Raw genomic sequence first — 72,089 nt, 5'->3', positions numbered from 1 at the left:
TCTTTGGCATGTTCTAGCTGCATTTTGCTTTGTGCAATTCCAAAACTGGTAGTAAGCTTTGAAATTCCTTCTTACAAGGCTAAACTTGGAAGAGCTTTAGAGAAGTAAAATTAACAGCAATGAAATGCAAGGATTTTAAGAATAAAGAAAAGAATCCAAAGTTGGATGACTATTGGAGATAGGAAAAGGGACTTATCTAAGCAGAATCACCGGCACCAATGATCATGGTATGCATTTGGATTAATCAGCCCAATCTATTTAACCAATCTCCTTTCCAATTGTTTTACTTTGTTCTCCAAGATTTCCACAACCCAATTTTACTTTCCGCCAACTTACGGACCTTGTTCGACTTGCAGTGCCCTGAAGGGTTTTCATCGACAAATCTCTCTCATTTGTTTTCTCAGCTTTCGTTGCCTCATGGTGCCCACGAAGGTTTTCACCAATAAAACTCTCTCATTTTTATTTTCTCTCAGCTTTCGTCGCCTCATGGTGCCCATGAGGGCTTTCACCAATAAGACTCTCTCATTTTTTTGATTTTTCTTACTTAAACTGGAGTGTTGCCCCTGATATGAATTCTCATTACATTGCTTGACTTGGCATCTTTCGAAGACTGATCGGAAGGTCTTTCTTTGGACCGTAATGTGGGCTTTTGGATGGGGTTAGAAAAAAAGGGTATCAAAGGCTCAAAACAATTTTGACACGGGTTTAAAATTACAACTCTTGGAATCACATTTCTTATTACAAGTACAACTTCTACCCCAGTTTCTTGCTTGGGGATCTTTTGATATTTTATTTTACTATGACTGAGCCGGGAAGCTGCCTATGTATCCTTAATAGGAATCATGTCAAACGTAGTTCACACATGAATTTCCTTGTTATCATACTTTTAACTTCTTTTCTTTTCTCTTTTTCTTTTCTTTCTTTTTCTCTCTTTTTCGTTATTGATTCCAAAATAGGGTATGAAAGAAAGAAATAAGGCTCAAAAGGGGGAACAAAAGGGTAAAGTATTTAGATAGCAGAACAAATTGCCTTCATCATTTCAGTCTTTGAAATAATGCCAAATACAAACAATCAACAATTATACCAAAGAAATCATACATAATATCTTTTTACTGCATCAACATTGATAGCCATGTCTATGCATTTTCCTTCGATATCTGTTAAACATAAAGCACCATTGGACAATACTCTGGTCACAATGAATGGACCTTGCCAATTTGGGGCGAACTTGCCTTCTGCTGGCCCACTTCAAACTTCTGGGGACGTACCTTTTTGTTGTATGCTCTTGCCATTCTCTTTTGATATAACTGGCCATGACACACTGCTACCAATCTTTTTTTATCAATCAAATTCAACTGCTCCAAATGGGTTTTGACCCACTCATTATCATCAATTTCAGCCTCAGCGACAATCTGAAGGGACGAGATCTCAACTTCCGCAGGTATCACTACTTCAGTTCCATATACCAACAAATAAGGAGTTGCACCTACTGAAGTACGAACAGTAGTGCGATAACCCAGCAGCGTAAACGGTAATTTTTCATGCCATTGCCTGAAACTTTCTACCATTTTCCGAAGTATCTTGTTTATATTTTTGTTGGCTGCCTCAACTGCTCCATTCGCCTTAGGACGGTATGGGGTAGAATTGCGATGTGCAATCTTAAACTGTTGGCAAACCTCTTCCATCAATTTACTGTTAAGATTAGCACAATTATCCGTAATGATCACCTTTGGGATTCCGAATCGACAAATGATATTGGAGTGAACAAAATCGACCACTGCTTTCTTGGTCACCGATTTGAAAGTTTTGGCCTCAACCCACTTAGTGAAATAATCAATGGCTACCAGAATGAATCTATGCCCATTGGACGCTGCTGACTCAATTTGTCCAATAATATCCATGCGCCAAGTAATGAAGGGCCATGGTGCCGACATCGTATGCAGCTCCGATGGCGGAGAATGAATCAAATCTCCATGTATCTGGCATTGATGACATTTGCGCACAAAACTGATACAATATTGCTCCATGGTGAGCCAATAATAACCTGCTCGGAGAATTTTCTTTGCCAGCACATATCCGCTCATATGTGGTCCGTAGACTCCTGAATGTACTTCGGACATGACAGTCGTAGCTTGTCTAGCATCTATGCATCTTAACAATCCAAGGTATGGTGTTCTTTTATACAAAACTCCTCCACTTAAGAAGAATTCACTCGCCAACCGTCGAATTGTTCTCTTCTGATCCCCCGTGGCTTTCACTAGATATATCCCCATTCTGATGTACTCCTTGATATCATGAAACCATGGTTCGCCATCAAGTTCTTCTTCAATCATGTTGCAGTAAGCATGTTGATCTCGTACTTGAATGTGCAAAGGATCGACATGGGCTTTGTCCGGATGGTGCAACATTGATGCTAGGGTAGCTAAAGCATCGGCGACCTCATTATGGACCCTAGGAATATTCCTAAACTCCATTGATCGAAACCGTTGATAAAGATCATGCAAACATTGTCGGTATGGTATGAGCTTCAAATCTCGTGTTTCCCATTCTCCTTGAATTTGATGTACTAGAAGATCCGAGTCTCCCAAGACCAAAACTTCCTGGACATCCATGTCTCCAGCTAGCCTCAAACCCAAAATGCACGCCTCATACTCATCCATATTGTTGGTACAATAAAAACGAAGTTGAGCCGTGACAGGATAGTGATGCCCTGTTTCAGAAATAAGCACAGCTCCTATTCCGACTCCCTTTATGTTAGCCGCCCCATCAAAGAAAAGTTTCCAGCGTGGTTTTTCAATTTGCTCCAGTTCATCAATATGCATCACCTCTTCATCGGGGAATAAGTTTTCAATGGCTCGTACTCATCATCAATCGGATTCTCGGCCAAATAATCGGCCAATGCTTGGGCTTTCATCGCAGTCTGAGTCATATAGATTATGTCAAACTCTGTGAGCAAAATCTGCCACTTCGCCAGTCTTCCTTTCGACATTGGATTTTGAAAGATATACTTCAATGGATCCAAGCGTGAAATGAGGTAAGTAGTGTAGGATGACAAATAATGTTTCAATTTCTGTGCCACCCAAGTTAGGGCGCAACATGTCCTTTCCAGGTGAGTGTACTTAACCTCTTAAGTCGTGAACTTCTTGCTAAGATAGTAGATGGCATGTTCTTTCCTGCAGGTGACGTCATGCTGCCCCAGTACACAGCCAAATGAATTTTTCAGGACAGTCAAGTAAAGAATCAAAGGTCTCCCTGGTTCTGGCGGTATCAACACAGGCGGGTTAGACAAGTATCCATTTATCTCATTGGATGCTTCTTGACACTCATCAGTCCACTTGATCGCAGTGTCCTTCTTCAGCAACTTGAAAAAAGGCTCACAAGTTGTCGTGAGCTGATCAATAAATCTGCTGATATAGTTCAACCTTCCTAACAGACTCATCACTTCAGTCTTGTTCCTCGGAGGGGGCAATTCTTGTATGGCTTTGTTCTTTGATGGGTCCAACTCGATGCCTCACTGGCTAACTATGAATCCCAACAGTTTTCCGGATGGAACACTAAATGCACACTTGGCGGGGTTTAGCTTGAGGTTGTACCTGCGAAGCCTCTGGAAGAATTTCCTCAAATCCCCGACATGGTCGGCCTGATGCTTTGATTTTATGATCACATCATCTACATATACCTCAATCTCCTTGTGTATCATATCATGAAACATAGTAGTCATTGCCCTCATATAAGTTGCCCCAACATTTTTCAAACCAAATGGCATTACTCGGTAGCAATAAGTTCCTTATGGCGTGATGAATGCCGTCTTTTCTACATCTTCTTCATCCATCAGAATCTGATGATACCCGACATAGCAATCCACAAAAGATCCAATCTCACACTTGGCACAATTATCGATCAAAATATAGATGTTGGGTAGTGGGAAGTTATCCTTTGGACTTGCTTTGTTGAGATTGCGGTAATCGATGCATACTCTGATCTTGTCGTCCTTCTTCAGTACAGGCACGACATTAGCCAACCAAAAAGGATATCGAGTGACCCGAATAACCTTTGCATCCAACTGCTTGGTAACTTCTTCTTTAATTTTCACACTCAAATCAGTTTTGAATTTCCTCAACTTTTGCTTGACGGGAGGGAATGTTGGATCAGTGGGTAATTTGTGGACCACTAAATCAGTGCTTAAACCCGGCATGTCGTCATATGACCACGCAAAAACATCTTTGTACTCGATGAGTGTTTTGATTAACTCCTCCCGGATTTTCGGCTCGAGGTGGACACTTATTTTAGTTTCTCGGACATTGTCTGTGTCCCCTAAATTGACGGCTTCTGTGTCATTCAGGTTGGGTTTGGGTTTTTCTTCGAAGTGAATTAACTCCTTACTAATTTCTTCGAAGGCTTCATCCTCATCATCGTATTCTGATTCGTAATCACAATCTACTTCTTGAACTAACATTTCAGAATCAGATTGATTTTTAAGACTGGGCTGAGGATTCCTTATGCATACCATGTCATTAGAACCAGCGTAAAAAGAACTGTATAGAAAAGAAAACAAAACAAAAAGGAAAACCATCAGGAATGATGAAGAAAGGGAAATTGTATTTTATTGAATGATAAAAGATAACAAGGTTTGCACACTCAAACAGACTGAAAAATGAAATCCGGATTACAACCCTGGAATAATCTGTACAAACTTAAAGAAAAATCAAAGCAAACTACCAAGACTCCTTCCGAGTAGGGAGAAGAGTAGCCTTCCAATTATTAAGCTTTGTTGTTGGCCCGACAAATTGCACTTCCGCGTTGCTAAAACCTTCTCCAATTTCTACCATGTTCACACTGTCGAACAACTTCTCAAATCTTTCAATTAACTCCTTGTCCGGATCAATCACAGAACTGGGAATTGTTGTCACTAGGCGATTCCTCGTACCGGACTTGACAAATGATCTGGAAAGACGTGGGACCGGCTTTGGAAGGACCCATGCCCTCTGTTTCAATTTCCTAGCTCTTTTTATGTCTGCGGTTGTGGGCTTGAATCCTAGACCAAATGTTCCCAAGTTTTCGGGAAGAGACACGGGCTGTATGATGCCTTGCAGAGCTGATCCCAAACCCTTTCCTAGTACAAAACCATTCTTCAACATTTCATACGCTACCATGACTGATGCGTCGGTTATCTTCGGATTTGGGATACACTTCCCTTATGGAACTTTCTCGACTGACATTGCGTCAGAAACTTGGTAGACCCATGGTCCCTTGTCATCTCCCACTTCAATGAATGGCACAATGGTTCTTCGCCGTGCACAACTATTTCCTGTCTGTCCCATTCAAACTTGACCATCTGATGGAGGGTTGATGGTACTGCTTTAGCGGCGTGGATCCATGGTCTCCCTAATAGAAAATTGTAGGAAACAGCTATATCTAGCACTTGGAATTCCATCGTAAATTATACTGGACCTATAGTCAGTTCCAACATTATGTCCCCGACGGAGTCTTTTCCTCCGCCGTCAAATCCTCACACACATGTACTGTTCTTATGGATTCTCTCATCTTCTACTTTCAGCTTGCTTAGAGTGGAGAGAGGACAGATGTTCGCACTTGAACCATTGTCAACCAATACCCGGGTAACCACGGAATCCTCGCATTTTACTGTTAGGTAAAGGGCTTTGTTGTGCTCAGTACCCTCTATGGGCAATTCATCATCGGAAAAAGTGACTCTGTTTACTTTAAAAATCTTGTTGGCTATCTTTTCCAGATGGTTTACCGAGATCTTGTCGGGGACATGGGCCTCATTCAAGAATTTCATCAGCGACTGACGGTGCTCATCTGAATGGATTAGCATTGAGAGCAATGAGATCTGAGCGGGCGTTTTCCTCAAATGTTCTACAACAGAATAGCCATGCACTTTCATTTTACTCAAAAATTCCTCTGCCTCTTCTTTAGTTACAGCTTTCTTTACCGGCGTTGGATTATCTTTAGCTCTTCTTAACTCCTCGGGAGTAAAACACCTTCCTGAGCGAGTCAAACCTTGTGTTTCACAAACTTCTTCTTTGATTTCTTTCCCTTTGTAAATCACTGTCACTCGTTCATAATTCCAAGGAACAACCTTGTTGTTGATCACTGGAAGCTGAGTTACTGGTTTTATAATAATAGGCTCTGTGCGAGCACCCTTCACAACCACAACAGGTTAACTTGCAACCCCTGACACTACCACTTTAGCTTTCTCTGGTTTCACTGCAATAATGCTTGACGACCCTCTCTCGGCTACCACAACGGGCTTATCATCTACCTCTTTCAACTGGACCACTGATTTCCCACTGGTTACCTTTTCCTTCGAGCTGGTTTCGCTGGAACGGATCATCATTACCGTCTGTGAGGGCTTCCTGGGCTCCCCCTCTTTATGCATCAACTCAATCATATGTGTCTCATGGTGAGCTGGCAGTGGATTCTGATTGATATTCGGTGCTTCTAGGACCTGAACCTCGATCCGATGAGTATCAATAAGCTCTTGCACAGCTATTTTTAGTTTCCAACACTTCTTTGTATCATGCTCAGGGGCCCCTGAACAGTACTCACAACTCACCGAGTGGTCAAGATTTCTTGGAGGGGGATTTGACATTTTAGGCTCAATTGGATTCAGCATGCCCAACTGCCTCAACCTGTGGAAAAGACTGGTATATGATTCCCCCAGTGGAGTGAAAGTCTTTTGTTTCTGTAACCTCTCATTCTTGAAGGCTTGGTTTGGTCGGAAACACGTCCCGGGGGGATTTCTGTAGGCTCTTGGGGGTGGATACGTGTTTTGTGGAGCTGGGTATGGATTTTGTGGAGCCGGCGCACGCCATTGTGCGTGTACCGGAGTTTGGGTATAGGTTTGTGCATGATGGACGGAAAAATAGGGATCTGGCGGTGGGTAATAATGTTGTGGAAGGCTATATGGAGTGTGGGGGTAATTTTGGTGGTAGGGTCGTGGTAGCCCTCTCATATCCCTGAAGGATTGTTCTATGCTTTTCATTTTTCTGAACATCTCCTCATGTTCGGAATTTTTGGCTGGTCTCTCAGCTTCTCTCGAGAGATCAGAATGTGGATCATAGGGGTAGGTTTCGGGAGCTTTGAAGGTGGGCTCTGGGGGATAATACTGGTTGTCCTGAGTTTGGAACACAGGTTCACTCGGGGATCTATGGAGTGCAGCTGGTGGAGATGCCACAAAGATAGGGGTGACTGGCTGAGGAGGGTATGGAATTGATTTTGGTGGTGGAGCTTGTGGCATACGAGACGTAGTGCCATGGTAGTGTTGATAAATGGGAAAACCTGGATCGGTGGTGGGATGATCTTGAGACTGAGCTAATGGTGGGGTAAAAGCCGGTTGGCTGGGTAAGACGACGGTGATTGCCCTTTGGACCAGGCTTGGTACATTTCGGTCATCTGTTGCTTAATTTTGAGCATCTCCTATTTCATTTTATTGACGTCCAACTCCTCTACCTCAACACTAGTGTCGACATCCGGGATAGACATGATTTCTGGTATTTGTCCCTTTGATCTGGTTTGGTAATGATAATGTGTCAGTATCCTCTAAATAAACTAACTGCTTGAATTCTCTGGAAAACAACAAACTTGTCAGTTTTTAGAGTTTAACACATATGCAACTACACGTTGGGATGCAATACACCTAGGTAATTAACCATTTTTTATCATGCATTTGCTTCGGTTGCGTGCATCATTCCGGCCTCTCATAATTGTGCCCCTTTTTTTAAGCTTCTTTATTCCATTCTCCTTTATTTATTTTTAATTTCCCCTTTTTATTTTTAGTGGTGGTCAAATCCTATAGAGATTGCCTACGTATCATGTTCCCGCATGAATCAGACCGTGCGTAGTTCTGTCAGATAAGCGTGAAAGTAAATAAAATATTTTTGGGATTTTCAGCTTTTATAAAATAGATACTTTGATTACAAAGACTCAATACTAACAAATTTCAAAAGACTAACATACTTTGATGCAAAAGAAAAAATACAGACTCCGAAATTAAGTTATCATACTTTAAAAAAATACAGACTAACAGAAAGAAAATATAAACCCAACATGACTTACGGACTCCGACAGAAAAGGAAATACCGACTCAAATGGAAAATCATGAGTATATCAATGCTCCTGGTGCCCGCGGGACATCATTCGGTCTCGTCATGGGCCTATGTGCAAGATCCCTTTGAAGTCTGTCCAAGTTGTTCATTATTTGTTTAACAGAGGTCATCACCACTGCAAAGAACGTAGTGTGAGTCATATCCTCACAAATGTGGCACTTCATAACGATGTAGTCTACGATGTTTCTAATTCTCTCTCTTATGACGCCCTTTTCTTGTAACAAACGCCCAATCTGTCGGGCCCTAGCCTCCAAAGCTTGCTTGGCTGCATAATTTTGTTCCTGAAGTTGTTGCAAGTCTATTTCTAATTGCGCCAATGTCATATAACAGCGTTCCCTTTCAACCTTGAAGTCTTTTGACTGCTTGATCATTTTGTTTTCCGTGGCGATGACCCTTTTCTTCAACCCCGCGACCTCATCGTCGTACCTTTCTCTTAAATGCTTAACCAGGCATACCCATTCATCTGCATTTTTAGCCAATTGTTTTTGAGCCCTGGCCAGTTCACTTTCTGCTTTGTTCAAAAAGAAACTATAGTTACTCACTTTCTGCCTTAGGTTAGCTACGAGTATTTGACGGTTTCTGCACGTAATGCAGACAAACGTTCCTACTAGGGATCCGGCATGAGGTCTTGTTATACTAGGTTAAAAACCTGGGTTTTTTTGTTCTAGACCTGGCTTACCCGAGTGGACAACTCGAGCCGAGGGGGGCTGCGTACTGGTAACCAAAAGATCATCCGGCTTTGAAACTTGTTCGAACCTCGTTCTATTTGGAATAGGACTCTAACAGAAAGAAGTCACGACCAGCGTGCACTCCTCAGGAGAGAGAAGAGAGGGGTTTCGTAGCAATTTATATACAGTTCAGATAATATCAAAGCGGTGAAAAGCAATATTTAGCACATTAGGCCCAAACATGTAAATAAGACCAGATAATAAATAAAGCCAAATATAACAATTATCCTAAGCTCGAATTCTGAACCTTGAACCAGAGATTCTGGGTTCGGTCCCCAGCAGAGTCGCCAAAGCTGTCACACCTCCTTTTTTCCTACACCCCGGAAAGGGTATAAAGGAGTTTTTTCCAACTTAAAGTAACAATCGAAACGGGATTCATTTATTATTAAAAATTCAGAGTCGCCACTTGGGATAATTTATGGTGTCCCAAGTCACCGGTTGAAATACCGAATCGAGGAAAAGATTGACTCTGTTTTACAGTCCGCGAACACATAAATCCGGGTAAAGAATTCTGTTAACCCGGGATAAGGTGTTAGGCATTCCCGGGTTCCGTGGTTCTAACACGGTCGCTCAACTGTTATAATTGGCCTATTATCTGATTTTAATACATGTTTTAGCCTATGGTTCAATTTTAACTTATTAACCGCTCTTATTCATTTTTAGGAATATTGCAACGTCATTTAAAATATGTCTTAAACCACGTCACATAAATGCAGCCGTGATTTTTGACATATTTTGGACATCGTTGAGATTTGGATTTGGGTCACATAAATGTGCACCCGAGTTTAGGGAAATCAGTTATTAAAATAACGCGCCTAAAAATGACTACGCGTTTGCAATTTGCGGGGGCCATGAAACTTTAATTAAACGGCACGCCTCGAATTCTAAGGATCAATACAGAATTAAAATAAGAACCGCGCAATTGTGCTTTTTGTTTGGCACGGCACACCTCAAATTCATTAAAGCTTAAGGGTTTCTAAACTAATTTATGAGGGGTATAATTTGTTTATGTTATTCAATAAGGCGCATCCCAACTAGTTAACAATCTAACTAATTAACACTAAAAAATTCAAAGGACCTTTTATGCCAAATTTAGACTCACATCACAAGAACAAATAATTAAAAGACCCAATCCCCTTTCAAATTAGGCCCAAAGGGGAGCCCACTTACTTGTTGTGTATACTATTGAATCAGAGATTTTTGGTGACTTAAATCGCATTACATATGAGGCTCAACACTACAAATAGAGGCAGCTATAGCGCTAGGACCCATGGTCGAGCCCCTACGAGAACCCAAAGCTGCACACACTCATAAGAATTAAACACTGATCCTATAAAGCTTACATAATAACAAGAACTGTTATTGCCTATTTCTCAATGATTTTTAAGGTTTTTGGGGCCCAAGCTGAGCCCAAATCTAACAATGGAGAAGGAAATGTTATATGGAACCTAGATCGAATCCCCCCCCCCCTCTCGATTTCATATTAATTCAACTATAGAGGTTGCAACCCAAACTTATTGTTCTAATTCAAGATGATATTCAATTAATACCAACAGCCCCGTATTTAAATTTTGATCACCCAAAAAGAGTAATTAGAAGCTGATTTGTTAATCTACTCTAGATCCAAAATTATTCTAAACTATCATGACCATATCACTTAAAATAACTATTGGGTCCAAACAAGTCCAAACGAAACTCGTATTGAATTTCCAGTAACAACAAATAACCTCACAGCTTCAACCAATTCGTGTTCACCTAGGGTATTCTGGCTTCATGGTGGCCTTAAAAATATAAGAATTATACTTGCTGGAATATCCAATGTAAAGAAACAATCAAACTTTAAGAATTTATGAGACAAGATCAAGTTTCATTCAAGATCTGATTGAACTCTAAGATGTTTATGTTTGCAGAATAGCGGGTTTGTATGAGAAAGACCAAAATATCATGCTATATCTTACCTCTATTGTAAGCAGATTTCTAGAGCAATTAAAGAGTGATACAAAGCTAAACTAGAACTACTACAATATGAGTTGGACCAAATCAGCCAATGTACAACTTACAAATACTTTCAACAACAAACCAAACAACCTCATTCCTGAAATCAGTAGCCACCATACTCAGTTATGCATGCCAAAGATCAAAAGTGTATACCTGGAATTGGAAAGATACAAACTATGGAGAATCAGCAGTAGCAGTAGCAGATATCAACAACAATAACAGCAACAAACACAGCCCAGACTTGGTAAATGAACCCAAGAGATTCACCCCAAAAGACCAATAGATCAGTAGTTTCAACAGTTTTATCAGAAATTAATCAAAAGATTTCGATGGAACAGTACTTTTCTTATTGATCCTTTGGGCAGTTTTGATCTCAGGAGGTCTAAACTCTTACTCTCACCAAATGTCTATATCTCAGTCTTTCTCCCCCTTCTTTACTCTATCCGTGTGTGTCTGTATATACTTCATAAACTACCCCTTTCCAACTTCTCTTTTTCTTTACAGTTGTATTGTTTTCCTTTTTCGAAATGTCCCCCCATGTTATCTTACTTTCCAACTCTAAAAAGGCATTAAGCTAACCACTGTCAGTCTCTTTTTCATTTTTAATTCATTCCACTACTTAGTGCTTATAATTTATTAGTTCATTAGTGCATTTCCTAGACCCTACCACTTGTTAGCAATCTCTTAAGTGGATAAGCACTTGAATCTATACAATCCCTAGACTACCCTTAAGATACAATGTTATTTAATATATCCTAAAATTCTGAATACTTATAAACAGAAGACACACAAATCAATATAAATGCACTCCAAAATTAAGAAAGCACCTAACAAATGAATCACATTAACTCATTTGCAGAATTAATCTGTTATAAGAACTCTAAATGGAACTTTCAAACATGCTAGAAGACTGACGATTTCCAAAACACATTCGAATAAGCCTCGACCAATTCAATTTGAGAGCGTTGAATTAAACTTAGACCTTTCTTATATGATTATAAATCCGAAAATGCTATTGGAACAAAATTAATGCAGATGAAGAAAACGGACTTGTGGACAGAAGGATAACTGAGAAAGATGCTGAATAAAGAAAACAAGAAGAAAAGAAGAAGAATAAAAGGTGAAAGAAATTCAAAAATGAACAAAAAAATGAAAGGGAACTCACCAAACAGGCTTGAACTCAGGTTTGGCTTTGATACTGTGACTCACCCCAAACTGATGCTAATCATTTGTTATTTATTAAGAATAAATGACCAACATCGGTTTTGTAGTGAGTCGACCTTCTAATCACAAAACTAGAGGCTTGGATCGATGTGTGTCATCAAGCTCAACGGAAACTGATTTTGAACTTTTAGGTTCAAACTTAGATTTAAAATTCGACGAGTTCCGGTCAGATTCGAAGGAAACTAATGATGGATTTGATAAGAGGGGCTCGGGGTGGTTCTATGGTGTAAATATGAGGGTGAACGGAGTTGGCGCCGCCACCCTAAGGCGGTGATGGTATGGTGGCGGCGTCTCTAGGGTTTGGTTAGAGACGAAAGGGTTGAGGGGTTCTGAAGGGGGCGGGTTTGGTTGGACACATATATACTAGGGGTGGAATTGGATCCAGACCGTTCGATCAAACGAGATCAACGGCTTGGATCATATGACTAAATGGCACGATACCGTTTTAGACTCCTTTGAGACCGGATCGGTCTCTGAAAAATGGGTCAGGGTCGGATACGGGCAACGGGGTGTGTTCTAGACCGTTGGATGAACAATTCTTTAACGGCTCGGATTGAGGCGAGTCCAAATGACGTCGTTTGGTTCAGTATATGGCCGGACTGGTTGGGACGGGTTTTTGGGCTGATTTAGGGAGGGTTTGGGTGTATTTGATTTGGGCTTTGGTGGTTAAATTGAGTTTGGCCCAATTTGATTTCCATTTCTCTTATTAATTCTTTTTCTTCCTAAATTGTCTTCAAAATTAAAACCAAAAATCCTAACTCAAATTATAAAACCAAAATTGACTTAAAATACTAATCCACTTTAAATAAAATTTATCACAAGTAATTAAATACTAAAAAATAAAATAATCACACAATTTGACATTAAACACTTTAAAAATGGAAAATACGTTATTTTTTATTCTTTCATTTTTGTAAAAATAAGTAATTTACTACTCAACTAAAAAATTATAAAATTAAATCCTAAATGCAAATGCAATCTATTTTTTGTATTTTTCATTTATTTAAACATACAAACATGCACGAACTCATGAAATAATGACAGAAAATACTATAAAAATCCATAAAATTGCAAACAACGGAAAAAATTATTTTATTTTGAATTTTTTTTGGGAGTGATTCTCGTAGGGTAAAACTCACGTGCTCACACCAACCACAGCTTCCATCGATCCCTTCAAAGAACCATCTTCTCTTCGTAACTCTTGCATACAGTGATGTGATTGTAAGCATAAACTTTAATTCACACCAGGATCTTGAACATGATAATCTTACACAAAATCATTACAGAAAACATACCTGAAGTGAAATCCATTATCTTGAAGCGGAAGCGTTAATCGGTAATTGCTTTCTCGCCCCTTGCCCTAAGTTTACGTTATCGACGACTTTAGTGATGGAAGAGAGAATAAAAAAATATGGTAACCCTGATGGGTGGGTAGAGGACCAATTTATAGAGGTTCTCACTTAATCTAGTACGTCCATCAAGTAACCAATCAGACGGATGAGATTTGATAATTAATTAAATATTAATTATGGGCCTTAACCTATTGGGCCATATACACATAGGAAAATAACTTACATTCTCCCACTTGGCCCAATAATCACATAATATTAATATTTAATATATGAACTTTAGTTGCGCAGAAACAAATCTCTTCTATAATGTCCATCATAAATACCATAATACGATAAACTACTAAATGTGAGTTATGGAGGTTATATATAATTTGTCTACATACTCCCTTCCATATATACAACATTATCAATTCATTGTACCAGGTCCATAAGCTATAAAATATTATGGTCCACAATAATGTCTCATTGAGACTTATCCTGTAATATCTCAAAACAATAATGTGTACACCATTATGAGAAACAAGAAATCATTAATGTATATCAGAAACATATAAATGAGCTCAGAGTGTCAAAACATCATAAATACATCAATCATTAATACCGCCAAGACCCATTCTATGTATATGTTCTTTAAATATCTTTGGTTGTAAACCTTTCGTTAACGAATCTGCAATCATGAGATCTATTCTAATATGCTCAAATGACACTCTTTGTTTCTGAACTTCTTCCTTGACGGTAAAGTACTTTAATTCCATATGCTTGGCACCTTTAGAGTACTTATCGTTCTTGGAGAAGAATACTGCTGCAGAATTATCACAGTAAATTTTCAGCGGCTTGATAATGGTGTCGACAACCCCAAGTCCTGAAATAAAGTTTCGCAGCCATAATGCATGAATTGTGGCTTCAAAACATGCCACAAATTTTGCTTCCATTGTGGATGTAGCAATTGTGAGCACGTGATTTTGGCTTTACGAAAACTACTCCAAAATAAATCAAAAAATAAAATAAATTTCTTTTACTGTGTAAATTTTGAATTTTGCGTAGTGTTAAATACTTGTTTTATGTCCGTAAATGTTTACTTTGTCATAATAAAATGAAAAAATAAAATAAAATACATATTGCATGCATATAGGATTTAATTATGCATTTAAAAGATAATTTAAATAAAATTACAAAAGAATATGCAATAGTTCTAGTTTTAATATTTCAATGTGTGATTAATGTGTTGTCCATGCATTAATAGGTAATTTATCTTTGCATGGATAATTTTATTTTTTATAATTTTTTAGGAATTTAATAATTAGGAATTTAATTAGGAAATTAAAAAGAGTGGAATTAAATGGGCAAAAATGGATCTGGGCCAAAATTTCTAAAACGAAATCAGGCCCAACCAAATTAATCCCCTTCACAGCCCAATCCCAACAACCCCATGTCCGGTCCAATTCAAACAAATCGAAACGACGACGTTTCATCACCCTTCATCAAGGGTCGTTGGATTCAATCCATCCAACGGCTGAGATCTCATCACCCTAACCCGTGATCCTTACCCGACCCAGTGACCCGACTCAGTCCGACCCCAACGTTAAACCAAACGACGTCGTTTGGATTAGTGGATTGATCCTGGCCATTCATCTTACTTGATCGGACGGACGATATCAATCCACCCCACCCCTATATAAATCCCAAGCCCTTACCCCGGCCCCTAACTGAACACCCCCCCCCCCCTCCTACACTGTTTATCATCGTCCCCCAAACCCACACTCCTGACCCTAGCCGCTATAGGATTCCACCGCCTGAAACCCGGCGGCATCAACGCCGCCGGTCACCAAAATAACACCCTAGAACCCCCTGAGCCTCCTCTATCCAAATATGTTATCCGTTGGGCTCGAATCTTCCTGAAGGTTCTCGAATCTTCAATTGAAGATTCGAGCCGAGTTTAGATCTAAACCAAACAACCCTTAGTTAACACCATAGTACCCCCTAGCATGCCTTGTTATGGATCTGAAGTTAGTTTGGCTCGAATCAGTTCTGAACTTCTCGAATCTTCTTTTGAAGATTCGGACCAAACAAGAACAACTCAGATCCGTTTCAAACTAACACCAAATAACCCCTAGGCTACCCGCACCCTTGTATCATGTTTGGTTCCCTTCGAATCTGCCCGGAAATGATCGGATTTAAGATCCAAGAACCTGAAACCCTAAAAATACCAAACTTTTGGATTCCATTCATATTAAATGAAGATTGAGGTTTAATCGACCTTAGTCGAAGTATTTTTAGTGGAAAATACTTCGACTAAGGTCTGTTTGATTTCAAGCAAAAAATCTGAAATCCAAGTTGAGTTCGAGTCGGAATAAAATTGAAGATTCAAAGGTATTTTTTCTATTTATTTTGTGTATTATACATGTATTTTTGTGTTTGTTTTAGTCTGTGTAATTTTCCCATCTTTTATTATCATACTGTCTCCTACCCATCTACTTGATTTTAAATGTGAATTGTTTCTGTTGATTGTGCTTAGTTACAATGTGTGTAATCGACTCGATTAAGTTCGTCGATTAGTTATATTATGAATTCTCAATCATGATAATACTGATTGAAACAATCTGTTTCTATTTATGCACTGTTTGTTGACAGATATTGTAGATAATCATTTTTAACTAATACTCGTCAGTTAAATCATCCTGGTTTATATGAATCTGTCAAAATAAGTGTTGTATATATGTTATTGTCTGAACATTAAAGTTTCAGGGCATTGTTAGTATTGACAATGATCCTGTGTGTGTTTGATTTTGGTTCAATGTTAAGTCCAGTCTGAATTGTTATGATAATTTCAGTAATATGTTGTTATGATGTTAGTTCTGAATTCAGTATAATATTGCTGTAATGTCAAGTTTGAATTCAAGTTTACAAAAGTTGGTCAAATACAATTGTGTTAGGATGTTAATAGGATTGGTTATAGCTGTAAATCAGAAGGATAATTAAGTTTATACAGATTTCAGGGGCATTTCTGGGAATGAAACAGTAAAAACAGGGTGTTAGTGCTAGTGTATTATAATGTAATGTTAGTGGCTATAGTTTAAGATAATAATGGGGAACAAGGGATAATGGGGCTGCTGAAAATCAGGTTAGGATCATATAAAGTATTAAAAAGTAGTTTTTAATGGAAACTTTCTAATTTTTAAAGGGATAAAGGGTCCATCCACCATTACAAAGGTGCAACCAGCCCTGTATAAATACAGGAGCTGGACAGACAGAAAGGAAGGAGTTTTAAGAGGGGAAAAAGGAGTTTTTTTTCAGAGAAAGGAGAGCTTAGAGAGAGTTTTAAAAACAGACTTTAAGAGGAGAAGAAAAAAATCAGTTTTCAGAGAGAGGGAAATCAGTTTTCAGAAGGAGAGATCAGTTTTCAGAAGAAGAGAGTTTGAGAGATTTTAGGAGAGGAAGATTAAACAGAAAAGGAACAAAAAGAACAGTCACACACACACACAAATATACAGCAGCAGAAACAGAAAAATCAGAGAAAAAATGGGAATTTGAAACTGAAAAGAAATTGAAGTCTGAAATATTGTTCTTTTGTTGAATCTGTTCAACCTTACTTGGTTCCACTGATTCAGTTAACATCTGAAGTGTCTTTTATAAAGTAACTGTACTGTGCATCTGTTTTCTTCGGATCTTATTATTGTTTAAATCTGTGGGAATACTGGTATTTGGGGCTGAGTTTGTTACTGCTGCTACTGCTGAAATTTATTCCTTCCACCTTCATTTTCAGGTACATGTCTTTTAAATTTTAAGTTGGAAAGAGATTCAACATGACTCATCAATGAAGCTTGAATTGAAATTCTATTTTTCAATTGTCCGAATTCATTAGTTTAAATTTCATTTTTTTTATGTTAGTTAACTAGTAGTGAATTCAATTTGATAGCTATGAGTTAAATTGTCTTATTTTGAAATTCATATAAAGTTTTGTAATAATGTTAGCCATTCCGAAATCTCATGGGTATAGGTATATGTGAATTGTCAAAACAGGGAGTAAGGCATAAAAATGGGCCATTGATTACATCCCATAATACCGTTAGCTAAATGTAGAGATTAAGAAGTTACATTAGTAGAATATCTTGTAACAAATATGATTTTGTTTAGATTGGTATAAGTTATTATATGGTATAATGACAGGTATAATCATATGAGTAAAGTAAGTTGGTATAGCTCGTCATGATGTTAAAATGTTATGAATGTTTACGTCAAACAGTTAGGTTGCATGTAAGGTAACTTTGTTGAATTAACTTGTATAATAATTCCTTTCCTATAAATTCGATGCCTATCTACCTTCATAAAACAAATTGACCAAATAATTAGGCCTATTAGATTAAAAGCAAGTATATGAGAATGAAAAGAGATGTACAAGCATAAATTGCCACACTTTACATCAATGATAATTAGAAATAGAATTTGCATTAAGTAAATAATGAAAATTCTCGAAAAATATTTCCTTCCTTTATGAATCATTTATTTTCAGTTTCATATGCAATTTATTCTTTGGCATATATATATATGTCATATTTGTTTAAAAATAGTATTAATCATATTTTTATTCTGTTCTTTGAATTTGAATAGTTGGAATGAATATAACTTATATTCGGAAATTATAATCAATGGGCAACATTCAATAAATTGTGAATTCTTTTTTCAAGAATTAGGGATATCTTAAATGAAGATTTCTCATAATATAATAAACAATTTATGAAAAAATCCCTAATATCATTGCAAATATTTCGCGCAATTAGGGATACGTTCGCGTACCCTGATTATATTTTTAAAAGCAAAATTCGGATTATGCGTACGCGCAATTTCGAGCGAATATTTAATAAAAGGATTTTTTCAAAGGCGTTAAATTAATTTCATAAAAATCCGCGATGTGCGGTTCAATATTTAAGAAAAACAAATATTCTTGATTCAGCACAATCTCGAAAAAATGATTGCTTAATAAATATATTATCAAAAGTTATTGTGTACACGTACGCGTGATACAATTCCGCATTTTTAAGTTTATAACACGAATATACGTACGCGTAATTCGAATCAAAGAAGGGTTTTCAATCACAATAAGTATAAGCGGTAGTAAAATCATGTAACATCAATATATTTAATAAAAATCAAGATAATTAAGCCAATAATAAAAACAGTTAAGCGACCGTGCTAGAACCACGGAATTCGGAAATGCCTAACACCTTCTTCCGGATTAACAAAATTCCTTACTCAGGATTTCTGGTTCGCAGAATAATAAACAGAGTCATATTCTCCTCGATTCAGGGATTAAAATTGATGACTTGGGACGCCTTAAAATTCCCAGGTGGCGACTCTGAAATAACTAAATAAATCCTGTTTCGACTGTCCTTTAATTGGAGAAAACTCCCCACGCGCCCCGCGGGCGCGGTGAAAAGGAGGTGCGACAGCTCTGGCGACTCTGCTGGGGACGTTTATCATAACCCAGAACCATTGGTTCAGGGTTTAAAGAATTCGAGCTTCAAATATCTGTTTTTATTGGCTTTATTTACTATATGATTTTCTGCTGTTTATATGCTAATATGCTAAATGTTTTTTTACCGCTTTAATATTATTTGAATTGTGAATATATACAACTGCTACGAAACCCCCTTCTTTCCGAGTCTTCTGAATTTATGGTGTACACGTGCACGTGACCCACCTTTCTGTTAAAGTCTTACCAAATAAGACGGAGTTGGGACAAATAACTAGGCCGGGCAGACTTTCGTGCTCCCGGTACGTTGCTCCCGCTTCGGCTCAAACTGTCTGTTTGGGTAAGCCAGGTTTAGAACAATCAACCTAAGGTTTTACACTTAGAATAACTCAGCCATGTACCGGATCCCTAGTAGGAACGAATATTTGCATCATATGCATTTGGCCTTGGAGACTCAACACAGGGGTTGGGTCTGTCTAGGACAGGTGAACCCAAAAATTAAAAGACCATCATGATGCATCCTACTTGTTACTTGTGCATTCATTTGCCTCGAACATGCTTGTTGACCAGCTTAAATAAAATCATGGTAAGCAGAAAGGAATAAAATGGGTTGTTTTAAAAATTTCGAAAAAAAAATATAGTTTTAAATGGTAAAATAAAGGTATTTAATAAATAAAAGAAAAATTTCGAAAATGATTTTTAGTATAAATTTTCCAAAATGAATTTTGACTTTATCAAAATTAAATTTCAGATACAAAATGAGCACCACACAAAGCCCCTCATCCACAAGTACGGAAGAATTTCTATGTCAGCTTCAAATGTGGTGGTATGATTTAGGCGAAGACGGTCAAAAATGGGTCGTCAAGCATTTGGGAAATCTCACGGACATTATGAAAGTTAAACCCTGTGATGATCTGATTGCGGCGTTAGTAACTTTCTGGGATCCTGTTCACAATGTTTTTCGTTTCTCTGACTTCGAGCTTACTCCTACATTAGAGGAGATAGCTGGCTATGTTGGTTTTGACGGAAGTTTAAGAAATCAAAGCTTGATATTCACAAAGGCTCCTTCGGTACATCGATTCTTCGGTCTTCTGAACATCAGCAGTCAAATCAGGAAAAGCAATGTCATCAATGGATGTTGTTCTTTCAACTTTTTGTATTCAAGGTTCGGAAAGTCAGATGGGTTCGAAATTCATGAGAAAGGCCTTACTAATAAGCAAAACAAAGACACTTGGCAGATACACCGTCGATTTGCTTTCATGGTGGCTTTTCTAGGAGTCATGGTCTTCCCAAATAAAGATCGAACAATTGATATTCGCACCGCAAAAGTTGTGCAAATCCTCACCACTAAAGAAAATCACACCTTTGTCCCCATCATTCTATCAGATATTTATCGGGCTTTGACTTTATGCAAATCAGGAGCAAAAGTCTTCGAAGGATGCAAAATTTTGTTGCAAATGTGGGTGATTGAACATCTCCAACAACAGCCCAAGATCATACAGTATGGGTCAAACAAAGCTAATTGCATTGAGAGCTATGAGGAAAGAACAAAAAATTATCAGGCTCCAGAAGGGATAGAAGCATGGGTATCTCCTCTAAAGGCTTTAACGACAAATCAAATTGAATGGACTCTGGGATGGCTCCCGATGAGAGAAGCAATACATATGTCAACCTCAAATAGTTATCTACTACTATTGGGATTGAGAAGCATTCAGTCGTATGCACCACTAAGAGTCCTAAGGCAGCTAGGGAGATATTAAATAGTTCCTGATGATGAAGATTTAAGTATGCAAGTAATCGAATTACACCCAGAAGCCACTATTCCCGAAGCTCTACTTCAGCAGATGTGGAATGGGTGTCGATACTTGAAAAGCGATACTCAAGTCCTAGACGCTACAAAGGGTGAGATAAATCCTGGATATGCAAGGTGGTTCGAAAAACGGTCTCGCGTGGATGATGTACCAGAACCTGAGCTAAAAAGGCCAACAAAAAGACCCCATGTTCAAAACTTCAATGATAAAATCCAAGAGCGGTTGATCTGGGGAGAAAAAGAAAAAGGGTACAAAGCAACTATCCATGCCCTAAAAGAAAATCTAAGAAGCCTCAGTTTGGAGAAAGATTTGCAAGCACAAGAAGCCGAAGGCGAGAAAAAGAGTCTAGCTTGTGAGAATGAAAATCTTCATGCTCGATTCCAAAAAATGAAAAGAGTTTCTGAAACGCCAAAGAGGAGCTGGAAGGATCAAAAAACCATTGCCAATCTCTTTGAAAGAATGCAAGATTATGATTTCATTCTTGCGAAAAACGAAAGGGCATTGAGCAAAGCAAAAGAAAGGATCCAACGATTAAACGAAGAAGCCAGATCTAACAAGGAACGCCAAGATAGGCAATCCGAAAAAGACAAGGCACAATTCAAGAAGGAAAAAGACTATTGGATGCGATCAGAAGACCAGCTTCGTGCACAACTAGAAGAGGCAAGAAGATGCAACAGAGAACATCAACAAGCAGACCTCGACAGGGAAAGATCGCAAGCAAGATTAGAGCAGGCCAAACTCCGAGCTCTGTTAGAATCAGCTCTAGATCGTGAAAACCATGTCAGAGATATAGCCACCACTCGTCAGCAGCAATTGCAAGACCAAGACCAACGTCTCCAAGGTTTCAGGGCACAAATCCATGACCTGGCAGTCTTCACATCTCAAAGTTATGTAAACTACCAAGGAATGGATTATGAAAGGTTTACAGAGCATGCGCCCAATTTTGCTCGTCATCTAGCAATGGAGTTGGAAAGGATGTATCGAACGTTGGGAGGCCATCCGGGTCAAGCCCCACATTGAGCAGAGAACCCAATATTTGATAACAAAAGTGGAAAGTGGGGCACGTTGTGAGATGTTAAGAATTGTATCTTTATTTTGATTAAAGTGTGTGTGTTTTCAAGCCATTTTTTTAAAGTTTTCAAATGTAATTCCATCTTTGTGTAATGAATAAAAGTGATTGCCTTTGGTCCGAACTACGCAAGGTCTGATTCATGTAAGAGCATGATACGTAGGCAATCTCTCAGATTCGACCACCACGATAAAAGATATATATAATAAATAAAAATGAATAACAATAAAAATTTCAAGAAGGCTGGGACGACACAAGCAGCCGAGCAAATGCATAATAGAAAGGGATTATTTGTCTAGGAGCATTGCATCTCAACGTGTGATTATATATGTGTTAAACTCTCAAAACTAACAAATTTGTTCATTTTCAGAATTCAAGCAGTTAGTTTCTCTAAAGAGTATACTGGCATATTATCACTATCACACAAGATCAAAAGGACCAATACCCGAAAGTATGTCTATCCCAGATGTTGACACAGGTATGGAGATAGAAGAGATGGATGTCGGGAAAATGAAAGAAGAGATGTTTAAGCTCAAGCACCAAATGGTTGAGATGTACCAAGCTTGGTCTACAGGACAGTTACCCCCATCTTACCCAAATAACCCTGCTCCATCAATGACCCAAACTCAGGATAATATCACCACTGAATTATCCCCAAGTTTCCCCATTTATCAGCACTACCGAGGCACCACCTCTCAGACACCACAGTCTCCACCTCCAAAACCAGTTCCGTACTTTCCTCCACCTATGACTCCTATTTTCGTAGCACCTCCCCCTGCTACATTTCACAAATCTCCTAGTGAGCCTACATTCCAGGCCCAAGACAACCAATATTACCCCCGGAGCCCACCTTCAAAGCCTCCGAAATCAATTCAACTGCTCCTCGGTTTGATCTCCCAACCGAAATTGACAAGCCAGCCAAAAATGTTGAACAAGAAGAGATGTTCAGGAAGGTCAAAAGTCTAGAACAATCGTTCCGAGACATACGGGGATTAGGTGAGCAAGTCAGTGTAGCATACAAAGATTTATGCTTATTCCCCAATGTAGAATTGCCAGTTGGCTTCAAGATGCCCAAATTTGACTTATACAGCGGGCACGACGACCCAGTAGCCCACTTAAGGGGTTTCTGTAGCAAGATGCGAGGAGCTGGGGGAAAGGATGAATTATTAATGGCTTACTTCAGTCAAAGTTTAAGCGGATCAGCTTTGGAGTGGTATACACGCCAGGACCATGGAAGATGGTACACCTGGGATGACCTGGCACAGGCATTCGAATACCATTTCCAATACAATCTGGAAATCATCCCAGATCGATTATTTTTGACCAAATTTGAGAAGAAACACAATGAAAGTTTCAGAGAGTATGGTTTTCGGTGGAGAGAACAGGCAGCAAGAGTGGATCCTCCTATGAAGGAGAGTGAAATGGTAGACTACTTCCTCCAAGCCTTGGAACCAACTTACTATGCCCATTTGGTCTCAGCGGTTGGAAAATCATTCAACAAGGTAGTGAAGATGGGAGGTATGGTGGAAGAAGGCCTCAAGACAAATAAAATCATGAGCTATTCAGCAATTAAGGCAACTACTCAAGCTATTCAAGGCGGGGTAGGAGGAATCGGAAGAAAGAAGAGGGAGGAAGCAGCCGTAGTTGATTCAGGAATTTGGCCGGGACCCAGAGGTTCACCGCTTTACTATAATCAACAACGACCTCGCCCATCAGCTTACCACCATGATTCATCCCAACATTACTATCACCCTTCAGAGCCTCATTTTGCCATTAACCATGCTCAAGCATACAATCAGCCACCTATTCACACCAATTGGCGTGCTCCTGTCACACCAAATACTTACCCACGAGCTTATCCCGGACCAGGCTTCAGGACTAGGCCAGCATTCAGGGGAGAAAGGGAACAGAAAAAGAAAACTTACACTCCATTGGGAGAGTCTTACACTAGTCTGTTCCACAGGCTGAGACAGCTAGACATGCTGAGACCAATACAATCCAAACTACCCAATCCTCCACCAAAGAATTTGGATTACACCATCAGCTGTGAATATTGCTCCGGTGCACCAGGCCATGATACGGAGAAATGTTGGCATTTGAAAAATGCAATACAAGAGCTGATTGATACTAATAAAATCGAGGTTCAAACCCCCGAAGCTCCAAATATCAATAGAAATCCAATGCCAGCCCATCAAGAGGCTAACATGATAGAAATCATACAAGCTGATGGAGAGACAAAGAAGCCGTCACAAACTGTCATGATGATCAAGACTCATGAAACCAAGCCAGATAAGCAGTTAATGGAGGAGAAGCCGGTGTCTAAGCAGAACAAAAATGGTGATGAACCGTCTATGATAGTCGATGAGGGATCATCGAGCAAAGTTGCCGCAAAACAAGAAAGGCCGAAAGTGATAGTACCAGGGGTTGCTAACAAACCCATTGTATTCGTGGAAGGAGCACGTACAGATCGGGTTATTATTGCACCTGTAATCCAGCTGCCAATCATCAACAACAAGGCCATCCCATGGAACTATGAACGGGTGACTGTGATGTACAAGGGCAAAGAAATCAAGGAAGAAGTATGTGAGGTGCAAGGCTTGACTCGTTCGGGAAGATGTTTTACTCCCGAAGAGCTGAGAAAAACTAAAAACAATCCAATGCCAACAAAGAGAGCTGTGACGGAAGAAGAGGCGGAGGAGTTTTTAAGAAAAATGAAACTCCATGATTATTCTGTTGTGGATCAATTAAAGAAGACCCCCGCTCAAATTTCATTGTTGTCATTACTGATCCATTCAGAGGAACACCATCTGGCGTTGATGAAAATCCTGAATGAAGCTCATGTTCCTGAAAAGATCTCTGTAAATCATTTGGGCAAAATAGCCAACAGAATCTTTGAGACAAACAGAATTACGTTTGCTGATGATGAATTACCTGTGGAAGGTACCGAGCACAACAGAGCTCTTTACCTCACCGTAAAATGTGAAAACTCCATAGTAACCCGGGTATTGGTTGACAATGGGTCAAGTGCAAACATATGCCCTCTCTCCACTTTAAACAAATTAAAGATTAAAGAGGAGAGGATCCAGAAGAATAGTATCTTTGTACGAGGGTTTGACGGTGGAAGCAGAGATTCATTTGGCGACATAGTATTGGAACTAACAATAGGGCTAGTTGAATTCACAATGGAATTCCAAGTGTTGGACATAACTGTTTCTTACAACTTGTTGTTGGGTCGACCATGGATCCACGCTGCTAAAGCAGTTCCGTCAACATTACATCAGGCTGTCAAGTTTGAATGGGATCATCAAGAAGTAATCGTGTATGGAGAAGAAAGTTTACATACTCACAGCAGTACCATTGTACCGGTCGAGGGAACAGAAAATGACCAGGGACCATGGGTATACCAAGTAATCGACATAGTGTCGATAGAGAAAATTCCAGAGGGGAAATATCTTCCAAATCCAAAGATATCCTCTACATCAGTCATGGTAGCTTATGAAATGTTAAAGAATGGCTTTATACCCGACAAAGGTTTGGGTTTATCTTTGCAAGGAATTATACAACCAGTATCTCTCCCCGAGAACTGGGGAACATTCGGTTTGGGGTTCATACCCATTGCCAATGACGTGATAAGGGCCAGGAAGCTGAAACACCAAATATGGGTTCTTCCAAACCAGTCCCACATCTGTCAAAGTCTTTTGTCAAGACCGGCGCTAAAAATTGCCCGATAACAACAATTCCTAAATCCCGGGTCAATCCTGAAGAGAAATTAATTGAAAGGTTCGAGAAATTGTTTAGTAATGTGAACATGTTGGAAAGCGGAGAAGGGTGTAGCAACGCAGAAGTTCAATTCGTTGGGCCAGAAATAAAGCTCAATAATTGGAAAGCCACTCCTCTCCCAATTCGAAAGGAGTCTTGGTAGTTTATTTTGATTTTCTTTCAGTTTGTTTGGGTTATTTCAAGGTTGTAATCCCAAAGTTTATCTTACAGTTGGTTTGAAGTGTGCAAAACCTTGTTATCTTTCATTATCCAATAAAAAGCAGTTTCCTTTTTATTATCATTCCTAATAGCTTTCTTTTCTTTTTTTTCTTTTCTGTACAATTCCTTTTACGCTGGCTCTAATGATATGGCATGCATGAGGAATCTTCAGCCCAGTCTTAAAAATCAATCTGGTTCTGAAATATTAATTCAAGAAATATATTGTGATTATGAATCAGAATATGATGAAGATGAGGTTTTTGAAGAGATTAGTAAAGAGTTAATTCACTTTGAGGAAAAAATCAAACCTAACTTGAGTGATACCGAGGACATCAATATAGGGGACACGAGTAATGTCCGGGAAACTAAAATAAGTGTCCATCTCGAACCAAAGATCCGAGAGGAGTTAATTAAAGCACTCATAGAATTCAAAGATGTTTTTGCATGGTCGTATGACGACATGCCGGGCTTGAGCACTGATTTAGTAGTCCACAAATTGCCCACCGATCCAACAATACCTCCTGTCAAGCAGAGGCTGAGAAAATTCAAACCTGACATGAGTGTGAGAATTAAGGAAGAAATCACCAAACAACTGGAAGCAAAGGTCATTCGATTTACTCGATATCCTGTTTGGTTGGCTAATATCGTTCCTGTACCAAAGAAAGACAGCAAAATTAGAGTATGCGTCGACTATCGCAATCTCAACAAAACAAGTCCAAAGGATAATTTCCCATTACCCAATATCCATATTTTGATCGACAATTGTGCCAGCATGATATAGGGTCTTTTGTAGATTGTTATGCCGGATATCATCAAATTCTAATGGATGAAGAAGATGCAGAAAAGACGGCATTCATCACACCATGGGGAACTTATTGCTACCGGGTAATGCCATTCGGTCTAAAGAACGCCGGAGCAACCTATATGAGAGCAATGACCACAATGTTTCAAGATATGATACACAAGGAAATTGAGGTGTACGTGGATCATGTGATCATAAAATCAAAACATCAGGTCAACCACGTTGGGGATTTGAGGAAGTTCTTCTTAAGACTTCGCAGGTACAACCTCAAGCTTAACCCTGCCAAGTGCGCATTTGGAGTTCCATCTGGAAAGTTGCTGGGATTCATAGTCAGTCGACGAGGAATCGAACTAGACCCATCAAAAATTAAAGCCATCCAAGAACTGCCACCTCCAAGAAACAAAATTGAAGTAATGAGTTTGTTGGGGAGGTTAAATTATATCAGCAGGTTTATTGCTCAGCTCACAACAACCTGTGAGCCAATTTTCAAATTGTTAAAAAAGGATGCTGCAGTCAAATGGACCAATGAGTGTCAAGAAGCGTTTGATAAAATAAAAGGGTACTTGTCAAACCCACCCGTGTTGGTCCCGCCAGAGCCAGGAAGACCTTTGATTCTTTACTTGACGGTTTTGGAAAATTCATTTGGTTGTGTATTGGGGCAACATGACCTCACTGGCAGAAAAGAACAGGCCATCTACTACCTTAGCAAGAAGTTCACAGCTTATGAGGTTAAGTATACTCATCTGGAAAAGACATGTTGCGCCCTAACATGGGTAGCTCAAAAATTGAAACACTATTTGTCATCCTACACTACTTACCTCATTTCTCGGTTGGATCCATTGAAATACATTTTTCAAAAGCCTATGCCAACGGGAAGACTTGCAAAGTGGCAGATATTGCTCACAGAATTCGACATCATCTATGTGACTCGAACTGCAATGAAGGCTCAAGCACTGGCCGATCATTTAGCCGAAAACCCGGTCGATGAAGAATATTAGCCATTGAAGACTTATTTTCCTGATGAAGAAACAATGCATATCAACGAGGTGGAGCAAATTGAAAAGTTTGGCTGGAAACTTTTCTTTGATGGAGTCGCTAACATGAAAGGAGTTGGGATAGGAGCTGTAATCATTTTTGAAACAGGGCATCACTATCCTGTTACGGCTCAATTACGATTTTATTGCACCAATAATATGGCTGAATATGAAGCTTGTATTTTGGGGTTAAGGCTAGCTGCAGACATGGGTATCCGAGAAATCTTAGTCATGGGAGATTCGGATCTTTTGGTACATCAAATTCAAGGAGAATGGGAAACCCGAGACTTGAAGCTCATACCATACCGACAATGTCTACATGATCTTTGTCAGCGGTTTCAATCAGTGGAATTTCAACATATTCCAAGAATCCATAATGAGGTGGCCGATGCATTGGCTACCCTGGCATCAATGTTGCACCATCCAGACAAAGCTTATGTAGATCCGATACATATTCAAGTCCACGATCAGCACGCTTATTGCAATTTGGTTGAAGAAGAATTTGATGGTGAACCATGGTTCCACGACATCAAGGAATATATCAGAATGGGGATATATCCCGCACAAGCCACAGGAGATCAAAAGAGGACCATTAGGCGATTAGCAAATGGATTCTTCTTAAGCGGAGGAGTTTTGTATAAAAGAACACCAGATCTTGGATTATTAAGATGCATAGATGCCAGACAAGCTACAGCTGTCATGACTGAAGTACATTCAGGAGTTTGTGGACCCCACATGAGTGGATATGTATTGGCAAAGAAAATCCTCCGAGCCGGTTACTATTGGCTTACCATGGAGCGAGATTGTATCAGTTTTGTGCGCAAGTGTCATCAATGCCAAATACACGGAGATTTGATTCATTCTCCACCATCCGAGTTGCACACAATGTCGGCACCATGGCCCTTCGTTGCCTGGGGCATGGATGTGATTGGACCAATTGAGCCGGCAGCATCCAATGGACACAGGTTCATTCTGGTAGCTATTGATTATTTTACCAAATTGGTTGAGGCCAAGACATTCAAATCAGTGACCAAGAAAGTTGTGGTCGATTTTGTCTACTCAAATATCATATGTCGATTCGGAATCCCGAAGGTGATCATCACAGATAACGGTGCTAATCTTAACAGCAACTTAATGAAAGAAGTATGTCAACAGTTTAAGATTACACATCGTAACTCTACCCCATATCGGCCCAAGGCGAATGGAGTAGTAGAAGCAGCCAACAAAAACATAAAGAAGATACTTCGGAAAATGGTAGAAGGTTCAAAACAATGGCATGAAAAATTATCATTTGCATTATTGGGATACCGCACTACTGTTCGCACTTCAGTAGGAGCAACTCCTTATTTGTTGGTATACGGCACTGAAGCAGTAATTCCTGCAGAAGTTGAAATTCCTTCCCTTCGGATCATCGCCGAAGCAAAGATTGATGATGATGAATGGGTCAAAACTCATCTGGAACAGTTAAACTTGATTGATGAAAAACGATTGACCGCAGTATGCCATGGTCAATTATATCAAAAAAGAATAGAAAGAGCATACAACAAAAAGGTGCGTCCTCGGAAATTTGAAGTAGGTCAGCATGTGCTGAAACGTATTCTTCCACATCAGGTTGAAGCAAAGGGCAAATTTGCCCCGAATTGGCAAGGACCATTCATTGTGACCAGAGTATTATCGAATGGTGCACTATGCTTAACAGACATTGAAGGCAAATGCATAGATATGGCGATCAATTCTGACGCGGTAAAGAGATATTATGCATAACTTTTTGAATGTTTGTATTTAGCATTATTTCGAAGATTGGAATGACAAAGGCAATTTATTCTGCTATCCAAACACTATACCCTTTGTTTTCCCCCTTTGAGCCATACTTGTTTCTTTCTTACCCTCTCTTGGAATCAATAAAAAAAAGGAATCAAGTATGAAATTTGAAAAAAAAAAATCACTATTATCGGTGAACTACGTTTGACCTGATTCCTCAAAGAAGGATACGTAGGCGCTTCACGGCTCGGTCATAGGGTGCACAATATACATAAAATGTGCACAAAAAGAAACATCAAGCGACCCCAATCAAGGAACTGGGGCAAGAATTGTATTGGAAATAAGAAAAGATTCCAAGAGTTGTAATTTTAAACACATACCAAAAAACTGTTTAGCTTTTAATACCTTTTCCATTTCTAACCCCATACCAGAAAGACCTTTCGACCAATCTTAGAAAAATGCTGAGCCAAGCAAATGAAGATGGTTCATAACATCCTGGTACAAACAAGAAAAGAAAGAAAAAACGAGAGAGTCTTATAGGTGAAAACCCACACGGGCACCATAAGGCGACGGAAGTTGAGAGAAAAATAAAATGAGAGAGTCTTATTGGTGAAAACCTTCGTGGGCACCATAAGGCGAAAAGGAAGTGAGAAATGAACAAATGAGGAAAGTTTATCGGTGAAAACTCTTTAAGACGTTACAAGTCCAACAGGTCTGTGAAATAAAAAAATGAAGTTGGATTATGGAAATTTTGGGGAAAACGAAAATAAGACAGTTGAGAGGAGATTGATTAAAAGACTGGGTTGATTAATCCGAAATGCATACCCTAATCATTGGTGCCGGTAACTCCAATCAGATAAGTTTTTATTCTTTCTCCAACAGTCATCCAAACTTGGATTTTTCTTTTCATTCTATAATTGTCGAAATCAACGTATTTCGTTACTAATAATCTCACTTTCTAAAAAGCTTTGAGATAAATTTTATTCCAAATAAATAAGAAGGAATGTCAAGGTATACTACCAAGATTCAAGAAGATATGAGTATAAGAAAGGTGAAATTAAAAGTGGATCAGCAAAGTCAGAAGGGACATATGATTACAGTTAAAAGGGTTCGAAGAAAAGCATACAGAGGAGAATCCTATAGTCAAGAATCAATTACAAGGACAAAACAGTCAGTCTTTTCAACCATTCCAGAGCAACAAAGAGAAATGAAGAGAAGCATCACCATCGGCAAGAATACCCCAGTCAACTACCCTGCTTTAAACTAATGAAGTTTCCTTTGATTTAAAACAGGGGCAAATACAATATTTGTGTCAGGAAATACCTGGTAGAGAAGAAGAAGTCAGGCGTCCACCTGGAGAATGAGGATGAGAATTGAAGAAGTCAGGCGTCCACCTGGAGAATGAGGATGAGAAAAGAAGAAGTCAGGCGTCCACCTGGAGAATGAGGATGAGAAAAGAAGAAGTCAGGCGTCCACCTGGAGAATGAGGATGAGAAAAGAAGAAGTCAGGCGTCCACCTGGAGAATGAGGATGAAGAATTAAAGAAGTCAGGCGTCCACCTGGAGAATGAGGATGAAGAAATTGAAGAAGTCAGGCATCCACCTGGAGAATGAGGATGAGAATTAAAGAAGTCAGGCGTCCACCTGGAGAATGAGGATGAAGAAAAGAAGAAGTCAGGCGTCCACCTGGAGAATGAGGATGAGAAAAGAAGAAGTCAGGCGTCCACCTGGAGAATGAGGATGAGAAAAGAAGAAGTCAGGCGTCCACCTGGAGAATGAGGATGAAGAATTAAAGAAGTCAGGCGTCCACCTGGAGAATGAGGATAAGAATTAAAGAAGTCAGGCATCCAACTGGAGAATGAGGATGAGAATTAAAGAAGTCAGGCGTCCACCTGGAGAATGAGGATGAGAATTAAAGAAGTCAGGCGTCCACCTGGAGAAGGAGGATGAAGAATTAAAGAAGTCAGGCGTCCACCTGGAGAATGAGGATGAAAATTGAAGAAGTCAGGCGTCCACCTGGAGAATGAGGATGAAGAATTAAAGAAGTCAGGCGTCCACCTGGAGAATGAGGATAAGAATTAAAGAAGTCAGGCGTCCACCTAGAGAATGAGGATAAGAATTAAAGAAGTCAGGCGTCCACCTGGAGAATGAGGATGAGAATTAAAGAAGTCAGGCGTCCACCTGGAGAATGAGGATGAGAATTAAAGAAGTCAGGCGTCCACCTGGAGAAGGAGGATGAAGAATTAAAGAAGTCAGGCGTCCACCTGGAGAATGAGGATGAGAATTGAAGAAGTCAGTCGTCCACCTGGAGAATGAGGATGAGAAAAGAAGAAGTCAGGCGTCCACCTGGAGAATGAGGATGAGAAAAGAAGAAGTCAGGCGTCCACCTGGAGAATGAGGATGAGAAAAGAAGAAGTCAGGCGTCCACTGGAGAATGAGGATGAAGAATTAAAGAAGTCAGACGTCCACCTGGAGAATGAGGATGAAGAAATTGAAGAAGTCAGGCGTCCACCTGGAGAATGAGGATGAGAATTAAAGAAGTCAGGCATCCACCTGGAGAATGAGGATGAAGAAAGAAAAAAAAAAGCAGTCAAGACACCCACGTGAAGAACGAGGGAATGCAATTGAAGTATTGAAATCAAAAGCCCGCTCATATGAGAAAGGAGCACACTTAGAATCAATTAAAGCAGAGGAGTCCAACAGAATCCCCAGCAAGAAACAACAAGAGTTCCAAAAGGAATACGGAATAAGCCAAGTGCCCAAGAGTCACAAAGAAATCAAGACAACAAGAAACGCAAGGGCATGATCTAGATAAGATTTTTATTATTCATGTACCATAGTCTAGTTTAGCTTTTTGTATTTCCTTTAAAGTAAGGTGTAATAAGGAGGTCAGCAAGCAGTAAAAACAGCACGAAGCAGCAGTAACATCACAGTCCCACGGTAGTCCCAGCTACCCAAAATTCCCGAACTACATTGACCTGATTCCTTTATAGCCAAGGATATGTAGGAAACCTTTGAAGCAGAGGTTCGATCAAATCTTTCAAAAAATGCTTCCCACGGAGTATTCGAACGGGCAAAAATCACTCGTATCCGCTCACTTTATCTTTGCACGAAAACTCTTCGAGTTTCCGCACAAAGAGGGGCAGCTGTGAGCACGTGATTTTGGCTTTACGAAAACTACTCCAAAATAAATCAAAAAATAAAATAAATTTCTTTTACTGTGTAAATTTTGAATTTTGCGTAGTGTTAAATACTTGTTTTATGTCCGTAAATGTTTACTTTGTCATAATAAAATGAAAAAATAAAATAAAATACATATTGCATGCATATAGGATTTAATTATGCATTTAAAAGATAATTTAAATAAAATTACAAAAAAATATGCAATAGTTCTAGTTTTAATATTTCAATGTGTGATTAATGTGTTGTCCATGCATTAATAGGTAATTTATCTTTGCAAGGATAATTTTATTTTTTATAATTTTTTAGGAATTTAATAATTAGGAATTTAATTAGGAAATTAAAAAGAGTGGAATTAAATGGGCAAAAATGGATCTGGGCCAAAATTTCTAAAACGAAATCAGGCCCAACCAAACTAATCCCCTTCACAGCACAATCCCAACAACCCCATGTCCGGTCCAATTCAAACAAATCGAAACGACGACGTTTCATCACCCTTCATCAAGGGCCGTTGGATTCAATCCATCCAACGGCTGAGATCTCATCACCCTAACCCGTGATCCTTACCCGACCCAGTGACCCGACTCAGTCCGACCCCAACGTTAAACCAAACGACGTCGTTTGGATTAGTGGATTGATCATGGCCATTCATCTTACTTGATCGGACGGACGATATCCATCCACCCCACCCCTATATAAATCCCAAGCCCTTACCCCGGCCGCTAACTGAACACCCCCTCTCCTACACTGTTCATCATCGTCCCCCAAACCCCCACTCCTAACCCTAGCCGCCATAGGATTCCACCGCCTGAAACCCGGCGGCATCAACACCGTCGGTCACCAAAATAACACCCTAGAACCCCCTGAGCCTCCTCTATCCAAATATGTTATCCGTTGGGCTCGAATCTTCCTGAAGGTTCTCGAATCTTCAATTGAAGATTCGAGCCGAGTTTAGATCTAAACCAAACAACCCTTAGTTAACACCATAGTACCCCCTAGCATGCCTTGTTATGGATCTGAAGTTAGTTTGGCTCGAATCAGTTCTGAACTTCTCGAATCTTCTTTTGAAGATTCGGACCAAACAAGAACAACTCAGATCCGTTTCAAACTAACACCAAATAACCCCTAGGCTACCCTCACCCTTGTATCATGTTTGGTTCCCTTCGAATCTGCCCGGAAATGATCGGATTTAAGATCCAAGAACCTGAAACCCTAAAAATACCAAACTTTTGGATTCCGTTCATATTAAATGAAGATTGAGGTTTAATCGACCTTAGTCAAAGTATTTTCAGTGGAAAATACTTCGACTAAGGTCTGTTTGATTTCAAGCAAAAAATCCGAAATCCAAGTTGAGTTCGAGTCGGAATAAAATTGAAGATTCAAAGGTATTTTTTCTATTTATTTTGTGTATTATACATGTATTTTTGTGTTTGTTTTAGTCTGTGTAATTTTCACATCTTTTATTATCATATTGTCTCCTACCCGTCTACTTGATTTTAAATGTGAATTGTTTCTGTTGATTGTGCTTAGTTACAATGTGTGTAATCGACTCGATTAAGTTCGTCGATTAGTTATATTATGAATTCTCAATCATGATAATACTGATTGAAACAATCTGTTTCTATTTATGCACTGTTTGTTGACAGATATTGTAGATAATCATTTTTAACTAATACTCGTCAGTTAAATCATCCTGGTTTATATGAATCTGTCAAAATAAGTGTTGTATATATGTTATTGTCTGAACATTAAAGTTTCAGGGCATTGTTAGTATTGACAATGATCCTGTGTGTGTTTGATTTTGGTTCAATGTTAAGTCCAGTCTGAATTGTTATGATAATTTCAGTAATATGTTGTTATGATGTTAGTTCTGAATTCAGTATAATATTGCTGTAATGTCAAGTTTGAATTCAAGTTTACAAAAGTTGGTCAAATACAATTGTGTTAGGATGTTAATAGGATTGGTTATAGCTGTAAATCAGAAGGATAAATTAAGTTTATACAGATTTTAGAATCTGTTTTGCAGTAGGTTCTGATTTTTCAGTAATAACATCAGGATTTCAGGGGCATTTCTGGGAATGAAACAGTAAAAACAGGGTGTTAGTGCTAGTGTATTATAATGTAATGTTAGTGGCTATAGTTTAAGATAATAATGGGGAACAAGGGATAATGGGGCTGCTGAAAATCAGGTTAGGATCATATAAAGTATTAAAAAGTAGTTTTTAATGGAAACTTTCTAATTTTTAAAGGGATAAAGGGTCCATCCACCATTACAAAGGTGCAACCAGCCCTGTATAAATACAGGAGCTGGACAGACAGAAAGGAAGGAGTTTTAAGAGGGGAAAAAGGAGTTTTTTTTTCAGAGAAAGGAGAGCTTAGAGAGAGTTTTAAAAACAGACTTTAAGAGGAGAAGAAAAAAATCAGTTTTCAGAGAGAGGGAAATCAGTTTTCAGAAGAAGAGAGTTTGAGAGATTTTAGGAGAGGAAGATTAAACAGAAAAGGAACAAAAAGAACAGTCACACACACACACAGATATACAGCAGCAGAAACAGAAAAATCAGAGAAAAAATGGGAATTTGAAACTGAAAAGAAATTGAAGTCTGAAATATTGTTCTTTTGTTGAATCTGTTCAACCTTACTTGGTTCCACTGATTCAGTTAACAACTGAAGTGTCTTTTAAAAAGTAACTGTACTGTGCATCTGTTTTCTTCGGATCTTATTATTGTTTAAATCTGTGGGAATACTGGTATTTGGGGCTGAGTTTGTTACTGCTGCTACTGCTGAAATTTATTCATTCCACTTCATTTTCAGGTACATGTCTTTTAAATTTTAAGTTGGAAAGAGATTCAACATGACTCATCAATGAAGCTTGAATTGAAATTCTATTTTTCAATTGTCCGAATTCATTAGTTTAAATTTCATTTTTTTTATATTAGTTAACTAGTAGTGAATTCAATTTGATAGCTATGAGTTAAATTGTCTTATTTTGAAATTCATATAAAGTTTTGTAATAATGTTAGCCATTCCGAAATCTCATTGGTATAGGTATATGTGAATTGTCAAAACAGGAAGTAAGGCATAAAAATGGGCCATTGATTACATCCCATAATACCGTTAGCTAAATGTAGAGATTAAGAAGTTACATTAGTAGAATATCTTGTAACAAATATGATTTTGTTTAGATTGGTATAAGTTATTATATGGTATGATGACAGGTATAATCATATGAGTAAAGTAAGTTGGTATAGCTCGTCATGATGTTAAAACGTTATGAATGTTTACGCCAAACAGTTAGGTTGCATGTAAGGTAACTTTGTTGAATTAACTTGTATAATAATTCCCTTCCTATAAATTCGATGCTTATCTACCTTCATAAAACAAAGTGACCAAATAATTAGGCCTATTAGATTAAAAGCGAGTATATGAGAATGAAAAGAGATGTACAAGCATAAATTGCCACACTTTACATCAATGATAATTAGAAATAGAATTTGCATTAAGTAAATAATGAAAATTCTCGAAAAATATTTCCTTCCTTTATGAATCATTTATTTTCAGTTTCATATGCAATTTATTCTTTGGCATATATATATATGTCATATTTGTTTAAAAATAGTATTAATCATATTTTTATTCTGTTCTTTGAATTTGAATAGTTGGAATGAATATAACTTATATTCGGAAATTATAATCAATGGGCAACATTCAATAAATTGTGAATTCTTTTTTCAAGAATTAGGGATATCTTAAATGAAGATTTCTCATAATATAATAAACAATTTATGGAAAAATCCCTAATATCATTGCAAATATTTCGCGCAATTAGGGATACGTTCGCGTACCCTGATTATATTTTTAAAAGCAAAATTCGGATTATGCGTACGCGCAATTTCGAGCGAATATTTAATAAAAGGATTTTTTCAAAGGCGTTAAATTAATTTCATAAAAATCCGCGATGTGCGGTTCAATATTTAAGAAAAACAAATATTCTTGATTCAGCACAATCTCGAAAAAATGATTGCTTAATAAATATATTATCAAAAGTTATTGTGTACACGTACGCGTGACACAATTCCGCATTTTTAAGTTTATAACACGAATATACGTACGCGTAATTCGAATCAAAGAAGGGTTTTCAATCACAATAAGTATAAGCGGTAGTAAAATCATGTAACATCAATATATTTAATAAAAATCAAGATAATTAAGCCAATAATAAAAACAGTTAAGCGACCGTGCTAGAACCACGGAATTCGGAAATGCCTAACACCTTCTTCCGGATTAACAGAATTCCTTACTCAGGATTTCTGGTTCGCAGAATAATAAACAGAGTCATATTCTCCTCGATTCAGGGATTAAAATTGGTGACTTGGGACGCCTTAAAATTCCCAGGTGGCGACTCTGAAATAACTAAATAAATCCTGTTTCGACTGTCCTTTAATTGGAGAAAAATCCCCACGCGCCCCGCGGGCGCGGTGAAAAGGAGGTGCGACAGCAATGACAGACTGTTTGGCACTCTTCCACAATATTGCTCCTTCAGCTAATTGGAACATATAACCAAAAGTGGACTTTCTAGTGTCAATACATCCAGCGTAATCTAAATCCGAGTATCCAACAACTTCCAAATGCTTGGATCTCCTATACATGAGCATGTAATCCTCCGTTCCTTTCAGGTACCTCAAAACTTTCTTTGCAGTTGTGATCAATTCCTGGGTTACTCTGATATCTTCCTAGCATTCCGACCGCAAAACTAATATCTGGTCTTGTGCAAGTCTGAGCATACATCAGACTACCAAGAATTGAAGAGTAAGGAATTGATTCCATTTCCTTTCGTTCTACATCATTCTTAGGGCATTGCATGAGACTAAATTTGTCCCCTTTTTGAATTGGAACAATTCCTGCTGAACAATTGTTTATATTAAATCTCTCTAGAATTCTTTCGATATAGACTTTCTGAGACAATCCCAATAATCCTTGTGATCAATCACAAAATATTTCTATTCCTATCACATAGGATGCCTCCCCCATATCTTTCATTTCAAAATTCTTAGAGAGAAAATTTTTAGTCTCACGCAATATGCCTAAATCATTAGCAGCAAGTAGAATATCATCAACATATAGGACGAAATATAAACTTGCTCCCACTGATCTTTTGGTATATACACCGATCAACAGTATTTTCCCCAAATCCAAATGATGTTATGGTATCATTAAACTTTATATATCGTTGTCGTGAGGCTTGTTTAAGTCCATATATTGACTTCTTCAGTTTACACACCATTTGACCTTTTTCTTTAGTTTTGAAACCCTCTGGTTGGTCCAAATAAACTTCCTCTTCGATATCTCCATTAAGAAAGGCAGTTTTCACATCCATTTGGTGTAACTCTAAATCATAATGAGCCACCAAGGCCATAATAATTCTTAACGAGCCTTTCTTTGAGACCGGCGAAAAGGTCTCTTTATAATCAATGCCTCCTTTCTGAGTATAATCCTTGGCAACAAGTCTGGCTTTGTATCGTTCAATATTGCCATTTGAATTGCGTTTGGTCTTAAAGACCCATCTACACCCGATTCTTTTAGAACTTTCTGGCAATTCAACAAGATCCCAGACTTTACTGTATTCCATGGATTTTAACTCTTCCTTTATAGCATCAATCCATTTTTCAGACTCATTGCTTTCTATGGCTTGTGCAAATGAAACTGGATCCTCATTAAGACCAATGTCAAAATCTGACTCTTGCAAATAAACCACGTAATCATCTGAAATAGCCGATTTTTTAAATCTTTGAGATTTTCTTAATGGCATTTCTTGTGGTTCATTTGTGTCAGATATTTGTGAGTTAGTTTCTTCATGAAGTGTTTAATCCAAATGTTGTTCGGTATTGTCAAAGTGTTCTTCAACAACTGGAACAATATTTGGTATTTGTGTGGAAGTAGGTACATTCGTGGGTAATAGAATATGGACCCTCACCTCTTTTATTTCCACACTTTGCTTTTCAACACTCCCACTAACCTCACCATTCTCAATGAATCTTGCATTACTGGTTTCAACAATTCTCGAACTATGGTTTGGACAATAAAACACATAACGTTTAGATTTCTCTGGGTAACCAATAAAGTAACCATTTAATGTTCGAGAATCTAGTTTATTTTCTTGTGGATTATAAACTCTAGCTTCCGCTGGCCAACCCCAAACATGCAGGTGTCTTAAACTAGGTTTCCTTCATGTCTACAGTTCAAAAGGGGTCTTTGGAACTACCTTACTAGGAACCCTATTTAATAAATATATAACGGTTTTAAGAGCATACATCCAAAATGATTTGGGTAATGAAGAATTACTCATCATGCTCCTAACCATATCCATAAGTGTTCGATTACGCCTTTCTGCAACACCATTTTGTTGAGGTGTTCTTGGCATAGTATACTGTGCACATATGCCATGTTCCTCGAGGAACTTTGCAAATGATCCTGGACATTGTCCTGATTCATTATATTTTTCATAATATTCACCACCTCTATCTGACCTAATGATTTTCACCTTTCTATCTAATTGTCTTTCAACCTCATTAACAAATACCTTGAGAGCATCTATTGCTTGAGATTTTTCTTTCAGCAAATAGATGTATCCATAACGTGAAAAATCATCGATAAAAGTGATAAAATATTTCTCTCCACTAAAAGATGGAACATCAAATGGTCCACAAATATCGGTGTGTATAATTTCAAGAAGTTGAGTACTTCTTGTGGCACCTTTCTTACTATGCTTGGTTCGCTTTCCCTTAATGCAATCCAAACATATAGTAAGATCAGTAAAATTTAGATTCGGAAGAATCTCATTCTTTACTAATCTTTCTAATCTTTCTTTGGATATATGACCCAAATGTCTATGCCACAAGTAAGCAGAACTTTCATCTAGTGAACTACGTTTAATTCCAACATTATGTTGAACAGTAAGAAGGGATTCAGAAAAACCAATGTCGAGTTTCAATTTATATAAATCATCACTAAGAAAACCAGAACCATAAAAAATAGCATTCTTATGTAAATTGAAACATCCATTTCCAAACTTTAAATCAAATTCAGAAACATCAAGTCTTGAAAGAGAAATCAAATTCCTAGAAACTGAAGGTACATAAAGAGTCTGTAATAGATCAAGGTGACGTCCAGTCTCCATGATCAAACGATAAGTCCCTATGCCTTCAATTGGAGCCTTTATATGATTTCCCATGAATAAGAAATCCTTATTTGGATTTGTAGTTTGGATCGTAAGTAATCTCTACAATGTAGTAGATACATGAGCAGTTGCACTAGAATCAAGCCACCAAGTATTATTAGGAACTTCTACTAAATTTGATTCGAAACATACAAAAGCACTAATTGTACCTTTCTTTTCGAACCAAACTTTACGTTCCAGGCAATCTTTCTGATAGTATCCTTCCTTGTTACAAAAACGACACGTATCTGCCTTATGTTCCTTGTTAGCATCTTGTTGAGCTTTAGTAGGTGCTTTCTTCTTCTTGAACTTGTTGGCCTTCACTTTAAGTCTTTTACCAGCTCCTTGACCCATGAGGTTAATTGAATGATTCCCTTGTTTCTTAAGTCTTGACTCCTCCTAAGTAAGTATACTGGAAAATTCACTAACATTCCATTTATCCTTAATAGTGTTATAGTTAATTTGAAAAGGTCCATACTCAGGAGGCAACGAGTTCAGAATAAACTGAACCAAGAAGGAATCATCCACTTTCATCCCCAAGGACTGAAGTCTTGCTGCAATGTTAGTCATCTCGATGATATGATTTTGCATGCTACGCGACCTATCAAGCTTCATGGTCGTGAGTTCAGCCATTAGTGTACCAACGAGAGACTTATCTGCAGAACGAAAACGTTTTTCCACAAACTTCAGGTATTCCCTGGCGCTTTCTGTTTGTGGAATAATACTCTTAATGTTGTTGGCAATATTCATTCGCATAAACATAAGGCTTAGCCTGTTAGAGCGTTCCCATGCTTTATAGAAAGACTTCTCATCTGCCCTGCTCGAAACAGTAATGGTAGTGGGCTTATCATTCAGCAGGGCCAAGTTAAGATCCATCACACCTAAGTGAAACTGGACTTATTCACGCCATTTAGAGAAGTTCAATCCGTTGAACACAGTGCAGACGAAGAAAGCGAATGAAAAGGAATAGCTGCAAAATAGATAATACATGCTCACAAATCAATATGGATTCAATAAAACAGTTAAAGCATATCGCAATTCTCCTTTGGGTAAATACTACGACACACTATCATAATTTAAGTGTCATTTAGTCTTTAATAGGTAATTAAATATTTTTAACCAAATATATATGCCATCTTTGGACAAACAATATATATTTGACTAAAGAATATTAATTTTACCTCATTATAATCACTATTCATAGAATAATTGATTCACCTTTGGGTAAATCCTTAAGTTCTAGCAATAGTAAAAATTAATTTATCCACTAATTTTTAATTATTGGTATTTCATTAATTTCATGGATAAATTATAATTTTATGTATGCATATTTTTCATGAGCATACTAGTTTGGACACTTTGGTGACTAACAGACTATATAATCATAACACTACTAGAATTCTGGGAAAAAGATACCGCAAAAAGCAACCAACTTTGGTCGCTTTTTGGCTAAATAGCGACCAAAATGCGACCAAAAGTGCCTGGTAGCTATATTGATGGTCTCTAAGCTAAATGGACCCATTTTTCCGGATATTGACTATAGAGACCAACTTTGGTCGCTTTATTAATTTAATAATATAAATTTGGCGACCAAAGTTGGTCTCTAAATAAAAAATACATTATTTATTTATTTATTATTAATCACTAAAAAGCGACCAACTTTGGTCTCTAAACCAAATATTATATTTTAAAATCTGGAAACTAGCGACCAACTTAGGTCCCTAAATACATGGATTTAATTTATTTTTTAAATATTAGCGACCAACTTTGGTCGCTATATCTCCAGAAATTTTATTTTTTTAATGAAATAGCGACCAAGTTTGGTTGCTTTTTGTAGAAATCTGGGTAAATAGCGACCAAAGTCGGTCGCTATTCTCCAGAAAATTATTTTTTTTAACATGAAAAGCGACCAAATAGAGACCAACTTTGGTCGCTTTTCTGTGTATTATTTTGGCAGAAACTGCCTGTTTTTGCAGCTACACCACTTGCGAGCTATACCAATTTCCTAAATAGACATTTTATGCCAACAACAACAACAATAAAAAGCAATTAAAAGCAACAAAGAATAAAGTTCAATAGAACTAACACATTAAGCTAACAAAACTAAGTTAACGCTTATTACAAGCCCATTCGAACTAAAGAGAACTAACACAATAGTAAATTGGTATGTAAATTAGTTCTAACACAATAGAACTAACACAATGTAAATTAGTTCTAACACAATAGAACTAACACAATAGTATATAAAGTACTGAAGGAGTGTTCTTTCATCATCCTCGTCTGCAAGTTGGATTGCCTCGCTCGGTTCATTAGGTGGTTGACTGCGTATGAATTCCCCCACGTCAGATGTGAAGCGAATTGAACCTATATGAAAAATTATATTGAATTAGTATTTCAAAATTTATATAAAAGCAAATCAAAATATTTAATGAATAGTAAAAAACTTACATGTATGTAGTCGAGGCTCGACCCTCCTTTCTGAATCAGTCTCTTTCTTCTTCTTTACAATACGAGTTTCATTGAATAGCTCATCTTGCTTCATTGGCATCATAAAGTTGTCTGGTGGCTTTGGTGATTATCCTCGTGGTACTATTACTCGAGATGAACTTTGATACAGAGAATAACTTGGATACGGTACATGACGGAGTGTGTCTTTGATCAATTGTTTATCTCATTAGCTACAATGATAATAAGAAGACAACGACATGTGTTTCAAAAAAGTGATGGTGTAGGTAGGATTTAGCATTTCCTAAGTAGATAAAAGAGGTTATAGAGGAATTCTGTACTTCATTTTCTATGAGGAAAAGAAGTTTGATTGAGAGTGACAAGGTTGATGAAGACGGATGGTTTTCCGTTGGTCGTTGCAGTTCCCATAAAACGTGGATCATAAGACTTTATGATGACAAAGATTATAGGAAGTTTTGTGCTCAACTTTCTTCCAAGTCTGATCCGTACAAGCTTAATGTGATATTGGATGATATTTCTTCAGATTCAGACAATAATTTGACCGACAAAAGTATGGAAATGCACTTAAAAAGAATTAAAGGTAAAACGTTTTTCTTGGTCGAGAAGGAAGCTGAAAAATATTTTACCTTTAATTCTTTTTAAGAGCATTTCCATACTTTTGTCAGTCAAATCATTATCTGAATCTGAACCAATATCACATTAAGCTTGTACGGATCAGACTCGAAAGAAAGTTGAGTACAAAACTTCCTATAATCTCTGTCATCATAGAGTCTTATGATCCCCATTTTATGGGAACTGCAACGACCAACGGAAAACCATCCGTCTTCATCAACCTTGTCACTCTCAATCAAACTTCTTTTCCTTATGGAAAATGAAGTACAGAATTCCTCTATAAGCTCTTCTTTTATCTACTTAGGAAATACTAAATTCCTACCTACACAATCACTATTTGAAACACATGTCATTGCCTTCTCATCATCATTGTCGCTATAATGAGAATAACAATTAAAGGCACATTCTGCCAGGTACTTTATCTTAGTTATTCTTGGTGGAAGTTCCATTGCATGTCTAATAACGTCATCAACCTCTTCTACAAAATCCTCCCGCAATCTAAAATTCCAAAACATAAACCAAAATTTCAATTCATATCCTAAAGGTTCAACTCATACCTAAAAGGTTTAATTTATATCCTAAAGGTTCAATTCATACATAAAATCTTCAATTCATATCCACAAAAGTTCAAGTCATATCCTAAAGGTTCAACTCATACATAAAAGCTTCAATTTATATCCTAAAAGTTATATTCATATCCTACGAGTTTAAACTTAAACTAAAAGTTTAATTTATATCCTAAAAGCTTTAACTCATACCTAAAAGGTTCAATTCATATCCTAAAAATTCAACTCATATCCTAAAAGGTTCAATTTATATCCACAAAAGTTCAAGTCATATCCTAAAGGTTCAACTCATACATAAAAGCTTCAATTTATATCCTAAAAGTTATATTCATATCCTACGAGTTTAAACTTAAACTAAAAGTTCAATTTATATCCTAAAAGCTTCAACTCATACCTAAAAGGTTCAATTCATATCCTAAAAATTCAACTCATATCCTAAAAGGTTCAATTTATATCCACAAAAGTTCAAGTCATATCCTAACGGTTCAACTCATACATAAAAGCTTCAATTTATATCCTAAAAGTTATATTCATATCCTACGAGTTTAAGTTCAATTTATATCCTAAAGGTTCAACTCATACCTAAAAGGTTCAATTCATATCCTAAAAATTCAACTCGTATCCTAAAAGGTTCAATTTATATCTTACAAGTTCAATTCACAAGAACAAAACCTAAAAACTATAAGTTATATTTGTATCCTACGAGTTTAAACTTAAACTAAAAGTTTAATTTATATCCTAAAATGGGCGACTCGTTGTACTCAAACAAGAGTCACGCAATGATTCGCTTAAGGCCTTAAACATTAACATTGTCTTGAACTTTAAGAGAAAATCCAAATATACTATCATGTGTCTATATTAAATATCTACCTATAAACTAATCAAGATTAAACTAAAAGTTCAATTTATACCCTAATATATATCTACCTATGAATCAAGTCTTTGACGTTAAATTAGTATCTATTGCTTACTAAAATATTGAAGGAGAAATACTCAATAAAGCCTAGCCTAAATATTCAACCCATACCCTAAACCCTAGATTTCTATAAAATGTTAAATAATGATAAATACAATCTAAACCCTAGGTTTCTATAAAATACAATGTTAAATAATCAATTGAAACACTAATTCTAGGTTGAAACAATAAACAATTGAAACACTAATTGAAACCCTAGGTTTGTAATTCTAACCTTGAATTTTTAGGAGGTGGAGAAGGAGAGACGCAACAGCGGCAGAGGCGACGGCGGCAGCTGAGCGGTGGTCGTTGGTGGCGTGGGTGGGGCCTGGTGGTGGGAGTTGGAAGGGGGGTGGGGTTTGAGTGTGAGAGAGAAAAGAGGGATTTTGGGAATTTTTTAGAAAGAATGGGAGGGGATCCCGGTTTTGAGAGTTATGTAATTAAAATAGCGACCAACGTTGGTCGCTATTTTGGTGGGTAAAACAGTTTTGAATTTTTAGAAATAGCGACCAACTTTGGTCGCTATATTCTGACCGTTTGACCAAAATAGCGACCAAAGTTGGTCGCTATTTCAAAAAACAAATATATACGACCAAAGTTGGTCGCTATTTCAAAAAAGAATATATATATATATATATATATATATATATATATATATATATATATATAAGCTGTATTCGATACGCTATTACCTAATACACTTATAGTTAGTGCATAGTATAGCGTATGTATATATATATATATATATATATATATAAGCTATATTCGATACGGTATTACCTCATACACTTATACTTAGTGCATAGTATAGCGTAAGTACATATATTATATATATATAAGCTATATTCGATACGGTATTACCTCATACACTTATACTTAGTGCATAGTATAGCGTAAGTACATATATTATATATATAAGCTGTATTCGATACGGTATTACCTCATACACTTATACTTAGTGCATATTATAGCGTAAGTACATATATATATATATATATATATATATATATATAAGCTATATTCGATACGGTATTACCTCATACACTTATACTTAGTGCATAGTATAGCGTAAGTACATATATTATATATATAAGCTGTATTCGATACGGTATTACCTCATACACTTATACTTAGTGCATATTATAGCGTAAGTACATATATTATATATATATATATAAGCTGTATTCGATACGGTATTACCTAGTACACTTATAGTTAGTGCATAGTATAGCGTAAGTACATATTATATATATATATATAAGCTGTATTCGATACGGTATTACCTCATACACTTATACTTAGTGCATAGTATAGCGTAAGTATATATATTATATATATATAAGTTGTATTCGATACGGTATTACCTAATACACTTATAGTTAGTGCATAGTATAGCGTAAGTATATATATTATATATATATAAGCTGTATTCGATACGGTATTACCTCATACACTTATACTTAGTGTATAGTATAGCGTAAGTACATATATTATATATATATATATATATATATATATATATATATATATATATATATATATATATATATATATATATATATATATATATATATATATATATAAGCTATATTCGATACGGTATTACCTCATACACTTATACTTAGTGCATAGTATAGCATAAGTACATATATTGTATATATAGACACACACGCCCGCTTCGTAGTACTATTCATCCCTTGTATTACAAAATTATTAACGACTTACATTTATATTATTTACATAGTAAACACAAAAGTGATTTTTAAATTTGACCATATAGAGACCAACTTTGGTCGCTAACTTTAAATGAATTTAATTTAGCGACCAAAGTTGGTCACTAAATGTACATGAATTTAAATTAGAGACCAAATTTGGTCACTAAAATTTAATCAGATTTATTTATATTTTATATAATATTTAAATTAATAATAAAAATTGTTAAACGTTAGAACTGGGTCCCACATTGGCGACCAACTTTGGTCGCTAAATTTTGAATTATATTTATTTATATTTTATAAATTTTTTACATAAATATATATTTATTAAAATATTATAACTGGGTCCCACTTTAGCGACCAAAGTTGGTCGCTATCTTCTTATCCTTCAGTTAGCGACCAACTTTGGTCGCAAGTTTTAAATTATATATATTTATATTTTATAAGTTTTATAAAATAATAATAAAATTATTAAAAAAAATTGTGTGGGTCCCACTTTTGCGACCAACATTGGTCGCTAAACTCAGTGTATCTTTGACCAAGCAAGTCTGACCAGTCCAGTCAACCGTTTGACAAAATTTGCGTCCAAATAGCGACCAACTATGGTCGCTAAATTATTTCAAATATTTTTTTTATTATTTTCGGTAGTTTGGCGACCAACTTTGGTCGCTTTTCTTAACAAACCAAATTTGGTCGCCAATATTTGGTCGCTTTTTGGCCGAATTCTAGTAGTGTAAATGCACACATAAAACAAATATCTGAAGATTTTATGCATGTGAATACTTTAAACAATCTAGTTTGATCAATTTGGTGACTAACAAACTATATAATTTTAAGCACATATATAAATAATCAATGGCCCTAATTTTAAAATAGTAGCCTAAAGAAACAAACATAATTTCATGACCACAATTATAAAATAGGGACATAATGGGATAACTTAGTAACAACATAATCCCTATACGGCACTGCAAATTCATTATCGTGCAGTGCCGCTTTTTCAATCATCAAACTAATATGTAGATTCTTCATTATTTAATATAACTGCTATTTATTCCAATAAATATTTATATCATGATATACTATTCTGACACATATAATCATTGTGGTTGAACACGGGAAAATAGAATTGTATTAATAAATTGCAGACAGAAGCATATATTCATAATCATCAACCCACAAAGCTATATTACTCTTTCTATTTAACCATTCAATATGTACATAAATTAATGGTTCGTCTTGGTATTAGAGGATGAGAGGCAGAACTCATTAAACTAAAGATTCCCTCAAATATTTTTGATTACAAGGTCACGGTCTGAGACCTCATTAACTCTTAAAACATACAGAGAAGGAAAATACTTTTACTACATTCATTCGGTCAGATTTTTTCTTTCCGTAAGTTTTAAAATTAATCTCTTCAATCGAAGATTATCAGTTCAAATATCCATGCTCTGATACCACATGTAAGCATAAACTTTAATTTACACCAAAATCTTGAACATGATAATCTTACACAAAATCGTTACAGAAAACATACCTGAAGCGGAATCCATTATCTTGAAGCGGAAGCATTAATCGGTAATTGGTTTCTCGCCTCTTACCCTAACTTTACGTTAGGACCGACTTTAGTGATGGAAGAGAGAATAAAAAAATACGGTAACCCTAATGGGTGGGGAGATGACCAATTTATAGAGATTCTCACTTAATCTGGTACGTCCATCAAGTGACCAATCGGACGGATGAGATTTAATAATTAATTAAATATTAATTATGGGCCTTAACCTACTGGGTCACATACACGTAGGAAAATAACTTACAGTGATCACCCATGGTAACAGGTCGGAGGAGCACTGCTCTGATATCAATGATACGCATTATACATAATTAGAAGGAGAATAAGCAAAACCTAAGAAGCAAATGTGCAGAGTTGCTCCTAAACAGTTGAGTTTGATGGAGAAGAAGAATAAAAGAAGAGCTGAGAGAGATAAGAGGGATTCTTAGTAATTAAAATGTTTGAATTAATTGTACAACTAAATCCATTGTTATGTATACACGAGCAATTCGAAAGAGAAAAGGAATCTGGAAGTTAATTATAACTAACTCCCTCACAGTTGTACCAGAAGTCATATGCGGCACGTGACCTTAACTAACATCTAATAAATTGATTAAATCTTCAACTAAAATACAAATTGGCTTCAACTAAAATATGACTTGGCAACTAAAATAGCTAATCTGGAAATCTAATTGAACCGACTCATATCAGTTTAATATCAAAATAACCATCTAAATTGCTGAAAGTTTGCAAATTCAAACTTCCTTTATGGGTGATATCAATTCCTGAAAAAGATTTTAAAAAAAAAAAAAAGAAACTGTGAAAAGGAATATTAAAAAAAAAAAAAAAAAGATGCGAGAGAAATTAATTACAATTGGGAAGAGCTTTGTGTATCTTCTGCAATGGTTAGCCGAACTTCTGAGTTACAAGTTTGTGCTCTTATGTGTTTGAGGTCCAGCTCTTGTCCTTTTTATAGACCTCATGAGCAAGTGGAGTCTTACTTGGTGTACAAGACTTCCCCGTTAAATAAAAAGAGATTCCTAGTTGATTACCAAGTCTCTTGTTCTTTAAAGAAAAGGATTCCGAGTCGTATTTGAATTCAATAAAACACCATGCTGGGTGAATTAATTTTGGCAGGGCTAGTGGTGCACGTCAAATTAGAGGAAGAAAATTAGAGTGGAGTCACAACTCAAGTGTACTAAGCTTATTATCAAATTTGGTGGTGGCCTTATATTGTCCTACGTGGCATATCTTTACATGTTGTGAAGTTTATTCTCATTGATTAAGTTCTAGCCTGACAAGGAAAAGCTACCAAACTTTTGTCTCCAAATCAAAGATACAACACAAGTGTAGGATACTCGTTATTTGACTAGGATCTGCTAGTCACTATGATTATGTGGTTCGACCTAATGCTCAACTATGATTATGTGGTTCGACCTAATGCTCAACCAAAGTGCATGAGCAAGTGTTTTTGTTAGGAGACAAAAAATTGTTGCCTTCGCACCGGTGCTTCAAGCCTCGTCGCTAAGGATTAATAAGTTTACACTTCGACAAGACTTGCAGAACGGGCATCTGTAGACATATAAAATTTATTAAATTTTATCCATACAAATTTTGGATTGAATCTTAATTTTATTTGGGTAAAATAATTAATTTGGACTTTACAAATTAAATTAGTCTATTTTATTATTTTCAAGCCCAATGTCCATTTTATCTTAAGCCCAGACTCATGCCATGTATCAGACATGGCATATCCAGTCAAACTCAAAGCCAACAAGATGACGCCACGTGTGAAATGATGTGATAATCCAAGTCTAAAATAGTGACCAATCAAGAGTTGCCAAGTGTCAAAAATGACATGTCTTGGCCAATCACAAGCAAGTTTATCACATAGTTTATGTGATAAGTTTGATGACTCACGTTAGCCAATCAGAATCAAGCAACAGAGTTCATATGTAGATGTAATGTCCATCATCTACCATTAAAAATGGAGGGGTTATATAACTCTCTAAAGACATTCAGTGTTGGAGAAGAGCTTCCGCAATTGGTGAAGGTATCCACAAACAGAAAGATCAATCATCAAGTGTATAGTTCTTCAACAAAGGAGTGGTCAACAGAGGTGGTCAACGGAGTTCTTCTCGGAGATCAACCTGAAACAACAAAGTACTGCTCGATGTACTCACAAAAGTACTACATCATCCTACATTCGAGAAAGACGCTTCTCAAGACCTCGAATCACGGAGAATTTCATAGAGGAGAATTAATGGATACATAGAATTGTACTCACAAATATTTATCAATAAAATTTCTTTTCTTCATATATTTTGCTGCAGTTTATTTTCCATAATAAGAAAATTTGGTATGAACAACCCCTAAAAATATTTTGTTTCAAATTCCACTAGTTTGGAAAGGCAAAGATAAAAACATGACTCTTTATCATGTAGTAGCTGGAAGAAATTACAATTACATACAATACAATCACTGACAAAGCAGCAAAACAAATACACAAGATACTACCTACTCTGTGAAAACCTGGCTATGCTAGTTTTCTTTAATAGGTAGTTTTATTGCCACAACTAAATCATGATAATTCACAAATAAGAAGTGTTTTTATTTGGGAGCTACTGCAGTTTGAAAGCGAGGTTGAAAATGGGCAAGTAACGCATCCCTTAAAGGTAAATATTCCTTAACTTGGCTGCAGTGAATATACTCATCTTTCCAAGCACAAAAATTAGGGTATTTTTCACTTGTCACTAGAACTACACCAGAGGCTTCTTCACCAATTCCAAGCCAAAATGCCATCAAATTAGCAGCTATATCAGCATACCCAAAGTCGTCTCCCACAAAGAATTTTTTGTCCTTGAACTCATTATCAAGAATCTTCAGTGGCTCACCAAATTCCTCTCTAGCTTTGTCTGACACCTCTCCTTTGCCATATAAAGCTTTCCCAATTGTAGTCAAGCACTGCAAAAAAACTCAAATCTTGAGTTCCAAACATTTCTACTTTTATCAAAATATTCTGCAGATAGGTATATATTGCATGACTTGCGGACGACAGTGTCAAAATCAATCCATTTATTCGTAATTCGCCAAAATCGTCCAACCTTAAAATTGGTTGGATTATGACTCATTTTACAAAATCAAAAATTGAGATTGGAGATTATATATTTTATCAGTTTCCGTTGGCTCTTGATAAAAGAAATTAAGGGAAATAACAGGGGGAGATAGCAGGAAAATAAAAGAGTATACTGAATAGATGTAAAAGGAACTGAAGCTGAAAATTTTATATTATTTAACTGCATTTGGACTACAATTTATAAGAGAAATGCTAACTTAAAAGACCTAAAAATCAGCACAAAATATGCTGAAAATAACAAACTCCTAGAGACTAGTTCACTCCTAAAGACTAGTTCAAAATTATTTCAACTTCAAAATAAATTATTGCAGTAAATAACTCTTAAGCTGAAACAGTAAAATAATTTTACTATTTTCAGCTTCTAAAGCATATTTCTAACATTCTTCCTTGCTTTTGAAGCTGCAAATTCTGAATTTATGCCTTGTAAACCTTTAACTGGAAGCGACTTTGTACGTAAATCTGCCAACTGATCTTTGGACTTGCAGTAAATTGAGTTCGATTCTCTATTTTGTTGCATCTCATGATTGTCAATGAACTAAGTTGGCTCTTTTTTCGGCTTCATTTGCATTTTGCCTTGAGGCTTGTCAACTTTCTTCCAAATTTTATTTTTCTGAAATATTGACAACTTCTTTGCCTCATTCACATATGTCCTCTTTTGGAGGATTATCTGCACTTTGTAAATTCTTTTGGATTCATTTTTCATCTTTTGTTGGATTAAATGAGAAGATTTTACCTCTCATTTTAACCCTTAAAATCTCAAGTCCAGTTGCATCATAAATGAAACAATATTTATCCTCAAAGGATACTTTAAATCCTTTTTCCATTATTGTCTAACACTCAATAAATTTTGATCAATATCAGGAACATAAAGAACATCTGAAATTTTCTTAGTACTTGACTTTGTTGGGATTGCAACAGTTCATTTTCCATTAGCAAGAATATAATCACCATTCCCAATTCTGACTTTCTTATTTCTCATAGACGTGCTCTTTGAAAATATTTTTGTCATATATCATGTGGTTTGTACAACCACTATCAATCAACCAAAAATCAGATTTCTTGATTGAAAGAATAGTTGCCACAAACAAGTGATCTTCTTCTTCTTCATTGGCAACTTGGGCATCAGCTTCATGCTTTTGATATTTTCCTTTGCAAATTACAGCTTCATGACCAAGTTGAATGCAAAATTTGCACTTTGCATCTGGCCTCTTCCAATATTTGAACGGTGGATGACCTTTTTTGCCATAGTGCTGACAAGTTGGGTAATTTTTCTTTGCATTATTACCCTTGCTTTGAGTTCTGTGGTTGCATGCCAAGGCTCCTTCAACCATACCATCTTGCCTCATAAGCCTTCTTTGCTCTTATGCCTGTAATGTATATAACAGTTCTGCCAAGGTAATCTTGGATAGATCCTTTGTACTTTTCAAGGTAGTTATGGATACTTCATATTTTTCAGGCACCGTAACAAGAATTTTTTCAATAATTTTCGAATCTTTAAATTTAGTGCCAAGCAACCTTACCTTGTTAACAATACCAAGCAACTGATCTGAGTATTCTTTGACGGTCTCATATTGTTTCATTTTCTACAACTCGAATTCCCTTATTAAATTCAGCACATTCATGCCTCGAATTATTTCAACTCCTGTATATTCACCCTTCAGATAATCCCAGATTTCTTTTGCTGATTTGAGAGCCATAACTCTCGTGAAAATTGGTGCAGACACACCAGCAAACAAAGTTGCATTTGCCCTTGATTTCCTGGTTTTCTTTTCCTTGTGACTCTTGATCTGAGGCACCGTGGGACTGTTAGGAAGCGGAAGAACATCATAATCCTCTTCCACGGCCTCCCAAAGACCAAGTAAGTCTCCATTCTCACTACCCACAATTAGTAATTTTCACCATCAAAGACTAGAGGATCCAATTGAGAAAAACTCGTTTCAGTCTTCATCTCACTCAAGAAAAGATTTACTTAGGTCCCTTAAGAAAATGACTCTTGATACGAATTGTTGGTTCTTAATAAAAGAAATTAAGGGAAATAACAGGGGAAGATAGCAGGAAAATAAAAAGAGTATACTGAGTAGATGTAAAAGGAACTGAAGCTGAAAATTCTATATTATTTTACTGCACTTGGACTACAATTTATAAGAGAAATGTTAACTTAAAAGACCTAAAAATCAACACAAAGTATGCTGAAAATAATAAACTCCTAGAGACTAGTTCACTCCTAAAGACTAGTTCAAAATTATTTCAATTTCAAAATAAATTACTACAGTAAATAACTCGTAAGCTGAAACAGTAAAATAATTTTACTATTTTCAGCTTCTAAAGCATATTTCTAACATTCCTCCTTACTTTTAAAGCTGCAAATTCCTTGTAAACCTTTAAATGGAAGCGACTTTGTATGTAAATCTGTCAACTGATCTTTGGACTTGCAGTAAATTGAGTTCGATTCTCTATTTTGCTGCATCTCATGATTGTCAATGAAATAAGTTGGCTCTTTTTTCGGCTTCATTTGCATTTTGCCTTGAGGCTTGTCAACTTTCTTACAAATTTTATTTTTCTGAAATATTGACAACTTCTTTGCCTCATTTTCACATATGTCCTCTTTTGGAGGATTATCTGCACTTTGTAGATTCTTTTGGATCCATTTTTCATCCTTTGTTGGATTAAATGAGAAGTTTTTACCTCTAATTTTAACCCTTAGAATCTCAAGTCCAGTTGCATCATAAATGAAACAATATTTATCTTCAAAGGATACTTTAAATCCTTTTTCTATTAGTTGTCCAACACTCAATAAATTTTGATCAATATCAGGAACATAAAAAACATCTGAAATTTTCTTAGTACTTGACTTTGTTGGGATTGCAACAGTTCCTTTTCCCTTAGCAAGAATATAATCACCATTCCCAATTCTGACTTTCTTATTTCCCATAGACGTGCTCTTTAAAAATATATTTGTCATATGTCATGTGGTTTGTACAACCACTATCAATCAATCAAAAATCAAATTTCTTGATTGAAAGAATAGTTGCCACAAACAAGTGATCTTCTTCTTCTTCATTGGCGACTTGGGCATCTGCTTCATGCTTTTGATATTTTCCTTTGCAAATTACAGCTTCATGACCAAGTTGATTGCAAATTTTGCACTTTGCATCTGGCCTCTTCCAATATTTGAACGGTGGATGACCTTTTTTGCCACAGTGCTGACAAGGTGGGTAATTTTTCTTTGCATTATTACCCTTGCTTTGAGTTCTGTGGTTGCATGCCAAGGCTCCTTCAACCGTACCATCTTGCCTCATAAGCCTTCTTTGCTCTTGTGCTTGCAATGTATTTAACAGTTCTGCCAAGGTAATCTTAGATAGATTCTTTGTATTTTCCAAGGTAGTTATGGATACTTCATATTTTTTAGGCACCGTAATAAAAAAAAATTCAATAATTTTCAAATCTTTAAATTTAGTGCCAAGCAACCTTACCTTGTTAACAATGCCAAGCAACCGATCTGAGTATTCTTTGACGGTGTCATATTATTTCATTTTCTGCAACTCGAATTCCCTTATTAAATTCAGCACCTTCATGCCGCGAATTATTTCATCTCCTGTATATTCTCCCTTCAGATAATCCCAGATTTATTTTCCTCATTTGAGAGCCATAACTCTCGTGAAAATTTTTGCAGACACACCAGCAAACAAAGTTGCTTTCGCCTTTGATTTCCTGGTTTTCTTTTCCTTGTGACTCTTGATCTGAGGCACCATGGGACTGTTAGGCAGCCAAAGAACATCATAATCCTCTTCCAAGGCCTCCCAAAGATCTAAAGCCTCCAAGTAAGTCTCCATTCTCACTGCCCATAATTGGTAATTTTCACCATCAAAGATTGGAGGATCCAATTGAGAAAAACTCGTTTCAGTCTCCATCTCACTCAAGAAAAGATTTACTTAGGTCCCTTAAGAAAATGGCTCTTAATACGAATTGTTGGTCCTTGATAAAAGAAATTAAAGAAATAACAGGAAAAGATGACAGGAAAATAAAAAGAGTATACTTAATAGATGTAAAAGGAACTGAAGCTGAAAATTCTATATTATTTTACTACATTTGGACTACAATTTATAAGAAAAATGCTAACTTAAAAGACCTAAAAATCAGCACAAAATATGCTGAAAATAACAAACTCCTAGAGACTAGTTCACTCCTAAAGACTAGTTCAAAATTATTTCAACTTCAAAATAAATTACTGCAGTAAATAACTCTTAAGCTGAAACAGTAAAATAATTTTACTATTTTCAGCTTCTAAAGCATATTTCTAACAGTTTCTCTCTCTAAAATCTCTCTCCCTTCTCTCTAAATGTGAAACGATGCTGCTGATCCCACTCGGCCACCTGACCCACCTTACCAAACGGCTAACCCAATGGCTAATTTCATCACTGACATAGGCGGAGCCACCGCCAGAAAACCTATTACAGTACCAAACCCCAACGGAAACAACCAAAAAACACCTTCTGATGCCATTCAAATTTCCAATTACTCATATAACAACACCCAAAATCACACCCAATACCAAACGGCTAACCCAACGGCTAATTTCATCACTAGCACAGGCGGAGCCACCACCGGAAAACCTACCACAGTGCCAAACCCCAACGGAAACAACCTACAAACACCTTCTGATGCCATTCAAATTCCAATTCCATAGAAAACAACACCTTAATCGCAATCCTTTCCCAAAAATTTCGAGCAATTTCGAGCAACCCCAACCCAAAACCTGACATACAAATGACCTAAATCAAAGTGACCAACAGTGCATGCAACCTCAAAATAGCAAACAGTTACCTGAATCTAAACTTCCTAAACAACAGAATGAATTAGCCTAAGGAAGTAATTACAACAAAACCAAGCAAATAGTGTCGAAACCAACTTTTGCCGCCATTGTCCGAACCAGCCTTCAATCTCCTGACACGGGCGCCATGGTTGATAATCAACACGGCACGCACCTTCGTAAACTGACTATTTTCTTCAAAGCAGAGTACTTTCATTAACTTAGCTAAAGAGTGCAGATACACCATCATCTGGTAAGTTCTATCGAGGTAAACCAACCATGGAGGAAATTAGGAAGACCTTTATTAGGCAATTCCAACTCACTACCTCTGTCAAGATAGCTTATTTTGATCCTAAACATGTTTACCTTGACTTCGCTAATGAAGTGGATTACAATCACGTCTTCGCGAAGGATTATATTGACATTGGCAATGCCCCTATGAAAATCCTCAAATGGACTTCGGATTTCAAACCGGAGGAGGAAACATCCATTGTCCCTGTTTGGATCCTAATTCACCAACTCCCCTAGCACCTGTTTAAATGGAATATTATATCCAGACTAGTCCAAGATGTAGGTATGGTTGTGGCTCCGGACATGGCAACATACTCCAAATCTAGAGGAAACGTTGCGAAAGTTAAAGTTGAAATTGACCTCCTAAAGCCTAGACTCGATCAAATATGGTTAGGTCATAAAGGACTCGACGGTTCTGATGATGGAAAATGGCTTGACATTGATTATGAAAAAGTACCAAACTATTGTGTCTACTGCAAAATGCAAGGTCACTATGAGAGCCAGTGCATAAATAAGATCAAAGATGAAAGGATTAAGGCACAGAAAGAAGCTCAACTCGATAAGGAGAAAGAACAAAAAATTGATAAGCCAAAGGACGATGGCTTCCAAACGGTTTCAAAGAAGAAGGCTGCCAAAGTAAGATTCCAGAACAACATACAAATGAAAATGCCCAACAAGCCCGATGATCACAACCATAAAGAACAGAGATTAAATGAAATTCAACTCCAAAAATACCAAGAAACAAACCAAGATCAAAGATCTAAGGCAAGTGCTGGCATTGTTATCATGGAACCAACCGAGGTGCAGAAGATTCACATGATGGAAGATGTGCCAGGTAAAAGGAAAAATAAAGTGGAAGAGGAAACCATACGCAACAACAATTACAAGTTTGGACAGAACATCAGTAAGAAGAAGAGGTCCAAAGCTAGAAAAAAGAATCAAAACAACAACAACAAAGAAATCCAAATCCAAAACACTTTCCTGGAAGAAGGCCAACCAAGTAACAAAAAGGTAGACACAATACACAAATCCTTGGAACAAAAGGCCAGCAACAAGGAAGATAACATTACTCTCCTCGATAATGATCAAAATAGTAGACACTTCTTCCAAAGGGATTTCAATAATGATAAGGACACTACCAAACTCACTGATGAAGAAGCCAACAGTAGAAAGGACACAGAAGCAAACAACACCAAGAATAATCAACTAATTGATCCAGGAGATATGCATAACACATATCTGAAACTTATAAGTGGTACCATCTTAGAAGAGGATAAAGAGGGTGAAGATATGTACATTACTAACAACTCTCACATGGCAGAATCTTCCTTCGAGGATGATGGGGAAGAGGATAGCACATAAGATGGTGATTATGAGGATGAAATGAGCACTGAAGAATCTGATGAGTTTGAAAGTGCAGATAGTGAAAGTTTTTAGAATGAGGACCAACCTATAAACCACACTACTGATGAACATGTTGCCCAACTTATTGAAACCTTCAACTCTAATGCTCTAGTGGAGGTAAATGTAAGCTTGGAAATGGATAAAATTGTGGAAATAAAACACTTATCTCTTAGAGATAAAGGAAGAGGCAAAAGTAATGCTTTCATGGGCAGACACAACTTAAGAGGAAGAGGTGGCAGATTCACCTATCAACAAGCTGTGGTTATACCACATGAGCAAAACCTCTCCAATTGATTATGATGTTTAAGTCTCTATACTGGAATATTAGAAGCATTATTTCTAGTGGTTCTCTTGATAGACTTAAGCAAATTATCTGACTTCAATATCTTTCTTTTATTGCTATTAATGAACCTTTTCACAAAGCAGACCAACTGAACAAGTTCTGGACAATTCTGGGCTATGTAAAGCTTATGCCAATACAAATAGCCAAATCTAGATCTTTTGGAGTAATGAGTTGAATTTTAATATGGTGGAAGAGTCTGATCAGCAGATTACTTGTATCATCGAACGGATGGGATCAAACATCCTGGTCACTTCAGTTTATGCAAAATGTGAGGCGGTTTTGAGAGAACAACTATGGAATAACCTAAGGGATATCTCTCAGAACTACAAGCTACCTTGGTATATTGCAGGAGACTTTAACTATTATTGATCCAAGTGAAAAACAGGGCGGCAACCTTCATCGAATGTCCAAAAGCATGCCTATGATACAGTTCATCATGGACTGTGATCCCATTGACCTGGGCTTCTCAGGCTCACAATTCACATGGTGCAATGGATGGGCTCCTAACAAGAGAATTTGGACAAGGCTTGATAAGGTGCTGGTGAACCAAGATTGGATGAACAATTATGATTATACTAGTGTCAATCACTTGATCATAATAGGATCTGACCATTCCCCCCTCCTTACCATTGCTAAAAACACATCCCAACCCGCTACCAAGTATTTAAGATTCTTAGACTTCTGGACTAATGAATAAGGTTTTAAAGATATGGTAAAACAAGCATGGGATATAGAGGTTCATGGCTCTACTATGTGGAAATTTCATCTGAAACTTAAAACTACTTGCAAGTGCCTATCCCACTGGTCTAAGATATCTATTGGAAATATTCTTGACAATGTCAAAGATCTGGAGTAGAAGGTGGAGGAATTGGAGCATAAGATCATTACAAACAACAATGAGTATAATAGAGCCGAACTTAACCGTATTAATGCTCTCCTTATTAGGGCATACAAAAATGAAGAGTCTATATGGAAGCAAAAATCTAGGATCAAATGGTTTGTGGAAGGGGAAGTTAATTCTAAATTCTTTCACTCCATTTTCAAGGGCAGAAGGAAGAGGTTGACTATCAAGAAGATCAGACTTAATGATGACAATTGGATTGAAGGAGATGATCATATTGCCAATGAAGCTGTATCCTTTTTCAAAATCAATTTACTAGAGAATATACTTAGTCCAATTTCTCTATTCTTAATTGTATACCTAAAGTAATAAATGAAATGGACAATGCAGATCTCACTGCTAATCCTACTATGGAGGAATTGAAAGCAGTTGTATTCTCCTTGAGCCCATCCAGTGCACCCAGACCAGATGGGCTCTCTGGAAAATTTTATCAGTTATGTTGGGACATTATTAAGGAGGACCTATTACTAATTGTTTCTGATTTCTTTGCAGGTAACCAAATATCAAAGACAATTACTCACACCTACCTGATCCTCATTCCTAAAGTGGACAACCCTCAAGCTGTCAATGAATTAAGATGTATTAGCCTTAGAAACTTCTCCTGCAAGATTATCTCTAGCCTAGTGAATCAAAGGCTACGCCCGCTCATGAACAAGCTGATCTCTCCTTATCAAACAGGTTTCATTAAGGGGAGATCCATAACTGAAAATATTATGATGACTCAAGATATGGTCCATAATATTACAAAGCCCTCATTACAATGGAATGTGGTTTTAAAAGTAGACATGACTAAAGCATATGCCAGAGTCTCATGGGAATACTTACCTCCTTTTTTATACCTTCGCCCCGCGAAGGGCGTAAAGGAGTTTTTCCAATTAAAGGACAATCGGAACGAGATTTAATTATTAGTTATTCAGAGTCGCCACTTGAGAGATTAATGGTGTCCCAAGTCACCGGTTGGATCCCGAACCGAGGAAATTTATGACTCTGTTAACAGTCCACGAACCAGAAATCCGAGTAAGGAATTCTGTTAACCCGGGAGAAGGTGTTAGGCATTCCCGGGTTCCGTGGTTCTAGCACGGTCGCTTAACTGTTGCATTTGATTTTATCTAATTTTAATACATGCTAGCTCATGTGCCTTTTATTAATTTTACACCGCTTTTATTATAATTATTTTTTTTAAGAATTGCGACGTCATGAAAACGCATTCCGAGCCACGTCGCAATCAATGCACCCGTAGTTATCAACACATTTCGACTTTGTCGAGATTTGGATTTGAGTCGCATCAATGCGCACCCTAATTTTAAGAAGGTTATTTAATTAAATCGTGCCTAAAGATACTAACGTAGTGTTATTTTGGGGAAAAGCCATGAAGTTCGCTAAACGGCCATTCCAAATTCTAATTATTTCGACAATTATTTACTAAAGGCTCACATTTATTTATTTTTGTGCGGTGAGGCTCGTCTCAATTTGTGAAACTCTTTTCTATCATTATTTATTTTTAAGGATTACAATGTCGCGAAAACGCGTTTCGAACCCCGTCAGTTCCGGACCGTTGGATTGATGAGATCCAACGGTCCTGATCCAAGGACCTCGAAACGACGTCGTTTCATTTAAGGGGGGGCAGACCGGGTAGGGACTTGGGCTGGACTGAATCGGGATGCTTGAGGCATTTGGGCCAACGGATTAAATGCAAAAGTGGCCCAAATTTGGCCGTTAATAACCACTCCCTCTATATTCTTTTTAATAATAATTTTTTTCATTTTTCATTTTGCAATCTTGTATTTTTTGTATTTATTTTTCTGAATTTTACAAAGATGTGAAATTAAACTAACAATTAAGCTAAAACCAATTAATGCCTAAAATTAACTTAATAACTATTTGCGACTGTTTCATAATTAAAATAATAGAATACAAAAGTGAACTATTTTTGTCATTTTCTTCATATCCTATTCTAAAACAAATTAATCCCTAATTAATACTAAAATATAAAATTAAATCCTAAGTGCGAATGCATATTTTATGTATTTTTTGTATGAGTTAACGTGCACAAATAAAAATGCAATAATTATCAGAAAATGACACCAAAATGCACAATAATGAAGAAAAATCATTTTGCTTGAATTTTGGGAATAATTCATATATAGGACAAAAATCACATGCTCACAATAGGAATACTTGTGCAATATTATGAGGCACCTTGGGTTCAACGAAACCTGGATTGATATTATTTGGAGACTTATTTCTAATGTCTGGTACTTTGTAAATATCAATGGAAGTAGACATGGATTTTTCAATTCTACTAGGGGTTTAAGACAAAGGGATCCTCTATCTCCATCTTTCTTTCTTATTGGGGCTGAATTTCTATCGAGATTAATGAAATCTTTAAACAATCACGATTTTATCCCATTTTCAATAGATAATTGTAGTCCTATTATATCTCATCTCTGCTAAGATGATGATACAGTTTTGTTTTCCTCAGCTGATCCGGAATCCTTGAAGATGATGATGGACAAGATGGAGACCTATGAAAATATCTCAGGACAATTAGTAAATAAGTCTAAATCTGGTTTCTATGTCAAGTTCAAAGATGATGATCCAAGAATCAACCAAATCATGCAGACCACTGGTTTCAAGCATTCCAAGTTTCCAATGCAATATTTAGGATGTCCTATTTACATAGGGAGAAAAAAGTCATTTACTTCAACAACATGGTGGCTAACATAGCAAAAGGACTCCAAGGTTGGCAAGGTAAATTTCTATCCTATGGTGGCAAAGTTGTTCTTATCAAATATGTTCTGTAGGTTATCCCAATCCATATCCTATCAGCAGTTCACCCACCTAAGACGATTTTCTACCAGATTGAGAAGATCATCTCCAACTTCTTCTGGGGTAAGGATGGTAACAAGAAAAAGAAGCACTGGATTGCTTGGAAAGATATGTGTTGTCCAATAGAGGAAGGGGAAGTTGGCTTCAGATCTCTCACAGACACATGTGATGCCTTCTCTGCTAAGTTATTGTGAAAATTCAAAACTCAAAATTCTCTTCTTAAATACTTTCTCGAATCTAAATATTGTAAAAGGTTCCATCCTGTTGCAAGAGAGAAAGTTCTCGGCCAATCTCATACTTGGAGAAGAATGATGGACATAAAAGACAAAGTGAAACCTTATATTTCATGGAGGCTTGGAATGGGGGAATTATCATTCTGGTGGGACTCTTGGACTGACTTTGGACCTCTAGTTCATATGGTTCAAAATAGCAGGACTCCTAAAAGAGTTATGGTAAAGGAGTTCTACTTCACGATGATTGAAATCAGAGTAAATTGATGAGGATTCTCCCTTTACAAGTAGTCAATTCCATTAAAACCATCTCTTTCAACAGCAATAGAGAAGACAGACCCATTTGGACCCCGGATCCTTCAGAGGAATTTTCTTGTAAATCTGCATGGCACACACTGAGATCTAAGAGAGGAACTACTCTTACAGGTATTACTGTTTGGCATAAAAATCTTCCTTTTAAAGTCTTCTTTTTTATGTCTAGAGTCCTTTTAGATAAGGTAGCAACTGATGTTCCTATTAAAAAATATGGGGTAAATATTGCCTCCATATGTAACTGTTGCTTCACTAACCATTATGAGGAATCCACTGACCACCTCCTCAGTGAAAGCCATATTCCCAACTTAGTATTGTCTTTCTTCTGTAACTCTTGTGGTATCAGGTTAGTCCAAGGCCAGGTAAGACAGAGAGTTATGAGATGGTGGTTGACTAATCCCAAAAATAAAGTCCATAAGGCAGTACTTCAATGCTTTCCTTCAATCATGTGTTGGCAGATTTGGAAGAACAGATGTTCAGCTAGGTTTGACAAAAAACACATATCACATTGCTTCATCATCCAGCAAGTGATCAAGATGATAAATATGCTTATCCATACGAGTTTCCCAGATTTGCAATTGACAAACATGTGGCATGATACTTACAGTAAAATTGAGAAGCTCTCCCCTACTATTCATTGTCAGATCGTTTATTGGCATAAACCTCTAACAAACTAGTTTAAACTCAATACTGATGGTTGCAACAAGGGTAATCTAGGCTCGGCAGGTGGTGGTTGTCTTATCAGAGATCACAATAGTGTGTTGATGGATGATTTTGCAGAATTCTATGGAGATTGTAGTTGCAATATTGCGGAAGCTAAAGCTATGAGGCGAGGCATCAAAATGTGTATTACAATGGGCCTCACAAATGTTATAGTCGAATCTGACTCGACGATTATTTTAAACTTGATCAAAAGAATTAGGAAACCACCCTATAGATTCAATGATATTATTGAGCAGATTCAAACCATGACTAAGGATCGTAACTATGTCTTTTGACATACCTTGAGGGAAGGAAACAACTCTGTTGACATGCTTGCTAACTTGGGTGAAGAATCCAAAATTGTTTCTATCTTATGAGGTTGTATCATTACCTATGAATGTTAGAAGGTGATGGGATACCTAACTTCAGATTCAGACAAAAGAAGAACAAGTTCGTTATCAATGACAGCACTTAGCAATAAACTCCTCTCTAGCACCTTTTTGTACAAAGCATCCATGTGTGTTGCTACACTCTCGGAGGAATCACAACCTTCTTCTTAACCTATCTAATTTATTTTTGTCAATTATGTATCATAGAGTGAGTCCAATCACCTACCTCACTGTTCTGGAGGCCAAGGTCTATGTCATCCTCCGTGTAGATAGGTATATATTGCATGACTTGCGGACAACAGGGTCAAAACTAATCCATTTATTCGTAATTCGCCCAAATCGTCCAACCTTAAACTGGTTGGATTAAGACTCATTTTACAAACTCAAAAATTGAGATTGAAGATTATATCAATTTACTAGTCCAAGCTATCTTTTAACTTGACATGTTTGACTAGCCCAAATTTGATTCAACCTGCCCCTTTGTCACCCCTTACAACATGACCATGAATTTCAATTGAAAGAATGCAAGAGCAACACAAATTTATAAAATAAAAAAATGACATAGCAAGATGCAAATTAATAATTAAAGATGGAATAGTTAAAAGAAAAAGGACAAGTTAATTTGTGGAAAAGCAAATTCAATCTTACCTTAACATCAAGAAAATTAGCCCAGAAACGTGCCATCGCTCGTTCATAAGGATCTTTAGGCAAAATAGAAGGGCCTTCGAATGTCTCGTCAATGTATTCAAGAATGATCATAGACTCAGAAATGGGCTTCCCATTGTGTATAAGCACTGGTATTTTCTTGTGAACAGGGTTAGATTCAAGAAGCAGAGAGGCAATACTCAGACACATGAATATAGTTGTAAGGCCATAATTAGGACAAAGTATAATAACTTACAAATAGCTTCACATAGTGTGAGCACCTAATTTTTGACAATATTTAATTTTTTGTCACTTCTTCTATGTAAATATTTTAGGGGTTTTAACCTACAATTTTTAGCTTTGTTACACTTTTTATTATATGGTAAAAATACAAAATTTTAAAAGGTGAATTGTTATTATTGTTTTTTGGCAATCCGCTAGGCAAAATAATAAAAAAAATCCGAAAAATATTAATTTTTTTTTTAATTTTCGGGTGAGATATAAAAAATAAGAAAAAGGGAAGTATGGAATAAAAAAAATAAAAGTAAAAGTGGGTGGAATTCTCTTTTAAAAAGTAAAAGAAAGTAGAAAATTAAAAGTAAAGTATTGTGAAAATTTTAAAAAAATAAAAAAAAAAGTTGGAATTAAAAAATAAATATAAAGGTAGATGAAAATTAAAAAAAATTAAAGTAAAATAAAATAGAATTTTTATAAGAAAAGCAAAAGAAACTGGATTATTGTTTTAAGAAAAGTAAAATAAGTGGAATCCCCTTTTAAAAGTAAAAAAAAAAAGTGAGATTTTAAATAAGATAAAAGTAATTAAAGTTGGAATTTAAAAAATAAAAGTAAATAAAGGTGGGATTTCTTTTTATAAAAAAAAAGCAAATTGTAAGTGGGATTTCTTTTAATTAAAAAATAATAAAATATTTTTTTAAAAAAATCTGAAAAATTTCGAAAATTTTGCTATAAATAGAAGAGAAAATCTGAGGAGAAAAGGGAGAAAGGAGAGAAAAGAGAGGGGAGAATTGAGAGAAACAAATTTTTTTCTTCTTCTACGCTACGACAATTTCTACTCGTGTTATTCTTTATTCCTCTTTCTTTCGAAAATTTCCAGCAATTCAACACCCCAAAACCCAACAAAAAATACTTCAAAACATCCCCTTTTACACGCCAAAGAGTGGTGTTAACAGTCGAGGTCGAGGATTCCGTTGGAGCTCTGTTCACCGGCTTTGATGATCATCTTTGCTTATGCTTGTTCGGCGTTCGTCTGAGTTATTGTACATATTCTTGGAGACTCATTTAATTGGAAATCTTGCATTAAAAGGTTTATTCTTCCCTCTCTTTTTATCTTATTTTATGTGATTTTATTTATTTATCTTTAAACTTTATAAATAATAATGTAAATCAATCCTTAAATGTTACTCCCTCCGTTTCAATTTATGTGAACCCATTTGACTGGCCACGAAGTTTAAGAAAAGAGAGAAGACTTTTGATCTTGTGGTATAAAATGAGGCACATATATTTTATGTGGCTATAAATCATTGTGTAAAGGTAAATTTTTTCCAAATAATGTGATTTTATTTATTTATCTTTAAACTTTCTAAATAATAATGTAAATCAATACTTAAATGTTATATGTTTAATCATGTTTCTGAAAATATAGTATTTAAACTTGCTAAAAGTTTGGAAGATTTGGACACTAATAAGTTTAGGCTTCAATTGTTGGGATGTAGGGTATTGGTATATGATAATTTATTTATTCAAATATCTAAAATCATACACTTTTTCCGCAAACAATTCCATAACTTTTGGCCTTACAATAATCTTAAATTAGTTTAGGAAAATACTTCAAGTGCGCTAGTTTATTTAGGTGCGCTTTAAATAATTAAATATCATGGCTATGTGTATGGTCTCCGTGGTATAATTGTGATATGTAATAAAATAAGTATTAGAACGCGTAACTTATTTCAAGATAATTTTTTTTTTCATAATTTTAATCAAGCAATAAAGCGGACATAGGTAAAAGATGAGAACCAATAAAACACAAGTTATCCAAAAAATAGTATAAGCCAAATATAGTCAATAAAGCGACCGTGCTAGAACCACGGGACTCGGGGAATGCCTTACACCTTCTCTCCGGTTAACAGAATTCTTTACCCGGACTTTATTTTCGCAGAACAATAATAAAAGAGTCAAACTTTCCTTTGAATAGGGATCAAATAAAAGGTGACTTGGAACACCCAAAAATCAATTCCAAGTGGCGACTCTGAATAACAAAATAATCCCTATTTAAAATTTGTCACTTTAATTGGAAAAAACTCTTTAACCCACAATCTATAACACCAATTATCTTTTGGAGGGGTAGAAAAGGGGTGTGACAGCTCTAGCGACTCCGCTTGGGACCTTTTAAGAATTCGAGCTTATACATGTTGACTTTTTATTTGGCTTTATTAATTTTGTATATATTGTGATTTATCTGTGCCTAATGTGCTGCCTGTTCGCTTTTTACTGCTTCGATATTGTTGAACTGTACATATAAACTGGCTTCTCACGCACCCCCTCTGAATCTTCTTGAAATTAAAAATGGGCATTTACTTGACATAGCCCGCTTTCTTTGAGATAGCCGAGGTGCTTGTTACCCGGTGAAGGATTTTAGTCTCACATATTTTAGGCGGGGAGCACCACCAGTTAAGCCGGAAAGCAATGCTACCAGTACACTGACCCTCCTCGGCTTGAGTTGTCCGCTCGAGTATGCCAGTCTAGATACCTTATCCACCAGGATTTAAACCTAGAAGAACAAACCTCATACCGGATTTCCCTAGTAGGTTCGCTCTATGTGCATCACATGCATTTGACTTAGCGAAACTTGGCACAGAGGCCGGGTCCGTATAAGACAGGTATCCTATTTGAGACCATCATGTTCACGTATGTGCTACTTGATACATCATTTGGAAGGCTTACTTGCATTGTCGACCGGCTTTAGAAAATTGGCGCAACGGAATCATTAAAAAAAGAAAAAAGAAAAAAAAGGAGTCTTTCTCATAGTTTAGCGCAAATAACCTTTTTTTTCAAAAATAAAAATTAGTAGTTTGGCGCGAGGTGTAAAGATTAATTTTCAATAAAAATCAAAAGAGAAAAGTACACAGTTTCCCTGAACTACGTAATGATCTGATTCATGCGGCGACATGATACGTAGGCAACCCACAAAAGGTTCGATCAAAATATTTTTCAATGAATCTAAGTTGGGATCAAAATGGGGGGAGTGTAACTTGATAAAAAAAAGGGGGGGAAGGCGCTAATAGGAAGCAACTTGATAAGTCGGAATAAAACATGAAGCCTTCCAAAATGTATTTTAGAAACGGTGATGATGTTAGGAGCGTGGCATGTTATGTGTAATTCATATCTATAAAATGTCTAACCCTAACACGTTTGTTGTCCCTTATAGAGAGTAAGTTTAAGGTGGTTGGTTTGTGGTTAATCTGGCAACACATCATTACTTCACAAGATCTAAGGGACCAGTAGTAATGGATAACAACAATGAAATCGAGTTGGTCAGTGACAATCCGCAGGGTCAGTCAGTTGAGCAAGAGTCGGAAGAAATAAGAAAATTGAGACAACAACTGTCAGATGTATATCAAGCTTGGGTTTCCGGTTGACCTCCACCCCAGGGTCCTTTAGAGGGAACATCCACCATACCCCAGGATACTCAGACACCGCTCTATGCAACGAGCAATCCCATTCTACTACCAGGGTATGTGCCAAACTACAGCCTCCATGCTGCCCCCGGTACTTTTAATATGCGATCTCCAGTCGCACCGTTTAGAACACCCCTCTAGTTGTATCTGGCGCACTGGTATATACAATACCACCACCACCTGTGACGAGACCCAACAACGAGCCACTACCTCAGGTTTATGATGGCCAAACTACTCCCCAAATATGTCTTTCAGGGCCTCAGCCCCTACAATCAGACTCCTCAGTACAAGTCACCAGCAGAAAATGAAAAGCCTGCAAAGACAAGTGAGCCGGATGAGATGGCCAGGAAAGTGAAAAGTCTTGAACAAAACATAAAGAACATACAGGGAATAGGTGGTCACAAAAGTGTCTCGTTCAATGATCTGTGTATGTTCTCTCACATCCATTTGCCACCAGGTTTCAAGACCCCAAAATTCGAGAAGTATGATGGACACGGCGACCCTATCGCCCACTTGAAAAGGTACTGTAACCAGCTGAGGGGTGTAGGCGGAAAAGAAGAATTGTTGATGGCATATTTTGGAGAAAGTCTTATAGGGGTAGCCTCTGAGTGGTTCATTGACCAGGACATATCTCACTGGCATGTCTGGGACGACATGGCCCAGGCCTTCGTAGCAATTCCAATACAACATTGATATTGCACCGGATCATAATTCTTTGTCCAATATGAAGAAAAAGCCGATCGAAAGTTTTAGGGAATATGCCATCAAGTGGAGGGAGCAAGCGTCTAGAGTTAAGCCACCCATGGATAATCACGAGTTGATCACTGTTTTTCTGGAAGCTCAAGAGCCTAATTACTTTCAGAACATGATGTCTGTGATGGGTAGACCTTTTGCAGAAGCAATCAAAATAGGGGAGATGGTCGAAAATGGCCTCAAGACAGGTAGAATTGTAAGTCAAACTGCTATCAAAGCCACCACCCAAGCTATCCAAACTGGGTCGGGAGGTTTAGTAAATAGAAAGAGAAGAGATGAAGGGTCCATGATGGCTTCGGGATCTAGGGAGTTTAAAAGAGGGGCATCGCACCATTATGTGCAAGTTCAGCAGGGGCAATCCAGCTACCCTCAACATTATTATCCCCCGCTGATTCCTCAATACTCGATGGGCCCACCGCAATATACAGTGTTCAATGCTCAATCATATGCTCGGCCTCCCAATCAACAGGTACATGCGCCAGCTCCAAGGGCCCCCCGACCTCAGCAACAAAATTTTTTGGCACCCTACAATGCTCATCCTAGGCAGGATTACTATCGAGAGCAGAGTCCGGTGGAAAATTTCACCCCATTGGCTGAACCATACTCTAGTCTTTTCCGGAAGCTGAAACAGATGGGCGTGATTGGACCCATCGCTCCCCACCATATGCATCCCGATTCACATAGATTTCAAGCAAATGCTAGATGTGAATATCATTCAGGTGCCCCGGGGTATAACACGGATGACTATTGGACTCTATAAAGAGCTATAGAAAGACTCATCAGTGAAAAGTTAATTGTGGTAACAAATGGCAAAGAACCTACCAATGTTACAAACAAATCATTGCCAGCACACAACGATGCTCATTTTGTAGGAATGATTGGACGAGATCTGGAATGCAGGCCATTTAATCGGGCAGAGATGACCGTGGGAACAATTCAAGAGGGAACCAAATGGGATGTAAGTCCGATCCAAGATGTGCCATTGTTTGTGAAAGGCGCCCCGAGTTCAGAAAATGTAACTTTATTTGTTCCCAAGGTCACGATATTGGAAGTTCTCTCTAATGTTCCAAGCCCAAAGTTGTATGTCCTTGGAGTCTACCCCATCACAAGACAGAAACAGGGCAGTACAAACGGTATAACAAAGCCGATCATAATCAGACCTGCCATGTAACCCCCTGTGACAAATACAAAAACCATTCCTTGGAACTACAACAAAACTGTGATGACGTACAAAGGCAAGGAAATCATAGAAGAAGTGGGGGAAACTGGAGGTTTGACTCGATCAGGGAAGTGTTACTCTCTAGAGGAGCTGAGGAAGGTCAAGAAAATCAGAGAGGGACAATTGCCAATAAAGAAATCTGTCATGGAAGAAGAGGCAGAAGAGTTTTTGAAAAAGATGAAAGTTCATGACTACTCAATCATTAAACAGCTAAGAAAGACTCCTGCCCAATTTTCTCTACTATCTCTGCTCCTACACTTAAAAGAGCATGCACGTGTACTAATCAAGACCTTAAACGAGGCACATGTCTCAGAGAAGACCACAGTGAATGAGTTGGAGAAGATGGCCAATAGATTTTTCGAGGTAAACAGAATCTCCATTACTGATGATGAACTTCCCGAGGAAGGATCCGGGCACAATAGGGCTTTGCACTTGGTCGTCAAATGTGAGGGGCATTATGTAAAGCAAGTCATGGTCGATGGAGGCTCGAGTGTAGATGTATGCTCTCTCTCTACTTTGCAAGGCATGAAGATCAACACAGACAGAATCCGACCCAGGAATGTTCGCATCCGGGCTTTTGATGGTTCAACGAGAGATACCATTGGGGAGATCAACCTCACTATGACGATTGGGCCGGTTGACTTTGAAATTGTCTTCCAAGTAGTGGACATGGAAACTTCTTATAACTTTCTTCTTGGAAGGCCATGGATGCATATGGCTCGAGCTGTGCCATCCACATTGCATCAGATGGTCAAGTTCGAACACAATAGGCAAGCGATTATTGTTCACGGAGAAGACGAGTCATCCATTTATAAAGACCCGTTAATCCTGTGCGTTGAGGCCAAGGAAGGGTGTGAGTCCATTGTCTATCAAGCTTTCGAAGTGGTTTCTGTGGACCATGTTGAGGAAGAAAAGCCCATTTTGCATCCTCTCTTTCCACCACATCTATAATGGTGGCTGCGATTATGATGAGACAAGGTTATGAGCCAGGGAAAGGCTTGGGGGCATAATTGCAAGGAATTTCAGAGCCTATTTCTCCGTTCGGTAATCGGGATACTTTTGGCTTAGGCTTCAGGCTAACACAAGCAGACAAAAACAAAGCCAAGCACCACAAAAAGCATGGATGGGTCTTGCAACAACCTATCCCTCACATTTTCTACACTTTTGTCAAGCCACGACTCCAAGAGGTTCAAAATTCCTCGGCGCATGCAAACATTAATGAAATTTGCCATGACCTCAGCTAGATGTTTTCTGAAGTGAATATGATCCAGGCCGGTGAAGGCACTAGTCGTGCCGATATGCGACTAATTGACCCAGACACCATGCTCACCAACTAGGAAGCAACTCCTCTCCCCACAAGGAAGGAGTCTTGGTAGTTTGCTTTTGCAGCTTCTTTTTTGTATTTTTGGGTTACTTTCAGGGTTGTAATCCAAACATCTCAGTGTGATTGTTTTATTTTAATGTTAACCCTTCTATCCTTTCGAATTCAATGAATGCAGCTCAGTTTCGTATTAAGTTTTGTATCTTTCCCTTTTCCTAATTCCTGTCATTTTATTTCCATTTCAGTTTTGTTAATGTCGGCTTTAATAACATGACATGCATGAGGAATTCACGCCCAGATCTTAAAAAGTTGTCTAATATCGAAATAATGTATCAAGAGGTGGAATATGATGAAGATGAGGTTGTTGAGGAAATAAAAAGAGAGTTGGAACAATTTGAAAACAAGCCTAAGCCCAACCTCAATGAAACTGAGCCAATTAATATCGGAAGTTTTGAAGAAATTAGAGAAATGAAGATAAGCATTCACACCGAAAAGAAAACCAGAGATGCTTTGATTCAACTTTTATTTGAATACAGAGATGTGTTTGCTTGGTCTTACGATGATATGTCGGGTTTAAGTGTCGATCTAGTAGTTCATGAGCTTCCTACGTATCCTGATTTTCCACCAGTCCAACAAAAGCAACGAAAATTTAAAACAGGTGTGAGTGACAAAATCAAAGAGGAAATAATGAAGCAACTGAACGCCAATGTGATCAGAGCTGTCCGATACACCACCTGGGTGGCGAATGTTGTGCCTGTGCCGAAGAAAGATGGAAAGACCAGAGTCTGTGTTGACTACAGGGACCTGAACAAAGCAAGTCCAAAGGATAATATTCCTTTGCCAAATATCCACATTCTTGTAGATAATTGCGCAAAGCATGAGATACAATCATTCGTGGATTGCTATGCTGGGTACCACCAAATTCTAATGAATGAAGATGATGCAGAAAAAACTACTTTTACCACTCCATGGGGTACTTATTGTTACAGGGTCATGCCACTCGGTTTAAAGAATGCAGGGGCAACTTACATGAGGGCCATGACCACCATTTTTCACGACATGATGCATAAAGAGATTGCAGTATATGTCGATGATGTCATCATAAAATCAAAGACACATGCTGATCACGTGTGCGATTTGAAAAGTTCTTCGAACGGATTAGAAGGTATGACCTTAAGCTTAATCCAGCCAAGTGCACATTTGGGGTTCCATCTGGGAAACTCCTCGGTTTTATAGTCAGCCGAAGAGGCATTGAACTGGATCCATCTAAGATAAAATCCATTCGAGATTTGCCACCTCCGAAGAACAAAAAGGAAGTCATGAGTTTACTCGGGAGGTTGAACTACATCAGTAGGTTCATTTCTCAGCTCACAACCACATGCGAGCCCATCTTTAAGTTGCTAAAAAATGATGTCGCTATCAAGTGGACGGACGATTGCCAAAAAGCCTTTGACAGGATCAAAGATTATCTGTCAAAACCCCTTGTACTGGTCCC

General features: G+C 37.2%; 2 protein-coding genes across 2 annotated transcripts; both read right to left on the bottom strand.

Annotated features, from left to right (window-relative positions):
* Positions 1-40,147: 40,147 nt before the first annotated feature.
* LOC107805348 (uncharacterized) lies at positions 40,148-40,624 on the bottom strand. Its single transcript, XM_016629379.1, has one exon. It carries the CDS (start codon positions 40,622-40,624, stop codon positions 40,148-40,150), a length of 477 nt encoding a protein of 158 aa, XP_016484865.1.
* Positions 40,625-50,070: 9,446 nt separating this feature from the next.
* Positions 50,071-63,816, bottom strand: LOC107824839 (putative glutathione S-transferase). Its single transcript, XM_016651647.2, has 2 exons — positions 63,610-63,816; positions 50,071-50,578 (listed from the first exon to the last, which is right to left on the bottom strand). The coding sequence occupies exons 1-2, from the start codon at positions 63,814-63,816 to the stop codon at positions 50,225-50,227; spliced, it is 561 nt and encodes a 186-aa protein (XP_016507133.2). The 3' UTR covers positions 50,071-50,224.
* Between the last annotated feature and the right edge of the window lie 8,273 nt (positions 63,817-72,089).

Source organism: Nicotiana tabacum, chromosome 10, assembly GCF_000715075.1.
Source record: "Nicotiana tabacum cultivar K326 chromosome 10, ASM71507v2, whole genome shotgun sequence".
Taxonomy (NCBI): domain Eukaryota; kingdom Viridiplantae; phylum Streptophyta; class Magnoliopsida; order Solanales; family Solanaceae; genus Nicotiana; species Nicotiana tabacum.
This window is presented reverse-complemented; position numbering and strand designations above follow the sequence as displayed.

Coding starts and splice junctions, on each gene's coding strand:
- LOC107805348 (XM_016629379.1), bottom strand. CDS start 40,624: ATGGATCTTAACTTGGCCCTGCTGAATGATAAGCCCACTACCATTACT.
- LOC107824839 (XM_016651647.2), bottom strand. CDS start 63,816: ATGTGTCTGAGTATTGCCTCTCTGCTTCTTGAATCTAACCCTGTTCAC. Junction 50,579..63,609: donor CTAATTTTCTTGATGTTAAG/GTAAGATTGAAT, acceptor GTTTTTTTGCAG/TGCTTGACTACAATTGGGAA.